General features: G+C 38.6%; 3 protein-coding genes across 3 annotated transcripts; all 3 read right to left on the reverse strand.

Annotated features, from left to right (window-relative positions):
• Nucleotides 1-690: 690 nt before the first annotated feature.
• Nucleotides 691-4,321, reverse strand: LOC146320776 (vesicle-associated membrane protein 8-like). The gene is made up of 3 exons (XM_084729626.1): nucleotides 4,208-4,321; nucleotides 2,914-3,081; nucleotides 691-984 (listed from the first exon to the last, which is right to left on the reverse strand). Exons 1-3 carry the CDS (start codon nucleotides 4,262-4,264, stop codon nucleotides 799-801), a joined length of 411 nt encoding a protein of 136 aa, XP_084585752.1. The 5' UTR covers nucleotides 4,265-4,321; the 3' UTR covers nucleotides 691-798.
• A 3,100-nt stretch (nucleotides 4,322-7,421) lies between these two features.
• On the reverse strand, nucleotides 7,422-20,990 carry LOC146320777 (vesicle-associated membrane protein 8-like). The gene is made up of 3 exons (XM_084729179.1): nucleotides 20,792-20,990; nucleotides 12,813-12,980; nucleotides 7,422-8,840 (listed from the first exon to the last, which is right to left on the reverse strand). The coding sequence occupies exons 1-3, from the start codon at nucleotides 20,804-20,806 to the stop codon at nucleotides 8,655-8,657; spliced, it is 369 nt and encodes a 122-aa protein (XP_084585305.1). The 5' UTR covers nucleotides 20,807-20,990; the 3' UTR covers nucleotides 7,422-8,654.
• Nucleotides 20,991-25,689: 4,699 nt separating this feature from the next.
• Nucleotides 25,690-41,934, reverse strand: ncaph (non-SMC condensin I complex, subunit H). Its single transcript, XM_084729180.1, has 18 exons — nucleotides 41,800-41,934; nucleotides 39,823-40,045; nucleotides 39,523-39,613; nucleotides 39,177-39,269; nucleotides 38,538-38,655; nucleotides 37,569-37,717; nucleotides 36,037-36,226; nucleotides 35,783-35,865; nucleotides 34,150-34,343; nucleotides 33,537-33,682; nucleotides 31,917-32,023; nucleotides 31,539-31,658; nucleotides 30,995-31,102; nucleotides 28,926-29,069; nucleotides 28,652-28,762; nucleotides 28,451-28,518; nucleotides 27,841-27,916; nucleotides 25,690-26,082 (listed from the first exon to the last, which is right to left on the reverse strand). The coding sequence occupies exons 2-18, from the start codon at nucleotides 40,038-40,040 to the stop codon at nucleotides 26,023-26,025; spliced, it is 2,076 nt and encodes a 691-aa protein (XP_084585306.1). The 5' UTR covers nucleotides 40,041-40,045; nucleotides 41,800-41,934; the 3' UTR covers nucleotides 25,690-26,022.
• Nucleotides 41,935-72,089: the final 30,155 nt, after the last annotated feature.

Consider the following 72,089-nt stretch of genomic DNA (forward strand, 5'->3'; position numbering starts at 1 on the left):
ACATGGGCACACAACACTAACTAAGGAGCTAGTCAGAGCTAATGTTAATGCCAAAAAAAAAAGAAAAAGAAAAACTAGAGCAGTGCAAACATTTTACATCCAATAAATCTGATAAATATAAACAGAATTCTGATGGATTGTCACTGATGATTTTGTTCTAGATTTACCGATTTAGTTTATTATTATTTTACTTCCATGCACCAATGGTTGTAAATCAAACCCCACTTTAATAACTGTGGGGGCACCACAACATTCTGTCGTCAGTCCTTTATTATTTACAATCTACTTCAAAATAAAAGAGAAAAAAATTCTATACTTTTTTGCAGATGACACAGTCCTGTATGTATCTGCCTCTTCCTAAACTCAAAGTATATTATACTTATAAAACCATTCTTCCATCCTCCCTGTGCCTGTCATTCTTTACTTAAAGGTAATGGTAATTTTGATTACTCTTTAGAATATAGCCTGCAGATTTTATTTTTAAATAAAAGAAATGTTATTTGTCGGTGAGATGATATATTCATTCAGTTAAGTAAAATTTATTTCCTAATTTCAAAATTTCCTTTAACATCTTGATTTCAATGAAACTGATCATCTGATTAAATAAAGGCTATATACTGTTTTAAATATTGATTAAAGAGTGCAGTAAAAAACTCCCACCTTAACATAAAAACCACTTTCCTTCCACTTGCCTTTGTCCCCAATATATATTTTGTTGATACTGATATTACAGCAATGACTTTGTTTATGATTTATGTGATTTCTATATGTACATTATGTGTTTGTGTGTGTGTGTGTTTATGGCTTGGAGGGTGGAGTGACTGCAGGAGGCACAGGAGGACTGACAGGAATGACTCCGGTGGCCAGCAGGATGACAATGAGGACGACGACGAGGACGACCACCACGATGACCACCATCAGCTTGACGTTCTTCCACCAGTAGGAGTGAGCCACGTTCTGAATCATCCGTTTGAAGTCACTAGCCTGTGCAGGGAGAGAGACGAGGCAATCTATTGGAGCAACATATTATGTATTCTTAATGCACTGTTCCACTTTTCATTTACATGCACACTAATTTTCCACTATTATTTAGATTTGGTCCAAATTTGATGTCATGTAAACAGCACACTCCTTTTGGAGATTCTGGATTAGGCCATATTCTGAATGTAGCATTTTGGTATGTGGGATATGCAAATATTCAGCTTTTAGGAGCATTTTTAGACGTATAGAGCACACTGGACAAAACTACACTAACATCAAAACCACAAGCGTAACACAAGCACCAACTTTTTACATTTTTGGCTGCATTCCATTCATTCCTGGCACTAATGTTGCATGTTGGCCCACTAGCCTGACTTACACAGCGTTCCAGATAAAATTTCGGACCGCCTACTTGAAAAAGTACATGGGAACATCACTCAAAGTTGGAGTTTGTGCTTGTAAAGTCGTGGCAAATCCTGTCTATCCTCACATCTTGAAGAAGAAGTTGTGTGACATCCCACAACAAAGGCAGAGCCCATTGAAGGGACATGTTGTAAATGGAAATACACACTATCACATAGTAAAACCTGCTCTAAACTGAGGTCAGAATATGTCACCAGTGTTATTAGGTTGCTGATTGTGTGATGACAAGTATTCAAATGTAAAAAAACAACAGAATAAAAACATTAAAAGCCTCCATACTGCTCGTCTGGTGTAATCCAAGTTTTCTAAAGCCCTGACCTGCCAAGTTGTCTAAATAATGTTATTTACACCATGATTTTATCCTGAATCTTCACTGTAGATCCTCAGCTTGGAGCCACGTTCACGTGCACATGCACACTGTCTGAACTGGGTGTGTGTGGCGTGACGGTGTGCAAACAGCATGTCAGGACTTTAAGAGGCTTGGATTACACCAGACGAGCAGTATGGAGGCATTTTACGTTTTTTTTCCCAGTTGTTTTTTATGTTTGAAAACTGGTCACCATTCTGCAACACTGTTTTCCTGTGAAACTCCAGCAGTTTTTTGCGGACTAACAAAATAAAAGTAACCCTCAGTTGGCATGTGGGTAAGTAGATAATAACTGAATTTTCATTTTTGGGTGAACTATCCCAGCATACCGTTACTGGGGAATTACAGGATACAAAAATCAGATCAAAACATTCAACAATAAAATGGTATCAGGACACAATTACTCATATGTTGAACAGCTTCTTCTTGAAAATATCTGCCACTCTCTACACTCAAACTGATGCATTAGAGCCTTTGTTTTTTTTTTCCCGTAATTAGGGTTTTTTTCCTGGTGTCATGTGTGCAGACGGAGGGAGGAGTTCCTATCATGATAACAAGCGTTTACTGAAAGAGATGCATTTCCTGGAGTGAGAAAACTCGAACGACAGGTTGTACAGAAAGCAGCGATGTCACTCCATGTGATGAGCAACACGCCTACAGCCGATACACTGAAGGCAATGAGGTTGTTCAGTTAATGAACTTAATCAGGGAAGGAAGTGCAGCTGGAACAACGCCTCAATAAAAAGTGTCAAAGTTTCGGTCAGAGCAAGACAAAGACCTCACTTAGTCAGGTTCATTTACTGTGATATCTTCATGGCCTCTGCTGATTTGTTGTACTGGTATACCAGCTGAGGTCGAACACAGGAAATAGTTTAACACCCTCTTTATCTGGCCTCTCACTCCACTGCATCTGAACAGACGCATGAGTGTAAGTGTATAAATAAAAATTAAGGTAATTAATTAACTAATTATTGTGCTATTGTGCATGTTGACTCAAAGGAAAGGCTCTGCCACACTAAATGGAACAGGGCCTTAATTAGTATCATTGGTAAAAACCCTACTATTTCAGAACAATATGGATGCAATCTATACCTGACAACACAACTGGCCTTCACACAAATCTCAGTGAGATAATGACTGACCCCTTCTTCCATTTCCTTTGACTTGCTGAGGAGGTCGGCCACGTTCACTCCTCGTTTCATGAGCCTCTTTATATTCTCCTTCAGTGCGTCCATGACTCCATCTGTCTGATTTCTGAGGGTTTGCATCTTGTTCTGTGGTGCTGGCTCTGCCGCCGCTCCTCCCTGCTCCTGGGTCAGAGTACGCGAGAAGTTGACAGGAGAAAAGAGCAATGCTTATTTGTTAGTCGTAAAATGACATTACATGCAAAAGTTTCATCACATCTTTACAGAATCTATTACAAAATAACGTTTAATTTCCAAGGACTTTCTCACTGCAACTATTGAAGGTTCTGGCTTGTTGTGGCGGACAGTGACTTTATATGATATGTGTACCATACATAAGTATTTCCATTTTCTGTTACTCTATACATTACTTTTCAGGGAAAAATACTGAACTTTTTGCTCCATTATATTTTTTTAAAGTCCACCTCCAGTCATGTTTTAAACAATGTAAAGTGCTCTGCAAGAAGTAATAAATTATGTCTGATATGTAATTTTTCTGCTAAATTTTTCAAGGTGTAGAGCTGTATGAAAGGTATTCATTTAGCTCATTTAGCTCCCACCCCCCTCAAGTGACATTTCAACTGCTTCCATCCCTTATTCTGGCTACTTTTACTTGAAGAAATGATCTGAGTGGTTTTTCCACCACATTAACATTAGTAACACTTTTGAAGTCTGGTTTCTGTCAGCTGAAATAGCTCTCTGCAGGGGTGCAAGTGAAACTGTAGTCTATTATTTTAAGACCTGACGATGAGAGAGAGTTTTGCAGATATCAGCTGTAGAGATGTCTGCCTTCTCTTGAGTAATAAGAAACGAAATGACACTTGGCTTCTGGTGCTCAAAGCCCCAAGAAAATACATTTGGAAAATTCAAAACCAGTGTCTCTTTCCAAAAGTTCACAGACCTTGTTGTGAGCAGTTTCATGTGGGAACTACTTTTTTTTTTCTAGTAGAAAGAAAGTAGTTCCAGTAGACTCTAAAGTGATTATACAGCAGAAAGAAAGTAGCTCTTGCATGAAACATGAAAAATCGTGAAACTGTTTTGACATTTTAAACCACATTCCAGTTTAATTTCTACCACCGCTGCTACTAGTGTCCTATTTTCCCCACCACTGTACTTTGCTCAGAGATTATGAACATTCAGGACATATTTTTCTAATAGGCATCCTTCTCTAAAAAGCTTTCTTTCTCTGTCTGTCTCTAACATTTATGATAAAGCTATAATGCCCTATGAAGATGAGGCTATAATCACTTACCATATCTGTCTTGTGTCTTGCTGTGTCTGAGCCACGTCTGTCATGAATCCAATGCATTTAAAGATCCTGTTACATGGTGGTTGAACTTCCTGAAAAACAGGGAATCTTCACTGGTGATCTCATCTGTATTCATCTGTGTCCAACCAATGTATATATATATATATATAAAAATAAAACATTGCTTATGCTTAAATTAAAATTAAGTTACTCCTCTGGCCAAACCATTTTGGAAGTCCAGATCTGAAAATTTTAAATGGAAGTCCGTTTGGAATTTAAAATAAAAAATATTGCATCACCAACAAAATCAAATACATACATTACATTATACATTTAATTTATCCAGTTAACCAGGTGACTCAGAAGAGATAAAAATGAAGCCAAAAATACTTGAATACTGTTCAGTGCAAAACATGCATTATAACACATGATATTTTTTGATAAAAATGTGAAAAAAAAAAAAAAAGTAAAATGTTTTTATTTTGTGTGGAAAATATTATATTCACAAGTGTAAATGGAGTCAAAAGAAACCAGAACTAAAACCATGCAGAATACAAATTGGACATCATGTCAAACATTACATGAAGTAAAAAATAGTAAAGCTGTGACACTGGACATTTGTAAAACTTAAATATTTTTGTTTGATATATTTTTTTTTGGTAAATATTGATCTTGAGAATGAATATTGATTGTCTTAATATATGGCCTGATACTGTACAATAAAGGTTAGAAAACAGTCCAGCTAATGTCATCAGAAATTTATTCAACAATTCTGTCTGTCAGCTGGTTGTATCAAATCATCAGATATCTTTTTTTAGCCTAATGTCCTACCTGACACAAGCCAGTGCAACATTTTGTGGCTGTTGTTTTTTTTTAGCCCTGCCAGTGGCCTGTCTCCAGGAATGGCAATGTTGGTACGTCAGTTTGTCAACTACTTTTGTTCAGACTGAAACATCTCAACAACTACTGTATGAATAGACTTAATATTTGGAGTAGAGTTTCATTTTCTCCACTGGGAGAATCCCACCAGGTTCCATTTTTGCCAGAAAATACACTAAATACATTTTATTAAATTCCTACAAAGTTACAGGTCAATATGGTGGTAAGTTCCCTCTTAAATTCCTCCAGTCTTCACTACAGACATTATGAGTCTGGACAGACATGAATGTGAACTGTAACTTGATTGGCTGGTGGAGACAAACAACTGTGAGGCAGTAAATCTATTTTTGGCTGTTCTGTTTTATACAACCACTGACAGCTGACTTCTTCTTCTTCTTCTTAACTAGGGGCCACTAGGGGCCACAAGTGATCAACAACTGCTTCAGTTTGAAATGGTTTCAGCTCAGGACAACGAATGGCGGGGTCATGTTCATATTGGTGGTACTTTGCAAATCTCTGGTTACATATGGAGGTTGTGGCAGCATTGCAGTAGGTGCTCCACCATCTATTGCCTGGCAGGGATCTGCACTCTACTGAGTGACCCTTTTCTAGTTTTTGTTTATATTTATTTGTAATATATACGAATATACCGAAGAAAATTTGTTGTATGTGTAAAACCTACTAAGCTACTCACAAAACTAAAAGTATGTAAATGGTTGAATAAATAAATAAACTGTTTTTATGTGAATGTGGAGGATGAAATGTTGAGTTTCACACACTGAGTGAAGAAGCTGCTCTGTAGTCAAGTCTAAGATCATCTGGACTCTCTGTCTCCATCTTGTGGCACTTCAGCAAAGGAACAGAAAACACCACATCAGAGCCAAAGTAAATACTATTTATTTCATATCAGACCGTTAAAACCATTAAATACCGTAAGTCATCAGAATAAGACCCTGGAGAATCAAACATTCAGCTACATCACAGGTTAACTGAGAAGGATTCAGGTATCTCATCTGTTTTGAGGATGTGGATTCAAACTGAAGAGTTAAAGACACTAAAAAAAAACAAAAAAAAAGCTGTCAACACAATGAAAAACCTGCTGCAGCTGACGCCTGTGCTCATGGTCTCACACTGCATTAATCAGGTCAGTATGAGGGTGAACATACAGAAGAGATTAGGACTACAACTCCCCAGAGCCATGTAAAAAAAACACAATGTAGAGTGAGTGGCAACACAACCTACTTCTTATCCCTACTAGAAAAAGATTAACAGCAGAGTAAATGAACTGTACCATTTTATAATTAATTAGTCAGGATTTTTCATCAGAAAAAGAAAGAATACAAAAGACAAAGCATTTAATAAATAGCCTCTAAAAGAACTAAATTACTACATTGGTTAAAGGCTGTTAACCACAATATACATAAAGGTGAGAATACAGTGACTATTTACAGCTCATCATAGGAACTATTTTGACTCCTCTGAAGCTAAACTGGTTCTGGATCAGCAGAGGGAGGTGAGAGTTAAGACAGAGTTTTCTAGTAATAAGCTGTGACTGTCAGGGACTATTGGTTGACACAGACCCAGCAGGGGGAGCCATGAAGGGGGGGGGGGGGGGGGCTGTAAGTGATCTCTCTCAGCTGGTTGGCTGGAAGAGCCTGACCCTCCAGCAATACAAGTGTGGGAACAGACGTTTAACAGCCGAACCTGGTGGTTTGTATGGAAGACTATTAGGGCCAGAATAAAAATGAGGGGCCTGAATAAAGCCTAACTTTAAGTATCAGTGATAGGCATAAGAAAAAAGAAATCTGACAACATTTTATTTGCATTTTGAGAGTAAAGTTCAGATGGTATAATAACTTCATTTTGACTTCATTCTCATGTCAAATCCCCTAAAACAAACAAAAAAAAGCCATCCGATTTATTTTTCACTAATGAAAGTTTGACTTAATTCTCAACATTTCAACTTTACTCTCAAAATGCAGTGTCATCATTTGATTTTCTTTTTTCTTTTGTGTTGTGAGAATGTATTCAAAATGTTGAGAACGAAGTTGAAATGTCAAGAGTAAAGTCAAAATAATACAATCGATATTTTGACTTTATTCTCTGCGTTTTGACTTTATTTTCAACATGCAAAAAGAGAAAAAAGTCTTTACCTGATACATTTTTTTCTTTTGCATTTTGAGACTGAAGTCAAAGTGTCAAGAGTTAAATCAAACTGTCGAGAATAAAGCTGAAATAACTTTATTCTCGACATTTCGCCTCTTCTCAAAAGGAAAAAAAAACTGCTGTCACCCAATTTGTTTTTTCTTATGCCTGGCATTAATACTGACAGTTTAGCTTAAGTTTTACCAACTTTATTTTCAACAGTTCAACTTTCAAAATTCAGATTCTTTTGTCAAGGCTTTGACTTAATTCTAAAAAAAAAGATTATTATTATTTTTTCCTTATGCCTGGCACTAATACTTCAAGTTGACTTCATTCTCAAAAAAGGAAAGCAAACAAACAAACAAAGAAAGAAACATTTTTTCACCCTTTATGCATGGCCCTAATTCTTTTCCGTAGGCTTTGTTTGTTGAATCCAAGTACCAAAGCCCTGCATCTTAACTGCAATATTTTAAAACACAGTAAGGAAAAAAAATGAATATAAAAAGGCTGGTGATACTGCACAGCACAACATGTACAAATCAACAACTTTGCATTATCTTCCACACATTTGTGTTGAGAAGAAAAACTACATAACAAATACAAATGTCATCATCTTCAGGTTTGACTGTGAGCTGTTGGCAGAGTGCAAACCTCTCTTCAAACATAAGCCTCCAAACCAGTAAGGACCTAATGTCATTATATCAGTGGAATGATTTTTTTTTTTCTAGATTGTCGACTTCAAAGAAACTGGAAGCACTTTCAAAGGTGGTACAAATGGTAACACACATATCCAACACACAATGCAGCCTTTCATTGCAATATATTGTAACCTAGAATTGCTACAGATTTGTCCTTATTTTCAATGTCGGCAACAAAAAAGGTCAGAAAATGTTGCCTGATTTCTTTTGACACTGCATTTTTCATCGTTTAAACTATACAAACTGTGCTTTGTAAAAGGTGCACACAAGAGGAAACATTCAAGACAAACATGATGTCGAGTAACAGGCTGGAGAATTTTTACACAAATCTGAATGACTTTCTCTTTGCCAGGGTGAAATAACCGTTAGTGAAACAGCCAAAGAGCTGACGTGGTGGTATCAAGTGTCCTTTGAGAACAGTGACAGTGTATTTGCTGCTGTCAGGCGAAGACCTCAGACTTTCCAGAGACTTTTATTTAATTTATGACTAATTTTTAAAAATGACTATGCTATAATTGTGTTACTGTGTCATTAAAGTTCCTTAAACCAAAGCATGAAGTCTTTGAATTCAAAAATAAGCAAGAAAGTTACCAGCAGAAACTAACTCAGAAGTAATAAAGGTTTCACCAGACAGCAGTGATTTGCTCGAGTCTATATATTACTTTGTATACTGTGCAATAATGTGTTCATGATTCACGTAAGTCTATATGTACAGCGTTTGTCTGTGTTTATGGTTTGCTGGTTGGTTGAACTATAGGAGGCACAGGGGCACTGACGGGGATGACTCCGGTGGCCAGCAGGATGATGATGAGGACAATGATGAGGACGATCACCACAATGACCACGATCAGCTTGACGTTTTTCCACCAGTAGGAGCGAGCGACTTTCTGAGACGTCTGCTTGAAGTGCTGAGCCTGAGCAGGGAGAGAGAGACAAGCGAATCCATTAAAGCAAGACATCATGTCTTTTTTTGTCAAAGTGGTTCAGTTCTTCATTACAGCTTCAATATGTGTGATTTCTTCTTGGGAGGGCTGTTATTTTATTGTTTTGCTCTGATTGATCAATAGCAAATGACATCTCTGTCTTGCCAGTTGCTTTTTCAACTGACATGGAAGCTGCAACTGTGGCTAACATTTTAGGCTAACTTGTTTTCTTGCAGACGCTGAGATAATACGATTGATAGCCTGACACTCACTGTAGAATAAATATGTAGCTGGTAGGGCTGCATCTATGGATTATTTTCATTATTGATTAAACTGGAGATCATTTTCTTGATTTATCATTTAGTTGTTTGGTCAATAAAATGTCAGAAAAATGTTGATCACCATTACCCAAATCCCAAGGTGACATCCTAAAATGTTTAGTTTTTTCCACAACCCAAATATATTAAGTTTACTGTCATAGTGGAATAAAGAAACCAGAAAATATTCACATTTAAGGGAAAGCGGCGAGCTTAGCTCTGTCCACAGATGGCAGTCTTTGTCTGCCTACCAGCATGGAAAACTGACATTTTTACTTTCCAGTTTAAGTACGCAATAAACAAACCAGATATACCATATTAACTGGTCACAAAAGCTCAATATTTAATATATCTCATTAGTGCAATTTACCTTTGTGGAGGTGAACCAATTTTATTACCTTTGACAGAGCAACACTACCTGTTTTCTTGTCATCATTTTTTGTTGCTTTGTGTTTATGATGTAGCCAGCTAGCTAGCTATGCATGAAGAATATTTTTTAGAAAATGTTGCCTTCAAATATTAGATAGTGTAGAGCCAGGAAATATGGACAGAGAGACAGTGATCGGATGAGCAAAAAAGCTAATGCAACCATTAGTTTACCAGTAGAGTTTAATCCTGGGAAGACCAGTTCCAATTTCCCAGGAAATACAATGATGGGAAATGGGGAAAATAATGTTTTATTTATTTAGCTTTTTTAAACATAGAACATATTAAAATATATTCAGAAAAATGTAGACTGACAGTTTATTGTTTTAAAGCATGCAGCAGATGTGTGTGTGTGTGTGTGTGTGTGTGTGTGTGTGTGTGTGTGTGTGTGTGTGTGTGTGTGTGTGTGCGCGCACTGGTAAACACAACACAGCCTATTAATTAACACAAAGTGCTATGATATAAAATTACATGCATTCTCCGAGTCTGACCTTGTCGGATTGCGCCTCTATTGTAGGTAGTACGGTAACACCTTTTAGCCCATCAAATTCATTCTGTTGGAGGCTGACCTCTTGTGAGTGCACTGATACTGTAGTGAATACGGTTGTCTCACACTGAAGTCATCTGTTGCAGGTAGCTCACAGCTCGCTCACAGCAGCGGAGCAAACGTAGAATACTTAGTTTAACAGAATGGCTTAGAAAACACTAAATGACTTGCTTTAATGCATCTCGTTAGTTTATATAATGAAGATTTGTAAAATATCACTTTCATGAGGTTGTTATTCTCAGAAGACAAATCACAGACAATAAACTTGCCGTTTCATAATCCTGGCAGTTGCAGTTGAGCAGCAGATATAACAAAGTTCAAGCTGGATATGAAGCTTATATTAATTCTAATGTTGATGGAGATATCTTGTGTTCTTTTGCCCTAATAATGATCAAAATAATACACAAAAAAGGTCAGGTTAGGAACACATATGCGTAATACTTTTTGTTGCATTTAGTGTTGCTTGAAATGACCAGGGCTTAGCTGAAGTTATGCCTTTAAAAAAAAAAAGTTTATTTCCCAGGATTCCCAGGAAAATTGGTTTCTTTTCCCAGGGTAGAAAAAGTCTAATTTTTGGGAAAAATATTAATCCTTAGTTACCAGCTATGTAGGATGATGACTTCCCTATTTTTAAACTTGCCTACTAAATTTGGTCTTCAACTCCAACCAATTTTCATTTCATTTGATTGTTTTCTACAATTTATGTCATCTGAATTACTTGAAAGATGCTATCATCTCATAAAAAATGAAGTTTAGTAACATTTCAGCTTCATCATGTAAATACACAAACTTTACTGGTGCTACTTTCTGTGCGGCTGGGGAAGGTTAGTCTCTGCTACCAAGGCTCCCTGACAGAGCACACAGACACCTCGATCATGTGTCATTGATAATGACTCCTTTGTTCATTCCTGGTGGTATTATGCAGGCTGGATGACTGGCATGGCTTACTGGCACAGCTAAATGGAACAGAGCCATTATTAATGTAATTAGATACAGTTGAGCTGTGCTTTTATGGCTATGACAAGTCCAAATGTTCACTGTGAAACAGGTCAGCTGTTTCATTTGCTGTGTTTTTGCAAGTGCTTCACCACAATGAAATTACTGTGATAATTCCACATATATGCTAAAAGAGTACAGAAATGTTAAACTGGAATGAACAGTTGTGTTCTTTTACAGAAAATGGTCACTTCATTCCCTCTGATAAACAGTGAGCTGATATTTTGACTTATCATTGCAGAGAAAGCACATGTGTACTTAATGACAACTCATTCAATTTAACTTTGTATCTTTCCTAGTCCTGGCGTTGTGAATGGTGACTCATTAATATGACTTCCTGGGACACGTCGGTGGAACAGAGCCATCATAAATGTCATCAGTTCCACCTGTGCTGTTCCTGCTGTGACAAAATCAAAATGTCTACTGTGAAGAAGGTTTATAGACTCTGAGCAGTGGAGCGTTTGAACCTCAGACAAAAGGCTGTTGAGTTAACGAGCTTGATCAGCTAATGAGGTGAAACTGGAACAGTGTCTGACTAAAAAGTGCTTCATTCAAAGTTTAGGTCAGAGCGAGAAAAAGGCCACAGTGTCTTGTCTTTATATATAGGGATATTTATGAGAACATATTTTCCTCTATGATTTGGTCTCTTGTCCACATGCAAATTGAGTTTTAGGTCAGATTTTTTTGAAAATGCCTTCTGAGGTGCAGATATTTCAAAACTGTGTTCTGTGTATCTGTGTGGCCATGTTTGAGAAACAGTGATGGCAGCCACGATCGGTTGGCCAATATTGTCGGCTGATATTGGCCTATCACAGCTCTTGGTCAATACATTGATATATGAAAACGTTTTATGGTTCTTTTTACAGGCCATAATGCAGAAAAACATATGAGGGGTCATTTAGAAATAGTGTCATTGCATAGTTTGTCCAGCAGACTGTGCTGTGACTACAATGTACATAAAACATCAGCCCATATGTCACTATCAGAAATTTCTTTTACTTAATATTGGTATTTGACCCACAAATTCAGCATCTGCTGGCCTCTATTATGCATCTGAAACAACAAACATAATGGTGTACTACAAATTTGTTTACTTTTGTTTAGCATTGCTAGGCTGTGTATCAAAAAGGTGTTAAGTAACTACAAATAAATACATACTTTTTTTGCCAAAGGAATTTTTTCTCTCTAACCCCAAGCGGTGACGGATTCAGCCCATCGCCATTAGGTGATATATTAATCCAATCACCCAACCCTATAACATAACTACTTCCTTAAGAGAAACCACACCGACTATTACCCTCATACGGTAACCAAACCCTGGTCTCCTGGGTGAAAGTCCTATGTTTGACCCATTCCCCCTCTAGCTCCCTCTGTAAACGGACTTGGACTTTTTAATGCGCTCGTCCTGAAAGGCATGTTAACTGTCATGAAAACTTTCAGCAGTTCATTTCCATGTACATGAATCTAGAGATGACCTTTTTTGCTACTGTGATACTGGGCTGGTAGATGAGATTCATTTGTGTTTTGTAATGTCTTGGATATAAGATGGCAACTACTGACAGTTTCCAACCTCTTCATTTTACACCAAGATGCACTGGTGCACATATGGGAATATAATCCACGTCTCACCCCACTTTCACGCTCAGTTAAAGCATAAACCTGAGTGGTAACACTGACCCCTTGCTGGAGGTCCTCTGATTTGTCCATGAGGTCATCCAGTCTCTCTCCTCGGGCCAGGATCCGGTCCACATTCTGCGTCATGATGTTTTTCACTCCATCTACCTGATCCCTCAGGGCCTGCACCTTGTCCTGTGGCATCGGCTCTGCGGCCACTCCTCCCTGCTCCTGGGGATGGAAAGAAAAAGGTCATTTACAGCAGTCAAGTAGAACACGTCAGCCGCAATCCATTTGTTTACTTTATCTTGTAGTTTTTACCAGTGCAAAAAAGCCACTTTGACTAAAGAAAAGAAAGAAAAGAAAAACACTTTGGAAATATGCTATTCGATGGACAGCAGTGACACTTTTCAAAGACTTGCTCTGGTTTCTCTCAGTAACTCAGCAATTAAAAATAACTGTCAAGGCTGTAAATAACATTTGGTTGAAAGCTCCAGATGAATAGGTCTTGGTACAGCTTTCGACACTGTATGCGGACCATAACAGGGCCGCAACTAATAATTATTTTAATTAATCAATTAATCTGATGTTTATTTTCTATGGTGAAAAATGTTGATCACTGTTTTTCAAAGCCCAAGGAGACGTCCTCAAATGTCTTGTTTTGTCTGCAAATCAATGATATCCAGTTTACGATCAGAGAAAAGTAAAGAAACCAGAAAATAGACACATTTCAGAGGCTGTACTCATAGAATTTTGACATTTTTTCTTAAATGACTCAAACTGATTAACTGATTATCAGTCGATTAATAATCAATTTGTCTTTGCAGTTCTAGACTATATCGTCCGCATTGACAGGTTGAAACAATATGTTTACAATACGTCTGCTCCTTGACAGCATGTGGAGTACCTCAAGGTTCAGTCATCGGAACACTTCCTTTTTCTTTGTATATAATTTTAGAATAAATGACACAATATAACAACAGTGTGCAAAGTGGTCATCAAAGCTAAATGTGGCTACTTTGAAGAACCTCATATATCAAAAACATCTGTAGTTCATCAGCCATGTAGGTGAAGGTCCATAAAAAAAAAAAAAGCAAAAAGACTCTCCCACACTCACTTGGAATCAAAGATTAATGTTATTAAATATTTGATTGCAAGTGCAGAAGATTGTTTGCAAGACTCTTTTATATTTTAGATTTTTAACAAAAACTTTTTTTGGTTACATGATTAATTAATTGCCAACTATACTGATAATCGATTAATTGTCCAAATTTTCTGATTTCAGCTTCTTCTGTATGATTTTTTTGGTTTCTTTACTAGGGGTGGGGGAAATTTCCGATTCTTAGATGCATCGCGATTCGGACGTGGACGAATCTGAATCGATTCACAAATGTCCAAATTTCGATTATTTAAATCTGTTAATTAAAGTGATACAGAAGCTTCTAAATAATGTGGAACTAAGAAGCGCGGTACGCGTCATCGCCGGGACACTTTGGGACGCGCACCTGGAGCGACACGCGCACAGCGGAAAACAAACATGGCCGACCGGCAGCCACCTTGCCATGAGGTCCGAACAGCTCCTTCTAATTTAAAAGCAGCCGTGTGGAAACACTTCGGCTTCTACAACGTCGACGGCGGAAGCGAACTGGACAAGAGCCACGTTATATGTAAGCTGTGTCGAGCTAAAATAAAATACTTTGGCAACACAACAAACATGAGAAGCCGTAACTCGATTCCACCCGACGGAGGAGTCGGGGAGACGGTAGGCTGCTGTTGCTGCGGCTACTAGTGGCTACTGTTGGTACTTTCCAGTTTGCACATATTTCCAATAGTTTAATAAAATATAATCGAAATGAATTCTTATTACAAATGCGCTGTTTTTAAAAATTGCAAGTGACGAATGCTTATTCAGTGAGACAAAAAGAAATGTGTTTGTGAAAAAGTGCATCAATATACATGAAGATGCATCAATAATCGTTTTATAATCGAATCGTAGCCCCTGAATCGTAATCGTAATCGAATTGGCAGGTGCCCAAAGATTCCCACCCCTATTCTTTACTCTGCAGTGACAATAAACTGAATAACTTTGGATAGTGTGTGAAACGAGACATTTTATCCTCATCTCTGGCTCTGAGAAACACTGACATTTTTCACTATTTTTTGATATTTTAAAACAAAGAACTACTGATCGATTAATCGAGAAAATAATTGGTAGTTACAGCCACTGGCCAGCAACTTTTGGTAGATTAGATTTGCTGTCATTTAGGATGACAGGAGTGTGTTAATATTCAGAAACAATGATTTGTTACTGTAGAAATGTGTGCAGAAGTTTACAGGGGGATGCATGGGAGTTTTAGTACAGGGGTCCAAACTAATGTTTTCCACCACCTTCTCGTAATCCACAAGGGGGAGCACTAACATTGATCCACAGCAGCTACACTGACAAGCCACACTGCCTGCAGATATGTCTGTCTTTTTTGTTAATTAGCCTCATGAGTGCCGGCATTATCTCAAAATGCCAGATAATTGGCCCCATTTATCAATAATCACTCTGCTCTTATCCTTTTCATTCAACACGCTTCAGGGAGCTTGAGTTTGATTAAAGCTTTGAATTTGATCAACACACTAAAAAGCTTCTTCAGTCACGCTTTTTTCCACCAAAGGAGGGTTGAAAAATTAGATGAATTCTAATAATCAGTCTCTCAGTAAGAATTATTAATTTAGTCACATTATCACAACTTTGATTAACTTTTGTAATACTTAGTTTGTCTGCATGAAAATGTAAGAAGAGTTCCAGTTTGTTCAGAAAGTTTTTAACAAAAACTAAGAGATGAAACAGTGAATAACTTTACACGACCAAAGAATTCAGATTTTTCCACATATTTTAAAAAGGATGATATTCCTGCTAAGCTGTTTGCATGGCTAACAGAAAATCAAACCTAAGTGTGATTCTCCATCTGACCAGAAACATGTCCTTTTCCTTTGTGAATGCACCTTTATCCCAGCCTTGCAAACTGTTGCAGAGTTGGTTTATTTACAACACACAGGACCAACCATAAACAGGCTGGAGGCCGTTGTGTCGCAAACTGTAACAATTAAGACACGCATTCTGATTGCGATGTAGAAATGTTCAAAGAAAACATAAACAATACTGCCTTATCCTACATTTTAATTGGAAAATGCTCATTAGACCCAATGGTGCCTCGCTGAACAAGCTGTTGTTAGAGATGACTGAGAAGATTTGTGTCAGATATAAGATGAACAGCTAATTACAACTATTTATAGCACAGCACGGAGAAAATTCAGAGGAAAAGACGCAGTGAATGAAGCAGTAACTCTTGCCATATTGCAAGTTGTAATGATTAAAATAACAGTATTACGAACACTCAAATATCCTTAAATTTACTCCTCGAAGATCCTGGGACGTCCTATGAGTCCTTCAAGGACCTTAAGTCAAATATATTCAGCAACATTTGGTTAGTTAGAAGAGTGAGAATTTTTAGAAGCCTCTTTTCAATACAGAATAATATATGAGCAATAAAACAACAGCGTTCACAACATGCTTTGCTTAGTATTGGTTTGTCAGTGTAAAATGTTAGCCCCAGTTTGTGCATTTCGTGTGGTAACATTAAATTCGAATCTAACAAAATATAGGGTAGCGAGCAGAGCCAAACCATATAACAGCTGACTGATATTCTCACTTTGATACTGGCCTATTATAGCTATGCAGGTATCGGCATATATGCTGTATTTTGGAATAATTCCAAATTCGTGATATCGAAACGCCAGTGCATGTAAACACAGTCAGAGTAAGTTCTGTTTTAGCAGCTTTCTTTGATTTTAAAGTTGATTTGAACAACTTTATTGTACATTTTACACTTTGAACTCTTAACTGCTAACTTTACTTGTTACGAGAAGTGCTAGTCAGTCTGTACAAACAGCTGTATGTCTTCTGAGGCTCTGGAGGAGCTTTATTTTGAAAAAAATTAAAGTGACACTTATCATTTGGTGTGAGTTGCAGAGTTTTGGAGTTATTGGCTGTAGAGATAGATCTCAAGAAAGACCTTGTTATGAGCAGTTTTATGTAGGAACTACTTTCTTCCTGCAACAGAATCTACCTTAAGTACTTTCTGTCTACTAGAGAGAAACTGCTCATGACAAAGTCTGTGGATTATCTTGAGTAACCAGGTCATGATTCCAGGAAAGTACTTGTATTTTTGGTACTTTGAGCACCACAAGCTGAGTGCCATCTACTCCTATTATCCTGGAGAGAAGGCAGACATCTCTATGGCCAAAAACTCCAAAACTTTGCAACTCACACCAAAACAATCTAGACTGATAAATAGCACTATAGAACAGGGGAAAAGATGAAGGTTTTGATTTTGGCATTAACTGTCCTTTTAAGGATTTAGGTGGCAGGGGAGGTTCACAGAAAGATACTATTAAGTTGCACTGAGGAGACTTTAAGATCCAGAGTTTGTGGTACTGATGCTTATCCCAGGGTCTAATGTTTTGATTTTGATCACTCTTTCTATTTATGTCTCTTCTGTGTCTCTATCTTTATGGAAGAGCAAAACTAAATCTCCGGCCCCTTTAAGGCTTGGCATTGGCTGGCCTCTGCAAATATGTCCTTTTGAACTTTGAATTAATAATTAATGTGCTCTCAGGATGGCCAGAGCAGTATCATCTTTTAAATCTGGGCTTCAGACATTTTTTTTTTAACTACAAGGCCTTAAATATTTAGTTATTTCCTTCTATTCCCCAGTGGCTAGATTCATCTGTTTGAACACAAGCCAATAAAGTGTTATGAATCCAGTCAGGCTTGCACTTTAAGACCACAATGAGCATGACAACTGGTGGTGGCTCTAAGAGTCCTCTTTGACTGCTCCACATGACAGCTGCCTGTCAAACCATTGTGTTTACATCTCAAGGAACGTCTGCTACAGCACGTCTGCGCTCAACAGGAAGATAGAGTCGTAGGTGTGATTTCACAGCAGAAATGTTAAATGCGAGAGTGGTGTGTGAGTGTGAGGCTGCATACAGTGACTTCCATGTCCCATGAGGTGGCACCAGACTGTAAACAAAGCTGTCTCTAGGAAACAGAGCAGGTTTTGCTGCGTCATCTGCTGCCACCCTCCCTACCTTCTGTCTCTAATCCTGTCTTCCTTCTTTCCAGTGTTCCTCCCTTTTGGTCCTATATCTCCCTTCCCTCATTGCTGTCATCTTTATTCTGCTCATTTTCCCCCACCATCTATCCCTCTTTCAATTTCCCTTTGTAGCCACTGATTCATGAAGTATCATCCAGATCACCTCTCAAAATGACAGACTTGCTTCTATGAAGCAGTTTTTGATCGTCTACAGTTTGTCTTGTTACTTTTGTCTTGCATTTAACATATTTTTCTGTCCTTTATCTCCCCATTAAAACATGTATTTCAGCATTCTTGTCAGATGCCTTGCTGTGTGTCCTGTTTAGCTCCTGCATTATAAACCAGCCTTTTTCTCTTTCCTCTTTTCCTGTAACAGTGCAAGTAGTTTGGCGTGAGGCTCACTGAATGGCTGACAGCTATCATGTATCAACATTCACAGAGGGAGGGAGACAGACATGCTTAGTACAAGACGTTCACGCACTGACTGCTACATTAAGTGTCCTATTCAAATATCTGAACTAATTTAAACCTTGTAGATGAATAATTGGAAAATGTGATTCTCTGTTGCACAGGAAAGTGACTTCAGTCTTCCATTAAAACTTATCATCTCAAACCAAAAGCTTGACAGATAAGACACCTTACAAATATTAAACTGATACATAAACGATACATAAGGAAGTGCAGCAGATAAATCAAATATTTCCTGTTCAAATGTTTGACCGCTGCTGTAAATGCAAAGGATGGATTTCATTTGTCTCGGTCAGCCATGTGAAATCCTCACTGCTCACTTTGTAATCTAGTCAAATGTGAAAATGCTCATCTGTGAGAGCACATGATGAAATTTGAATATTTCACACACAGACAGTGAGAGTTTCCTTTTTATTAAAGCACCATGATGCTGCAAAATAGGGGTGTAAGAATTTTTCAATCCTTGACAGTTCTAATGTAAAACCAACACTAATAAATGCTGCTGGCTACAGGAAAACACTATTTGTTGGTTTATCTCTTCCACTCAGCACAGCTGAGTCAGTGTCGCTAAAGTTGAAAGGTTCCTCTGGATCTTCAAAAAGAAGGAAGGCAATGTTTTAAAGCCACAGAGTTTTAACTGTTTAGCAGAGGAAGCGACACTTTAATGTTGATAGCATCTGACAGATGCTCATTAGAGCACACAGAGGCTAACTGAATGAGTCTCTGATACAGATAACAGTCTGAGAAGATCTGTCAGACACGAGTTGAAAATCTAATCACATAACTGTTTATAGCACAGTAGGAAGAGAATGCAGAAAGAAATACATAATTAAAATAGGTTTGAGCCATTTCTTGTAGTTCTGCAAGTTGTCACAAATAAAATAACAATATTTGGAAGAACACTTAAGGCATAGTATGCAACATATACCTAAAAAAAACAAACTACAGAAACAGAATTCATTTCAATCATCACTTATGACCCATTAGAAATGTGTAGTGACGGCTCTGTCCTCTGCCTGTATTTCTCATTATTTTACTTTGTGCGGATTACCACCCAAAACATGCTTCCTGCTTCCCAAATCCTACTGTGTCTACTTTTAAGTATTCTTAAATTTACTCCTTCCTAGATGTCAAAAATGTTCAGGCAAATGTCGCCAAGTTTGCAGTTTAAAACTACCTTGACACATAGTTTAAAAATTGTGGCAGGTAGTATAATACTAGGTACAGAGAATATTTAAAAATTCCCCTTTCAAGTCAGAAAAATAAATGAGGGAAGCATGCCTTCATTTAATATATCAGCTCTCAGAACATGCTTCTTCTTGCAATGCTTTGTCAACACTAAATGTTAGCCTCAGTGTGTGGGTGTTACAATCAAGTGCAACATAAGTTAGCAAGTACACCCCGACCGATTTCCCAGAACCCAAAGTGATGTCTTCAAATAATTTCTTTTGTCCAACGGACAGTCCAAAACCCAAAGACCCTTCATTTTCAGTCATAAATGACTAAAAATAGCAGCAAATCTTCACATTTAAGAACCTGGAACCAAAAAAAGTTTGATATTTTTGCATGAAAAATGACTAACAATTAATTGACTATCAAAATAGTTGGCAACTAATTTCATTTTGGTCCACAGATCAACTTATTGACTAATTGTTGCAGACATATTTTGCATTTGATTATACATAATATATTCTGTACAAGCGAGTATCAGCCAATATACTGACATCTGATTTTTTTACTCTCTGATATCGGCCAGTGAAACCCAGCATCGGTCAAGCAGTGAACTCATGATGTTATAGTTAAAGCTAGTGTTGAATGATGGATAACTATGCTGAATTAATAAGAAATATGTGTTTCATCTCTATCAGTAGGTAAGTTTCAGTACATTAACATTACATTAGCACATCTTTGAGTGGAGTTGTGTGTGTGTGTGCGTGTGTGTGTGTGTGTGTGTGTGTGTGTGGCTACAGGCGTCTGACTCAGTTGAGAACCAGAGAAGCAGAGTCGTGGTTTTGAAATATGTGCGGAAAAAGAAGGTTTTATGTGTTAGTGTCCGATATAAAACCTGATAATATATGGTAGCGAATTAAAGTTTCCATATGAAAGTGAAAGACCTAATTAAAGTGGAAAAAATGAGCTGAACCGCATTAGAGTCAGTATTTCCACTGTACTGTATGGTTTGAGCAGAGGGAGAAATTAGGCCATTTTGTTCGGAAACTCTGAGACTTCCTCTCCCAACAGTTTAAAGTTAATGCGCTCACTTGTGTAACTATTATACAAACTTGTTACAAATAGTTTTAAGTCAAATGCAACTTAATATATCCGGAAAATGCACCTGTTGCACGTCGTGTCTGACGTGAAACATGGAGACGGCGGCGGCGGAGAGGCTCTGAGTTACACAACAAAACACCAACCATTATCACGTACCGGATCAGTGTCCATACTGTCGGAAACAATGCCCTTTGACCGCAGACCCGGTGGGTGAACTTTCTTTGCTGTTGTCTCTGTTAATTAAAACCTTTAACTTTAAAAAAAAAACTCTTTACAGACTGCAGAGTTTGATGCTCCACCGAAGCGAATACGTTTCCTCCTCTGTTTAACTTCCTGGTTCTTGTTTTTTTTTTTTTTTTCCTTCAAACTGAATTCCTTCGCTTCAAGTGTCAAGTGGACCGTAACACACCCACAACATCCCCACCGTACTTTAAAAATAAAATACTTATTTTTTTTGAGGAAGTATGATTATCTAAAAGCCTCAAAATTAAAAGTGAGACTTTAATACTTTCAAAAGGTCAAGCCATATTTAACCGCAACATCAAAATAAATGTGAAACTACAATGTGAAAACTCATGTAAACAAATGAGCCTAGCTAATTTGCATTTGACCTAGGCTTACAGAATGAAACCTCTGAATATAGACTACTATTGTCACTAAAGACAATTTATTTTAACTTTATATGCTATTTTCATATGGTTATATTATTTGTTATTTTCACTTTATAGCAAATATAATGACCTTATTTATTTTGTTATCTGTTCTTCACGTTGCGCCGCGACAATTACGTGCTTTTATTTTGAAGGTCCTTTTCCTTAATTCCCTTAACTTGATGTGGCTCTCCCTGTTTTCTCTTCAGGATGGCGTCATGCTGAGGTGTAGCCATCATACAGTATCTTGGCTGTGTGCCTAATTACTGAACACAAAGATAAAGCTATAGAACAACTGCATAACTTTTTGTATTCGTCTTGTCTGAACCGAGAGCTCTGAGGTGTGAGCTGGGAGTTATGTCATCTTTTGTGTTTGTGATCAAACAATAGGACTTTGGGCGTGAAGGTGTGCTAACAAAGCCAGACAACAACACTGACTTATAGCAGAGAGCCTACTGCAAGAAACTTACTGCCAATAGTTCTTCATTAGCAGCAGCTGAGTTAAGTAATTTCTAAACAAAAATGAAAATAAAATGATTAAAAAAATATCCTGTTATTTAGTTGGTAAAGGGGTTTATTTCTTCTAGCACTGGCATTTGAATGTACAGCTTTTTGGACACATTTACATTTATTCAGTATTAAGGAGAGAATGACTTAAGTCCAGCCAGTGTGGTAGTAGCCTACATATAATACCCCTACATGCTAGAAAATGAGTTGGCCCCCATGTGCCTCTAAATCAGTGGTTATCAAACTGTGGGGCGTGTCCCACTGGTGGGGCGCAGACCCCCTGCAGGTAGGGTAAGGATGACTTGGGGGAAAAAGATGGAGTAAAACAAAGTTGAATGAATATGTGGAGAAAATGAACAAACACATTTTGCTGATATTGTCATGCTGACATTTGTTTGATTATAAATAAACTTGGATCCTTATTGATTATTTGCTTCCAGTATCATTGTTAATGACTGATTGAAAAAAATGTGTTGGGACATGAACTTTTTTTTGCCTTCTGAAATGGCATATGCCAGAAAAAGTTAATAGTTCCCTGTGTGTTTCTGTCACAGATGTGTAGTCGTTGGACAGATGATAAAACAATTTTAATTCAATCCAGGGATGGGAATTGTTTCACCATAAATTCATCATGACTTTCAGTGACCTGGTGTCTCACTTCATGCAGCTGTTTATTTTTTTTTTGCCTCAGCCTCTTCTATAACCTGAGTCTGCCACTGCATGTGACTACAGATGAAGGAAATATGGTTCACATTAGTAAAGCAAAGCAAATAAATAAACTTAGCATAATTGTGGATCTGACTGTGAGAAACAGTTTTATCAAAGTGGAGGTTGTGAGGTAAGTGTCAGTGATGTTGGAGAAACTTAAGTCAGTGGCTCAGTTTACCTCTAAAAGTTTAAATGGGCTACATATGAACAAAGTAAGAAAAAGGCATCATTTATTAATCCCCGAGGGGAAATAACATTATTCACTCTGTTGTAATTTTATACATTCATACACATTCACAAACAGGACATACAGGCATGCATCACGGAGATGTCAGAGCGAGGGGGCTGCACACATACATATATACATATAGTCACATGCCCTGAGCAGTTTAGCAGGTTTGCTCAACTGGCACCTCTCCAGCTGCCAGTCCAGACTCTGTACTTTGATCCATGTAGGACTTAAACTGGTGACCTTTCGGTTCTCATGCCAAGTTCTCACAGACTGGAAACAAACCATAAGTATCACTTATAACATAATATAATACTCAACTGATTTCATCAAGATGGCAATTCAGTACAAAAACGAGAGACTTTGGATGATCTAATGTCACTTGATTCATCCTGTGTCAAAGGAACACAACACAGACAGAAGGACACTGAACAGATTCACTCTATCAACAAAACAAGTCAGAAGAGAAGCTCTCAGAACAGGTTGTGCCAGACTAGCAAAAGATCATCAGATTTTTGATCATAACATGGAGTTTGAGCTTCAAGAAACTTACACACCAGTTTGATAGACCAGCTTCCTTGAAATGCATTTGAGTGAGCAAACAAGAAGAACATTTCTGTTCCTGAAAACTGCACCGAGCATCCATGATCATTTTACCCCTAACTTGGGGGAAATTGTGCCTTAGGAGCAACATGGAACTTTTTTTTTTGTTCTTCTAAAACTATAACACAACAACCTCAGGTATATACAGTAACTATGATTTGAAAACTAATACACTTTTATTTAGCAGTTAAGTCATCAAAGTGGCTCCTTCTTCCCTAATTACATTGCAGATATGTTTATAACAAAACAGAATGCCATGCTATTTTGGAATATATTTTTCATTAACAGGTTACATATTATGTATATTTACATATATATTACAAATGAATATTGCAAATGTGAAATTATAAAACAATAATATGACACTAGTTAGGTCTGAATGCCATAATTCATAAAAGACTGAGTCTCAGTCTGTGTAGAGATGCTTTGTAACATCTGTCTCTCCACACTCCCATTACAGCTTCACTCCTGTTTTTTTTCATGGGATGTCTGTGGTTCAGTGTTTCTAAGGGCAACAGTGACATGTTAACATCGTTTCCACCAAACTGTCAGAAATCCTCTGCAACTGCTGAAGTACAGTGCTGTTCAAGCGATAATCTAATCATGATGTACTCCAGTAGAAAAGGAAGGGGTGGAAAGTAACTCAGTACATTTGATAAAGTAAGGTACTTGAACTTTACTTGCATATTTACATTTGTTGTTACTTTATATTTCCTCTATGCTACATTTCAGAGGGAAATATTACACTTGCTTCTAAACTACATTTATCTGACAGCTTTAATTACTTTACAGGTTGAGATTTGACACAATTGATAATATAACAAGCTTTTAAAATACAAAACTAACGATGAAAACAGGGGTTTCCATCCTTTTAAGGCTTTTGATGTCTTACAAAAAGCAGTGTTTAGTTGGATTCCCATTTTAGATGTATCTACCAATGGTGATTTTTTTCCTCTAAACTTCTCACGTTTCATTTCAATGAATGTTAAATGATCCAATATGTCACCAAAAAACCAAAGATTAGAGAGAAAAAATATCTAAAACTAAAAACAGAATCAGAAATTTGTTTTTCCATCTTTCTTCTCTCATTGACCCCTCAGATTTATATTGTGACCCTTTGGAGGGGCCTGACCCTTAGGTTAAGAGCCATTGTACTAAACCTGCTCCGCTTCCAGCAGCAGCAACAGTAACATGCTGTTTACACACCCATGCTTCAGTATTAATAATTTAATGGGTATATAATAATATATCCAAGTGACAAAACCACGACTTTTACTTTAGCGCCAGTAGTGCTAAATATCCTTCTAGATTTTTTGGTGTGAGTTGTAGAATTTTGGAGATATTAGATGTAGAGATGTCTGCCTTCCCTCTGATGGAAAAAAAAAATATTGAAAAAGTCAAAACCAGTGTCTCTTTCCAAACATGACTCGGTTACTCAAGATAATCCACAGACCTAGTTTTGAACAGTTTCATGAAGGAACTACTTTTTTTTTTTCAGAAGTAGAATCTACCAGAACTACTTTCTTCACAGAACGTCTCATAAGGTCTTTGGATTATTTTGAGTAAACAGGTCATAACTTTTGGAAAGAGACACTGATTTTGAATTTTTCAAATGTATTTCTTGGGACTTTGATCACCACTGGACCAATACCATTTATTCTCATTATACTGGAGAGAAGGCTGACACTTTGCACCTCACACCAAAAGAATCTAGACTGATAAATAGCACTACAGGCTAGAAAGAAAATATGTAGTTTTGAATTTGGGATGAACTTTCCCTTTAATCTTGCAGCTCATTCCTGAACACAGTAACACAGTATCTCTACATCAGCAGCAATGTCCCACGTCACAGATCCCATGTGATTAGATAAAGATGTTATTTCAGCGTAGAAAATGATCTATATTAGGAACTGATAGTGGTGAGAATGTGGAATTACAATAAATCATTGCTACTTTTTCTAGATAAATCAACGAGTGTGAAATTGAACTCTTCCAAACATCACAGAACTGTTTGTCTCTCAGCTGACTGAGCAACTCCTCCTAGCTCTGCACTTGTTTGACGTATGATGTCATACCGAGTCCCACCCAGCCCTGACCAACCGGTTTCACCTCTATCTGTGAAGGTGGCGGCGAGGCCTAAATGCTGTTCATTACCTGCTGTCATGTCAGACCACTGCTGCGGGCTGCCCTGCAGCACTCGCAGCTAAAAATAATCTAAGCCATTACGCCCATTTTGGAAAACAATTTGCCCGGCAGACATTAGCAAAGAGTGCTAAAAATACTGTCCATTTCATTCTTGGAAATATGAAAAAATTTGAAAAAAGCCCCGATGTTTTGAAATAAACCTCTACAACGTGTTTTAGAAAAAGGCTTTTATTTCTTTTGACAATATACATTTTCTGTGCGGTGGTTGAGCAGTTAAATTATCTACACAGGACAGGCATGAATAGGACAGAATAAAAGCAAAGACAAAAATGTTATGCCTCCCAAGGAATAAAAACAGATATGACTTTTGAACAGTTCCTGATTACATACTGTACTTACTAGAAAACAAATAAAAACATAATACAATCTAGAGAAGAGAGTGCCACAGAGAAACATCAGATATTATACAAAGAGATGAAGAAGTAGAGAACAGCATAAAAGAATAACAATGATTCTCCAGACAACATCCCATCATTCATCTCTCCTCAGTGGCCTTGTCTGATGATGATATCTGACATGTCGTCAACCTTCACCAGCTCCAAATTCTGTTAAAAACAAAACAGAATGCATATTACACACTACAAGAAAGAAACATCAGCAAACATTTTTAGGTTTTTGATGTTTATCCACAGGGAAAGACTGAACATATCAAGATTTGAATGTTTTATCTAACACATATTAATCAAAGGACAAAATAGGTGGCTAGTTTGAAGTTTTTTGTAATCTGTCTAACCCACCATTTGATTAGTTTCAGCAGTGAGTTAACTTGTAACTTCAGGATTTCAGTGTATATTCTCAGCCCAAAGCTATCCAGAGAGTTAACCCTGACATAAAGTACCCTCTTTTTACACACACAAGCCCAACCCAAGCCCAGGGATACATGATTTACACTACACTTCTACTAGCCCTGAGATAAATGTCAGTTGAGAATGTAGCATGACTAAAGAGAATTTGACAAATCACTTGTCATTCTGACTTACAAGATAGGCCTTTTACAGCATGACTCAATTTTTTTGTGTAATAAACTATAAAGAAAGACAAGTACAAAACAAAGAACAACATTCAAAATCAAGCCAACAATATAAAAGAACCAAAAACAGACAAAAGAAAAAAAAAAGAAAAAAAAGAAAAAGAAAAAGAAAAAAATCACAGGTGAGCAGAGACTGGGGCAGACTGGGATGAGCATCTTTACATCTTTCATTAATTCACACTGAATGTCGAATAGGAAATCACTGTCATTTTTTTAAGGTAACTGACCTAAGTTTAAGACATTAAAACTGAATGGGATGTTAATATAAAGCACAGTCTCTATTACCATATGTATATCCTTACATTGCAGTCCACAAAAACAATATGACAATGATTAGCATTCATAAAATGTTTTTCCTGAGTTGGTGTATCACATTTGTCCAGTAAAACTCTCCACTTAAGAGAGGCAGTTGTTTGCCATTTGATAGTACAGAGAGACTCTCATTCTTCCTCAGTCACACTTTGTTCTCATCTTTCTTCACATTTTTTCAGGGTGTCTGCATGTAGCAGCACATTCAATATAAGACTTCTGAATGTCACTGTTTAATTAAATTTAAGGACAGTTTTGCAATAAAACTAAACATCAGATGAGAACATAAAAGCATAGTTAAAGAACTTTAGTTCAAATACATTTTTGTTAGTCTGATAAAATATATATATTTGTCCTTAATCATTATTAATCACTACAACTCTCCCATGAGCCCTACAGGTCTCTACATCCACCTTGAATCCATTCTGAATCCTCCCTTCAGGATAATCCTGATTTTTAGAACCAAAACTATCCTGGTCTGCACCTTGGAGACTTTAACTTTTGATCTGGATTCTGAGTAGGATTGGATTACAAATCTGTATCCCAGTTTTGTACAATCACATCTCTTGGTTTTGAAATACCCAAATTTGAGATTTAATCCTGTCCATTCTGATCCAGATTAAATGTTTTGAAATACTGGCCCCTAGGGACAAAGTTTGTGAACACAAATAGTAAAAAAAAAAAACCTTGAAGATTGGAACAGTAACAGAGGCATTCAAATTCAACTCTAATTTCACCAGAGATTGAATGTACAGGAATTTTGTGCCTGGAGTGAATTTTAGACCATGTTTACAGCATTCAACAAAATATTCTAAGACCTTCCCAACAGGGATTTAATATCTTTCAAAGCATTTTATTGGTAAATTAGTCATTTTAAGATACTTTTAAAAAGGACCAATAGAACAATACCATTTCCTTTTTGCCTCAAACACCCAGCCATGTTTAAAATGACAGTAAAACTCACCTTTTCATTGGCAAGATGTAGCAGGGCGACAAACGCCAGAGGCACAGACAGGTTCTGAGCCATCGTGTTTGGCAATCTGGACCACCGCAAAGAGAGGTGGAAAAAAGGAAGAGACAGAAAGACACACAATAAATTTTACATTCCATCTGTCATGCTGTTCAGACATAGCACCTTCAAGGGAGCTTTTAGTTCTGCTGCTAGCTGGTTCACATCAGGGTCCAAATAATGCATGTTTGTCAAGCTAACTGGCAAAAACATTTCCACCCACACAAGTGCTTTGGTTCACAGATCAGTGGGAACACAGAGTTACTACATGAACTTTCCCTCCATTAAACCTGTACATCATAATTGGGTTTGAAAACTGTGGCCAGTTGTTATATACTTCTCAAACAAAGCAGTGCAACCGATGAAAATCATTCTTTACAAGAATACAGACATATTAGACAGGAAACTGTTTAAATCTACACTTAGAATCCCTGTACTACAGTGAAAATTGGTCAAACACAACACATACAGACACATATTAGCATGCACTGCCCTTTTGGTTATTGCTATTCAGTCATTATTATTTCTCATTAGTGCTGTGTCCTGGCAGGAGGTCTGCTGGTACCTTTGAAGCAGCGTCTTTGTGGTCTGGCTGAAGACCTTCTCCCCACACACCTCTGGTTTCTCCACCTCCTGCAGGGAACATTAAGGCATAACTCATAAAACAGACACATACAAACAGAGACACAGATACACAGCTACATCTCTGACTGTCTGCAGACAAAAAAGAAAGCTGATATATGGTTATTCTGCATATAGAATTTACCTCTGTGGGTTTTTCTGGGCTTTCGGTCAGCAGGGTCCACATGCTGTTCTTTAGTCTCTTCATGTCCATTTTCTTTGCGGTCTTAGCATAGTTTATTTCAATCTTGTTGACCTACAAAAACAAGCATAAATGTGAGTACAAATATGTAAAAGCAAACACTTCAGTTATAATTATATAATGCCAGGTACTGGAATTATACTGTAAATAACTGCTGAATTCTCTGAGTCTTGAAAATATTACTACAGAAGCTTTTGAGCAGAGAGATGTGACTCACCCTGTGTGGTTCAGGTACCAGATCATCCTCCCCATAGGTTGAGATGCCCTCTAGATCTTGTGTGGGCAGAGGTATATTGTCACCTGAAGGCTGAGTGTCGTCTGAACCGGCAAACCCTTCGACATCGTCATCACTGTCGGCACCCTGAAGAGGAAGATGGATAAAAAGGCGTCAAAAGGATGAAACTGTGACATGCTGTTCCTGATCAGGTTTGGTATTTGTAGATGACAACCCTCCATCTCTGGATCCCCAGGACATTACAAGTCCTCATTATTCAGCAGATTCTACAGTATTTGTTTCAGAGGTAGTAGATCAGCCTGGTGTTCATGCAAGGACAATTATAGAATCATCTGAGTGTGGGACGGGGGCTGACAGATCACTGTAAGCTCTCATATTCCCTGAAGATTACTCCTGTTCAAACACTCCAAGTCCCTCTGGTAAGGTTTATGATAATACCACTAGAAATAATGTGATAAAAATGCGTCTAACGGTGCTCTGATTGATCAGCACAGATCATTATTGGCTGATATTAGCTTGGAGTAGTTGATTGATGGTCTCTATAAAAGCCAATCAGAAGATGAAGCAGCAGGGTCTGAAATTAGCAAGCGCCAAATTTTCTGTTGGGTGAGTAAAGCTAAGAAGGCTATCCATCACACCCACACAGTCTCTGCTGTCTGTGTTGGCGTTTGACACACACACAGTACAGGATTGTATTCAGTTACTCCTTGTCAATTTAATGTGCATAGCCTTTTATGGCAAATCTCGTGGCCGCCAGCCTTCACAGTGCATTCAAGTGCATTCAAGCCACAATTAATCAAAATATTGTCGAAACTGCAATATAGCCAAGTGCGATATCCAAATTGCAGACGCTGCATTTTTTTTTGATAAAATGTGTGACACAACAGCATTCTAATGAAGTACTGTAATCCTGCAGAGATGACCTGGCCTATAAATCCTCTTCTCTAGATGTAAGAAAACATGTTTGTTTGGTAGAGAGCCCAACAAATGTCACATCATCGTGATTTAATAGTTTTTTCTGAGAAAATGAAAAAAAAAAAACAACTTTCATTCACATGAATCATATTGCAATCACAATTTCTGTCAAAATAATCACATTTTCCCCCCTATATCATGAAGCCCTTTCATTATAGCCTTTTTAATAATAAAATGCTAAAAGCATAAAAATATAATATTCATTTCTAATAGCTAGACTTAAAAAAAATCAAAACAAACGATATTCCAATATTCTTGTACAATAGCTCCCCAAGTACCTCTGTGATAATTTTCAAGCTGATTTATAGTATACTATGTTGTTAAGAATACTTACATAAATAAGGCTACATAATAGATAGAAGGCCGTCATCAGTAACAGTCAGGACTTTTTCCAGTGATATGTGATTTGCCTCAAAAATCCTGATCGCAGCACCCTTAAATTTGTCATACTGCAATATTTATGATATATACTGTTATATATATACAGCAGCAACAAACCTAGCGGAAAGAAATAGTAAATAGGGCTGAAAATTTGCAATTTGGTACTGGTTATGTGATTGGGATATTGCTCTTAGCAATATTTTGATTTTTGCAATTAATTGTGCAGCCCTAATAGTAATGCTGCTGGCTTTGGTGTGAAAGTGGATTAACTACATTATTTTCCTTTGGAGAAAAAGAGCAGAGTCACTTAATGAAAGCAACATGCATCAACATCTGACAAGTAATTGACCCTGAGACAAGATGCCAAAGGATCTGATTCAACTGAGGTGGCGATCACAGTCATTAATCAGAGCAGCATGTTGCATGTTGGATTTGCATCAAAATGAAGTTGTGATATTGAACCGCTGGACTCAGATTATTAACATCAGTACAGCAGGTCTGTTTGCATCGGTGACTCTAATTAGAGTTATTTTGACGAAGAGAGAGCCGACTGAATACGTCCCAGTATCATATCATGATATAATTTTAAGGCCATATCACCCACCCAATACTCCTTAGATAAAGAAAGTCTATTGAAATTCAAATCAAGTAAATAAAAACAAGTTAAAGACCATATAAAAATGTGGATTTCAGACCTGAAGACCTGGACAGAAGTTTGCTGTGTCATTGGCGTTGTTGTAGTCGTAGTCTCCGATGCCCTCTCCGAGCTCTCCAGACAGCCTCTTCTGGCCCTCTTGACTCAACTAGAGTAAACAAAACATACAGATCCCTCTTAATACAACATAAATGATCCCTACGTAGTTAAAGATACATTATAAGGTGATTGTAGCATGTCTCAAAATTTCATATAAAAAGCTGATGACCATGAGAATTATGTGATCGCTCTACATTTTTCTGATGTTTGTGTGGACTGAACTGATAAAGACGTCATACTTCAGCCAACATTTGATTCATGTGGGACATCAGTGCTGAAGGGAATCTCAGATACTATAATCTGACCACAAACAGCCTCATGTAATAATCATTCAGTTTGTGTGCAAAATTCACATTTAGTGACCCCAAACTCTGATCTAACTGCTCTCAAAATAGTAATAGATCACTCTGGTGCTCTAATTCAAACAAACATTATTTAACCTCTTCCACCAGCCCCGTCTGCTGACAGGAGCAGTGACGACTCACCGAGCTGGAGGGTTTGAGGCTGAGCTGGGAGAGCGTCTCCGGGGGAAACTGGAAGTCTGCTGGTAGAGTTGATTTCTTATTGCTGGCACTGAGGGCAGACTTGCTGTTAGTAGTTGCAGCCTGTGAAGAGAAAATATAAACGTCAGTTTTAAGATTTTCCACACATTTTCTGCTTCTCATTTGACTGGATTTTGAGACTTTGGACAGCGTCTCAAATCACTACAGACAGCGATATCACTTCAAAATTTTATTTGCAGATCATGTTTCTCTGAATCTAATTATCAGAGCTTAATGACCAGCACATGTAGCTGTCCAGATATGTACATGACAGACGATTTGAAACACTATGAAATCGCTTGGCAGAGGGAATAATCTTACTCTTGTGGTGCGGAAGTAGGTGTCAAAATTGACATCATCACTGAAATCTATTTCAAAGGTCTTCTTGGGCTTCCTTTTACGTGTCTCCTTGTCAGGCAAATGGTCCACTACACAAGACAGAGTGCATGGAAACAGACAGATGAGACAGATAATTGTTACTCGGCACACATTCAGGGGAAGACAGCCATTAGAAAATTGTCTCAGCTGTTAGAGAAAATGTGAAACCCTAATTCATCGCAATAAATTGAATAAATAAGAATAACCCAAAGTGTGTACATAATGCTGTTAGTATAATATAGTATCCAGCTGCAATCCTGATTTAAAAAAAAGGTTGGACATTATGTAAAATGTAAATAAAAACAGAATGCAATGACTTGCAAATCCATTTTGACATATATTTAATTGTGTACAGTACAAAGACAAGATATTTAAAGTTCAAACTGAATGTTTTTGTAAAGTATACACTCATTCTGAAATCGATGCCTGCAACATGTTTCAAAAATGGAAGAAATTGAAACAGGAGCAGCAAAAGACTGGGGAAGCTGTACAACACCAAGTTAATTGGTAACACGTGATAGTATCATCACTGGGTATGAAAGGGCATCCTCGAAAGGCTCAGTTGGTAACAAGCATGAATGAGGGTTCACCACTTTGTGAAAAACTGCGTGGGCAAATACTCAGTTTAACAGTGTTTCTCAACACAGAACTGCAAGGAATTTAGGGATTTCATCATCTACAATCCATAAAACCATTAACAGATTCAGAAGCGTAAAGGAAATGGCTGAAAAACAATACTGAATGCCCGTGACCTTTGACCCCTCACACAGAACTGCATTAAAAACCTAATAATTGTATAAGGGACACTGCATGGGCTCAAGAACAGTTTGGAAAACCGTTGTTGGTAAACTGTTTGTTACTGCATGTACAAATATATATCACATATATCAACAACTTCCAGGAAATCTTCGGGCCAAAGCTAATCTGAGATGGAACGACAGAAAATGGAAAAGTGTGCTGAGGCCTGACGAGTCCACATTTCAAATTAATATCAGTAAATCAGTAAAAGAGTTCAGGTCGTAGACTGGTTTACCTACAGTGTAGATCCGTCTCCCATTGAAAATTTGTGGCACATTATGAAGCGCAAAATACAACAATGGAGATCCTGGACTGTTGAGCACCTTATGTCATATATCAAGCAGGAATGAGAAAAAAATTCACTTTCAAAATTTCAACAATTAGTGTCCTCAATTACTAAACGCTTATGGAGCGATGTTAAAAGAAAAGGTGATGTATCACAGTGGTAAACATTTACCCGTCCCAACGTTTTTGTAATGTGTTGGACGCAACAACTTTAATATTTAGAGTGTATATTTACAAATAACAATAAAGGTGATCAGTTTGAACATTAAAAATCTTGTCTTTATACTGTATTCAATTTAATACAGGCTGTAAAAGATTTCAAAATCATTGCATCCTGTTTTTATTTACATTTCACACAACATCCCAACTTCTGGCATTAAATATAATGGGATGGCTAATGACCAAACCTAGAAACACCCTGACAAGCTCCACATAAACACAGAACAAAGAAGACACCATTAAACCATGAATTTCACTCACACTTGTGCTTTGGCTTGAACTGCCAGTAGCCGGGTCCAGCCCATGTGGCCATGGTCCTGGGGCTGAAATAGGAATACTCCCTGGGCTGAGAGGACAGCTGCAGACACATGGTGGCGATGTCTCCCTCTCCGATTGGAATAACGTCCCTGTGTCACCATCACACCAGCATGAGAAACCATTCAAACCGGCACACACGCAGAGACAAATCAGCCTCTTGATAACAGAAGCTGTAAGAGTTTGATTTGGACCCATTCAGTATGTTCTGATGAATTAAATACCTGCTCTCCTGGCGATAATAGGCAATGCAATTACTTTAAGTAATGCATTTTAAACTTAAGTAGGTATTAAGAAGAGGCTCTTTTCCTCTATAGAACTTAATGAAGGCCATTCTTTCATCTCAACATCCTAACAACGTGAAATCAGCATCAAAGGAGAGAAAAGAAAAAAAAATGCAGAAAAGAGAGCTATCTCAAGAAACAGTACCCCTGAGACCATAAAAAATGATTAAACAAACGCAGATAAATCAATTAATCAGCGGGTCTGTGGTAAAAGGTTGACTTGTTCTACCTCTAAGGAGATCATTACTCAACCGCCCTACAATCCATCATCTTACCTTCCTTTGCCAGAGCCAGAGGCCTCACAACCATCCTTGTGCTCCTTGCCTCTCTCCTCACAGTCACCTATTCCCTCCTCGTAGTCAGCGTCGAAGTCAGGACAGTCGTCTTCTTCAGGCTCAGGCTCCGGCTCAGCATTCACGTCAAACACGTGCTCGCCCTGCTTCATCTTCTCCAAAAGCTGATTCATGGTCTGAAAGAAGATGCGCAGGCAGACAGAGAGGTGCTGGAATCAGACAGTCTCTGCAAATAAGACTCGAACAATTGACCTTATGTGCATTAACTAATGGGTGCTGCACTGCAGTGTCAGAGAAGATTCCTGGACTTTTCTCCCCTGTGGTCCAAAAAAGAAAGAGTTGATCCATTTTTCCTGAAACCTCATTTTCTCAGTAACCAAGTAGCGTATTAAGACACAAAATTATTCTGGCCTGACTCCAGTTATTTCAATGAAGTGAAGGCAGCAGAGGGGAAGTGGTGTCAATCACATGCAGATTTTGCTCAGTGTTCACTGTGCTGAACTCCACCTGCCATTTATTCCCCTAGACCAGGGGTGCCCACACTTTTTCGGCTTGCGAGTTACTTTTAAAATGACCAAGTCAAAATGATCTACCTACATTAAAAATGAGGAGGCAGACTCACAGCCCAGTCCACCCACCCCGAAAATGATCAAGACAGCAGCAGCACCCCCAGATTGTGACCCCCGGGACCGGGACATCAGCTGTGCACCTGCAACTCAAGCTAACGTCCCAGGTCAAAATGCTAGTATTTCAGAGGCACTGCATCAAACAACTAGTTTCACATTTCCGGGAAGGTCATTTGGTAAAGAAACGTTTTGTCGGTCATTCAGTGCGAGCTGGTTTAGCAAATGGAGATGGCTCCATTATATTGAGGACGGCGATCGCGTTGTTTGTTTCATGTTCATGGAGATGTTTTGGACAGTCTGGACATTGGCAGCCTAATGAGGAGCTTCATCAGCGCCAACCCGGAGAGGAAAGCCACATTTGGAGTTGTGTGACGCCGGTCAGACACTTTTCTTTTTAGTGAGTTCAGCACCACAGTGACATGGACAGCAGCCGGGACAAATTGTTTATCGTTGACAAGGTGATCGGCACCATGGACAGTTATACAGACAGATTTTTGCAGTCTTAATTACTGTGCGGGTATTTTTTAATCATTATTATCAATGCAGGGAGTTGCAAGTGCAGCGCAGAGCTTTTTTTTTCTCAGCCCCCCCCCTGCTGAGAATATGTTCCCACGGCTATGTCTCACACTGGCTGCCCTGTATGTCAGTCAAGTGGCAAATGCCATACTGGGGATAGATGATAGGCTAACATCTAATTTTCTTGTTGAATGGCATGCGATCTACCCACACTACCTTTGCGATCGACCAGTTGATCGCGATCGACGTATTGGGCACCCCTGCCCTAGACTGTCAGGGTGGTTACTGTGCAGTGTGAAAGGTACTTTACTCAGATGAGTATTATATAAAAATGTCCAAGAACATTTACCAATTTCCCCAAAAAGCAAAACATGCTAAGATGTCAGCATGCAATAGATTTTTCCTTTCTGCTTCTCTAAAGAATTACAGAATTATTCATAATATTAAATCAGTGGTTATATCGTTTCTCTGACCTGCTCAGGGTTCCAGCTAGTGAAGGAGAAATCCTGCAGCGAGGGGCAAATGGAGCTTTTCTCCTGAGAACGCTGCAGTCCGGCTGGCAGAAAAAACAGCACAGAAAGGTGGGGTTTAGCATTTCTACTGAGGAGCAGCTCAAAAGATGAGACACAGCTTGGTGGCACTAAGCTTCAGACACTTCATAGGACAGTTTAATGGCTACCCAACAATTGATGAAAACACACTTTAGGCCTTGGTAAATGTTTCTTACCCATGAATGGGGATGCAGGGACTCCCTGTGGAGGCGGAGGAGAGTAAGAAGGTCTGGACTGAAGGAGGGTCATGTGGGAGGGAAACAGCAGCTCGCAGCGACTGTTCTCACTGAAGAGAACTGACAGGAAGACGCCGGCCGTGCTGCTCTCATCGAAGGATGAGGCCATCCGCTGAAACATGGGGTCCACCTGGGTGTGTAAGACAAACAGGTGATCATGCTCACAGCCTTACAAAACACGTGAAGAGAAACAATGCACTGACACTGACTTCAATGTAAAACGCCCTTCATTCATGTTAATGCTTTTGGGTTAGTTAAGAACAAGCATCAGTTTGGGTATGGAAAGGTGATGCAGTCATAATGCAAACTAAAGATTTAAAAATTCTAGCCCTAATTGATCTTAATCATGACGTTTTGATATGCTGTAGCTGCAGGGATGTTGCCATGGCTGAAGTGAGCTTTGAGTGCATGTAAAATGCAAAAAGGACCTCAAAAAAGTGAAAAAAATACCCTGACCTGATCAGTATCAGTATGAAGGTTAATAACCTTTCTTAGTCGGTTCTATCCTGTAGGTAAACAGATATTAAACTGAAAAAGAAAGGAAAAAGAAAAAAAGAGCATTGACACTGTGGCTGTGCAAATAAACAGCCAAGTGGGAAAGTATCAGCGAGTTGCACCATATAGCTGTTTTTGACCAAAATGTTCCAAGAACTATGGAACAAGTTCCTGCAAATCAGCACATCAAGCAAATCAGAGATTATAGAGCAACAACAAAATGTCATCTTGCTGTTTGTATTTATTTTTGTGTGACTGAGATGTTTGTGTTAGATGTAATGAATGAATGAAGAGGAGAAATATAGAGATAGAAAAGGAGACTGAAAATTTGTGCCTGTCTCAATGCTGGTTGATCTGCTGAGAGTTTGATGGTTATTTATTTCGGCTATACAACATGACTATCAATCAAAGTTTCTCTTCTTCATTTGCGTTCATCTCTCATCATCACTATTCCTCACTCTTCGTCACACACTAGCTTCCATGCTATCTCATTGACACTCTCTCTCTTTACCTAAATCTTTTTTTTAAACTACTCAGGAACCTGACACTACAACTTTTGTATTTAGTAAACCTCTAAATGTCCACCACTGCCACTGGTCCTATTAGTGATGCTAGTGGCGACCAGTACTTTCTTGAACTGTGAATGAAGCACTACACAAGTTTAGGTAAGTATGGTGTCTAGGTCTGGTGTTAAGCACTGCAAACTCAAACTTTTTTTGCTCCGGGATCTAAAGTTAGTCCCCGGTTCCACTGGTTGAGACAGTTAGTCCCCGAGTTACTTACAAAGTTCATGTGGATGGAGCGGCTTCTAAGCACATGCATCAAAGAGGACTATAGAGTTAATGTCACAGACAATAGAGTTATGGGCGTAATAATGCTATTTACTGTTCTATTCAGCAGCATAATTATAATCCTTTCAGAACTGGGTTGGCTGTTATTTTAACTTCTGATACTATTCTGTAAAGACAACACCATACCTCACACTTCCTCTCAGACTCAGAGCTGTTGATGTTGCTCAGATTCTGCTCTACTGTTCTCTTAGGAGGCCTCTTTTTCTTTGGCTGCTTGGCAGTCACTTCACCTGCCGCAGACCCTTCATCTCCCTCCTCTTCCTTTGGTCCTTGGTCTGTAATGCACAAAAAAGGAAAAGAAAGAAAAAAACTTCAAATACTTTCCAAATAACACAGGGTTCAGCAACCTGTGGCTTTGGCATAAAATTATATGGAAATTAATAACGATTATTTCTTTCCATTTTAATTTTCTTTTATCATTGTTGTATGCTTAAAGTGATTCTTACATTCTCCAATTGTGGGAATGTTGCCTTTACACAGAATAAAAACATATCAACATTTTGTCAAATAAAATTTGTGTCATAGCTGTGTTTACAGCTCAGCGCCTTTTCCTCTAAATTTTGCCAGGCGCTGGACATGATTCTCCCCTAGGCTAGCTATGGATGCCAAATCCAAAAAGACAAAGTTTGCCATTCTTTGGGCCTGACAAAGCCTGAAATCCTGCATCCTTTTCCCACTACAATAGAGGATTTCAAAGAACCAGTATGCAGGATTTAGTGCCTTCTAGCAGAGATTGCAATGACCTTGCCTCACCCTCCCCTTTCAAATGTGTTGGAAAGTCTACGGTGGCCCAAAACTCATGAAGATGGCATATCTAGAGCCACGGTTTGGTTTGTCCATTCTTGGCTACTGCAGAAACAACATGGCAAACTCCATAGAAGAGGACCCACACCCTCAGTGGATATAAACAGCTCATTCTAAGGTAATGAAATCACAATTCTTATTTTCAAGTGATTATATACTAATGAAGACATTAATATTTTATTCCATTTTTCCATGTTGTGTCAATAGATCCCTGTAAATCATGCTGGTCCTTTAAATAAAAATCCAACAACACATATGAAAGTATAGAAATCATATTGCTGAGGCTCTCACCCTCTCCAGGTTTGGTTTCTGCCCCAAGGCCACCCAGCACCCTGTAGGCATCAGCATGAACAGCATCCACACGCACAGCATAGATCTTTGTACTTGCATCCAAAGTGCCAGCTGCCACCTTTAGGACACACACACAGACACACACACAAGGAATAGATAAATCTGACAGTGACTATTTCATGGCACAGTTACCTTGAATAACACTCTTCATATTTTTAATTAATAACAAAAATCCCCTGAGACTTTTGTGAGGGTGTCTGCAGTTTTCATTAGGGTGCTGCAGACTTTATCAGAATGAGCGGATTAATTTCTCATCAGATAAAACACCATGCTAGACAGCAGAATGTATCAAGACTTTTAAAGTGAATTTAAGACTTGAAAGTTCTAGTTCACTGGATTCAAAACCTGTAATGGATTATTTACAGCAAGACCCGCAGGCACTATATCCATCCAGGCCATTTATTTGGATGACTGTGTCTTCAAAGCAAATCAGCCCGATGGCTTTCACACTATTTTTGATTGATGTGTAGTGTGTTCTAGCCTAGGTAGAACTGGAAAATTGTTACAATAGATAAAGTTTTATATATTTCTATTGAACTTCACTGAATGGATCAAAAGCAGATTAAAAATCCCTCAAACCTTGAAGTTTGTGAGCTCAGAATCCTTCTGTTTCAGGATGTCAGCCATGTAATCAATCAGATGCAGACCAAAGGCATTTTTGGTGGTGATTTTCTGCCAAAAAGAAAAAAGAAATGCATTAGTCATATTTTCCTTTTAGCTCTTGACACTAACCATTTAAAAAGTAAGAATTATACACCTTTAAAACAGAACGTAAAAGAAAAAGGGGGAACCCCCCCCCCCCCCCACAATTTCCAGTGTAATTACTATAACACTTCAAAATGTGAACTGTGTGAAACACTGAATGATTTCTGTGATCCACACACAAACACACATATATATGCACACTGTGCACGTATATACTTACATTCTCAGTGGAGAGTTTTATGCAGGTGGAGTAATGCTCGGAGATCTGTGCATTTGACAACTTGGGCACGGCAGCAGGAGTCCCTGCCGCACTGCATACAAAAATGAGATTATCTTTAAGCTCTCAAGATACATTTAAGGGCAGACAGACAGAGGCTGTCGAAGCCATGATTTAAAATACTGTTATAAATCAAATAAACTCAGATTTACACTATAAGTGTCACATGACAGCTTGTCACCAAATGCTGTGCTCAAAACAGTTAAAAGTGTGGTTTGCCAAAACTCAATCTCTACAGCTTACCTATGTGATGCAGAGTCATTGAAAGAAGAGTCAGTGGCAGTTTGGAGGTCAATGACTCTTGATCTTCTGCGCTGACGTCGTTCCTGCTCATCATCGTTGCCGGGGAAGGCTGCGAGCAGCGGGGTGCTGCAGGCTGCAGGGGACAGACCCTTGTTCTTCAAGGAGGATGAATTCCATCCTTGACGGACCCGGGAGACGGGTGTGGAGGCTGCACTCATCTTTGCTGGAAACAAATCCACAAACACAGACATGTTGACAGAGGTCCAAGATTCACCTTTCACCAATAGATGGGATCATGTTTCGATGTTTAGAAAGATAAAAATAAAACGGGTAACAGAATGTTGCAAAGTATTTGAATTGTCACTTGTACTGTTATGTTTTAAAGCAAGAAAAAATTGGTATATGTTACTTTTAACAAACTTAATTTTATTCTCATTGTTGATTATTTGTTTTGATTAACAAATTACTTGTTTGGTCTATAAAATGTGAGAAAATGATGAACAATATTAATCAGTGATTGCTAAAGGCCAGGACATGTTCAAATGTCTTGTTTTGCTCACAACCCAGTTCAGTTAACTGTCATACAGAAGTAAAGACATCCGAAAATATTTACATTTCAGAAGGAACAGGATTAATCAATTGTCAAAATAGTTGTTTAATTTAATAACTGTTTAGGCGATTCATTGTTGCAGTTCTAGTTCATTGTTCAAAATTTCTGATATACTGCGACTGTAATAAGTTATTAACTGAGCCTGGATTCAGGAGGAAGTTATTTTTCAAGAGGAATATTTTGAACATGAATATAACATGGTTTACAGTGTGCGAGACTACCAGTCTCAGAAAAGTGTGCATGATTTTCAGCTCTCATTGTCCAGTTATAGTGTACACCCTGACAGCCTTCAGTCTTCACTGAGTTGACATAGGGATGAAATGATTACCGGTTTCACAATAAACCACGGTGAAATAAAGTATTACCGTTTCAAATTTAATCATTGCCATCGAAACCATGAATAATCACCGTAATTTGAAAAACTCACAGTATATATGTCCAACATCAACCAAAGTCAGCAACAGTCTCCCATATGCAACATGCAACATGGGTTTGTTTTGCATCAGTGAAAACACTGACATTGAAAATGGCATGATGCCATTTAAAATAATTTAAAAGTTTGCAACATAAAACTTGGTGAAACGATTTCAAACCGTCTATCTGTCAAAGGTTCAGCATTTTTCAGCAGATTTTTAACAAAGTCGTGATAATACTATAATCGTGATATGAAGTTTATGAGTGTCATCTCTACATACAGCAAGTAGCACTTGGCCGCATGTAAACATGAGAATTCAAGTGGGAAATGTAAGGAAATCTAAGATGACAAGAATCATGACACGTGGTCAAAACACAAGTATTAGTAGGGTTAAATTAGGGTTAACGTTACGTTTAGTTTTTATTGCTCTGTAACAGAAATGACCGATTGCTGGAAAGGTGCACACTTCAGTGAACAAGACTTTAATGACAAATACGTTCAGTCTTCACTGGCGCACTTGTAAGGCACTAAATATTTCATAGTTCATATATATTTTGATAACAAATTGTTTCGTCTTTTGCCCCGATCAATCCACCTCTTCTAACACTGAGTAGGTCAGAACGACACAGATATAAACAAAATAACTCCAGCGGGATCATAACGTGAACTAAAAAGTTATTGAAGGTACCGCTAATAAACTTTATACAAAAGCAAGTTACACTGACGCAGAATATTTGCAAAGCTAACTTATCACTGAACAAAACCGAAAGACAAACGTTGCTTGAGCTCAGTGCTACGCTAACTTTACATGCAAGCAGCATAACAAGGCTAGCTTCAGTTAGCATTAGCTAATATGAACGTGAACTTATTATTATTGACGTTAGCTGACTGGTTTATTGACACACGAGTGCTGCAACGTTACAACGGAACTTGTTTAGTTCATTAAACGTACCTCACAATGTCTAAAATCCGATACGGCTCTCTTGAGACCGGTTACAATTTGTAGTACAGCACACAAGAACAGAGCAAGCTGTGGTTTATCTTCCTGTTCAGCGTTTGAATTTTTGCGCCGAACGGTTTACGTATCACCATTTTACGTCATGACGTATAACCACACCTACTATGGGAGTTTTTGCAATGACTCACGAGCAAGGAAAAAAAAAAGAAAAAGAAAAAAGAAAGAAAACCCAGTCATTGTTTGTGTTACTTAACCCAATACAATTTAAAGAAGCCCTTATGTTTGGATTTATTTTTTATGGCTAAAATAGAATAAGTCATTACCTCAATGCAGAAGCAGGTTCGTTTCATTGCTTTGTTATTATTAGAAAATTCCTTCATTGGTCCCACAACAGGGAAACTTAGTGTTACAGCAGCAAAATGCACTGCAAAAATATAACGAAGCATCAGTAAAAAAAAAAAAAATCTAAATAAATAAATAATATACAGAAATAGATTCAAGAGGAAACCTAAAAATTATGAACAATTGTTAACAGAGGAAATATAAAAATAAAAACAGGGACACTATAAACAGGAGAAATTTCATTTTATGATCAAGTTTTTAAAATCACACTGACTGACTGTTTTGTATCACTGATGCTGAATGTTGTACTTGAAAAATAAACATTTGTTTCCTGTCTCAGGCAGCGATGTGCTGTGTTCCTGCAGCTGTTCTTGCACAATCAGTAGCAAAGTTGTCGATAGCTCTTGTAAACACTTGATACAGACATTGTATTGCTGTGGCACAATAACACAATCTGGATGCACATCTCCCCCTTCTTCTTTAGCTCTTGACTCTTTTGATTGCCAGCGGGCCCTGGTTCATGATCCCTGACAATTTGATGACGCCTGTGATTGTCTGAGTGGCCTGTTCCTTCACCGCCACAGTTATTATTAGGACAGTGATCGGAAGCGATGAGAGGCTTTTTTTTATGGGAAATGTTCACTGAAATAGTGTTCTTTAAAATCTCACAGGCTCAGCTGTAACTTAGTGAAACAAAATAAATATCACAGAGGAACAAAACACGCATCATTCCCCTTTGATTCCATGGGTGAAAGAAGTACTCAGATCTCTTGAGTAAAAGTATAATACCTCAATTTTACTAGTCAAAGCTCTGCACTTACTCAACTAAAAATACTAAAGTATTAGCATTAAAATATACTTATAGTACCAGGTAAAATACTGATCATTTTGTAGAATGGCCCATTTCAGAATCATAATTTATTGCTGAATTATAATTAGTGATGCATTCATATGTTAATGTATTTCATGTTGCAGCTGGTAAAGGTGGAGCTACATTCAGCTACTTTATATACTGCTGGGTAGATGTGAATGTGAATATACAAATTAGTAACTAAAGCTATCAAATAAATATAGTGCAGTAAAAAGTATAATATTGGCTTGCAAAATATAGGTGGAGTAGAAGAATAAAGTAGCATACTGATCTTCAAAGTGGGGGCGTCCAGAGGGTGCCAACGGGGCCTCAGCAAAATGCTAAAATAAATTAAGGAATACAATCTAATTATCTATATGTGAATGATTATAAAATCTTATGTATTATCATATATAAAAATCTCGTGGTGCCCCTTTATTCTCATTGCCTGCCAGTCAAAACATCATCACATCATAAGTTATCAGTGTTGTTGAACTGCCTCAAAGCTCTTCTACTCCTGAAATTTAGTGCAAACTCACAAAAACTGGCTGACAGACAAAGACCTGACGAGCAGACCAACAGCCCAGCTGACAAAAGTTCAGCTGCAAAATATCCAAAGAGGTCCTGACCAAGTAAATGAAGCATAGATAAAGTGTGGATTTACTGTTGCATGTAAGAATTGCCAAAAATGCGTTCACAGCTTCAACGCCCTCTCAACAGTGTTTAAGTCTTAACTTCAGTGTCACTTGAAACAAAAGCACCCAGCAGAGGCTGATAAACAGTCAACTTTAGCTTTTTAAGGACATCTTGCAAAAACGGGACCCGAAACTTATGCTAATGTTATATGGAAAAGACTGGGAACCCCTGCAATAACATACATATGGAATACTCAAGTACCTAAACATTGTACTTAAGTACAATACTTGATGTTACTTTCCACCACTTGATTCATCAAAATTTCCTCCAACACTAGACAGCACAGACAAATGAACAAACCCTATGACCTGCTTGTCCATTAATGTAAGTTTGAACTTGTCTTAATGGAGATCCAGTGACATGTTATAGCTTCAGTGTTCCTTTACGTCGACCTTCAGCATTCAACAGATTTCCTTTTTACATCTGTCACTTGACATTTCATGGAATGGCTTTTATTTTATCATACACACCATTTACAGCGGCAGCCACTGACTGTCACACTGTCTCTTAGGGGCTTCCTTGTTCCTTTTAACAAAATTAATTCACATTTAATCCATTAAAGAGGAGAGTGGACATCTGCAGATCTGATCCTCATAATCGAATATAATGATGACATGTATTTCAAGCCTATGAAAGTACATTAATTAATATTATGCAAAGTGAGAAAAATATATGATTTTCTTAACAATACTGTAATAATTACAGACTGACATGACACTGTGAAGCCCTAGCTTTTCTAACTAATTAGGTATAAAATGTGATGAAATGTCACAATGTGAATATTATATATTAGCTTATATTTGCTCCGATTTTCCTCGTTTGTGCAAACAAATTCATCTCCCAGCCAACTGAAATTTATGTTGAAAGACAATGAAGAAGCAATAAGTGCTCACTAGGTGGCAGTAAAAAGTAAGGCACCAGTTCTGGTAAGTTAGAGGTTGTAGGCTACAGCACTGGCGTGGGATTCTGTGGAGGAAAACGCTGTCTGTAGCTTTTTCCTCCACTTGCTGTGAAATAAAAGTTTATTCCCCTGTACAAACTCTCCAACACCCCACTTCCTGACTTTGCATTCTACAGTAAATTTAGCCGACAGGCTGTCTGGCTTATTGCCGTCTCTGAGGTGTGGTCATATCAACCTTGTTCCAGACAAAACAGAGAGCAGGATTCAGGTGATATAAACCCAGAGGATGGCAGTTTTCAGACGAGTGCCTTTCTGTGGATGTCTTCGGATCTGCGTCACTCTATATGAATCAGCCTGCTTTCCAAAAGGAACTTCTTGCCCCCTGTGTCTCAGCCGTAGTGATCCTTCTCGATTTACATTTTGAGTCATATAGAGTAATTTACATGAAGTAATTTATTCATGTGATAAACTTTCAAGCCTCTCAGACTTTAGTCTAAATCATGTTATCCAAATAGTCATCTTCACTTCATAAGCTGTACTTGACAGACTTTGAAGTGGCCCAATTTTTCTTGAAGCATTTGTTAAAATCCATACATGGGTACTTATCCTCCATTTATGAAGTATAATTATTTGATCTCATCTCATGTTTGTGTTTTGTCTCACCTGTTAAGTTATTATCCCAGTCGTGTGTTTGCCTCCCACTGGTTGTTGCTATATAGGTAAAGCTACATCTGTGTTGTCTGTTTAAACTCTGATGGTGGTTGAAACACATTGTTTTTTTTTAATGATTCAGCCACTGTAATACAGGCTTTTTAATATTTTTTCTTTGTTGTTACTTCTTTCCTTATATTCTGCAGTACCCAGAATACCTTCCAGTATGTGCAATTTTTTTTAAACCCCATTTTCCGAGAGCACCCGACACGTTTGATCATTTGATTTCCCAAAGCGAAGCAGAGCACCGCAGAGGAAGAGATTGTTGTAAGCCCTTCGACTTGTGCGGTGAAAGCTCTTGGGACTGGAGTTATGTGTGTGTGTATGGCAGTGAACAAACCCAAACATCATTTGTCCTCTGACACCACTGTAAGCAACACTGTATATACATCCTGACCAGCAAGAGCACGAACAAATACTCTGATAGTGTGCGGTTAATATAGTGCAAGATGAGATTTATTTTGTGAGGATATATTCAGCAGATTGTCTTGTTTTTCACTGTTCACACACTGTGTCCACACAATTAGATTAATTGCAATTACAGTTGTATTCTGCTGTTAAAGTTTAATCTGGACCTATATAATGTGGGGCACCTTATGTGCAGGTGATATGAGTTGTGATCAAGATTGGCAGAGTGATACGTTAGATGTGAAATGTCACTTTTGTTGTCAGTAATGAGTTGTCCTATGTGCCTTCGGACATTAAAAGTGGATCAAGCGAAACACAGTCGAAGCTCTCCTCCTGCTCTTCTTCACCCACAGCCCTTCGAGAGTATAATTAAGTAATACGTAAGGTAACAGTTAAAACACACAAAGTACCCTGTATTACAATAGTGATTTCTAAAAATCCAAACTATTAATATCCTGGCATTGTAGCATTTGGTTTGTGATGGAACTGCACTGTAAAAAGAGAATTACTGGACCAACTTAAAAAAAAACTTAAATTGATAACACACAAATGAATCAAGCTAATAAGTTAGATGAACGCAGATGCCTTAAGTCTGATGTACTTAAGAGTCTGACTGGTTTCAAATCAACAGTTTGCATTAATGCAACTTAAAAGTTTCCAATTTTCCAACTCAATTATTTCCAAAATACAAAAGTAATTTTTATAGTAACCTTTAGTGCATTATTTAAGTTAGTTGAACAAAATAATTGCCTGACTTAGTGAACTAGTTTGATTCAGTGAGTTTATGAAAACTTAAACAAAACATTTTATAACTGACATAATGATTAATGTAATCACAAAATATCATCATGCATAAAACATTACATTACTTCAACTACAAATACACTTTTTGGAGTAAATAAAACAGCCAGATCCCCTGTGTAGGTGTGTTTGTGTGTGTGTGTGTGTGTGTGTGTTTGTGTGTGTGTGTGTGTTTGCGGGGGGGGGGGGGGGGGGCTGTTTAACTACAGTGTAAAGGCAGGGACTCCACTCTGTGGGGCCAAAACGTTGGACGCCAGAAATTTAAAGTGCTTGTTTGAGGACTAAGACTTGTTTTTAGGGTAATGGTTAGTTGTTTAGTTTTAAGGTAAGAGTTAGGGTTAGGCACTGTGTGTACTTTTGCTGGAGATGGCAAAAGCACATATATTCTTTATTCAAGTAAAAGTACAGATACTTCACTTCACCTTCTCTTTGCGGTCGAGCCTCTCTCTGTTTCATCTTGTATTATATTGTCTTAATATGCAACCAATGGTACAGAAGCTGCACACTTATATCCTGGGAAATACTACAGAATGAAAGTACTGGACCTTGTCGGCATAAATATCCCACATTATTGTGTATTTATTAAAATGTAAATAGTTTTTTTTATCAGCACTCTGTGGGTATCAATTTTTACTGTAGTGTCTGCTGCATGTGACAAGTTTCATTGATTCTTGATCCTTGCAGTATTGACAATAACAACACTATTACAGACAAAGGTGGACAGTAACCAAGGCTCTGTGTAGCATCAATAATGCTTCAATTTAAATTTAGATTTAAGTAAGCTTCCATTTTGCTACACAAAATATATTTTTTAAATTAGTCTGTTGCCACAGGTTACCATGGTCTTGCATCTCCAACTGGCAAGGAGGCTTTCAGGAAGTGATATGATACATGCTGAGCAGTGCTTCTGACAAAAATCATACTGCTGCTCATTTACACAAAAGTTGAATGTTGAACATACAGATTTGGGGTATCTAGTGCATAATATGCAATTTGTGATGCAGCATTGATGCTAAGAAGGTGGTGCACATGCAAAATAAAAAATAAAATCAATAATACTCCTCAAATACATGAAAGCTAAAGTATTGAGCCTGTTTTGAAAATGTAAGTAGGAAGATATTTGTGTTAAAATTGAGGGAGTAAAGATGCCAGAAAAATAAATACTTAAATACAGAGTCCTGAAAAATGTAGTGAAGTGCAGCAACAAAGTTTGTACTTCATTACTTCCCACCATTTAACAAAAGACAACATGACAGCTCCCCAAAAGTGAAGTTAAAGCATCGTGATCACCCCCTGGTGGCTGGCTGCAGTACAGGTCATAAATCCTCCCTCCCCAATATTAATAGATAGCACATGTGACAAACAAAAACATCAAAGTACATGTCGAATATTTTCTTTCCAACGATGATTTCTGTCATTTTAGGTAGTTCTTATCACACTGATGTTTGTTCAAGAGTTATTTTCTGATCAGTTTGGTTTTAATTAGTTATTTGATGATGTAAAAACATGGTTTCATGGAATGATTGACAGCTGAGCCCTGCTCAACAACTCACCTGCAACACTGGTAACTCTTGCGCAGACTTCAGCTTCAAATGATGTCACCAACACAAGATGGCAGCGCTCATATTTGGGTTATTTTGCCTTTATTTTTGCACAGTGGGAGGGAGTGAAGCCATGACGTGCATCTTTATTTATGTCAATAACTCCCACCTCTGCACTTACTTGTGATAAGTAGGGTCAGGGTAAGGGGCTAGGGAATGCATTATGTTAATGGTGTGACAGGTCCCCACAAATATAGTAACACAAGAGTGTGTGTGTTGTGATATCTCTAATGTGTCTAAAGAGAAACACTCCAGTGTGATATATAGTTATGGCATTACATCTGAAATGACTGCGTGTGTGTAGCATGTGCATGCACCATGTTAAAACCTCATATACATAAACATAAGAACACACACACATGCAGCAGAGCCTAACAAATGAAAAGCATTTATCTCTCGAGCAGAAGAAGTCTCAGCTTGTTTTAACCGTCCGTGGCCATGTGATTGATTTTCCCTGTCTGGTCATTGATGGGAGATGATGAGGATTATTAAATGACTCAATCTTTCTCTGCCACCCCTGCTTCTCTGTCATCCTCATTCTTTTTATTTCGCTTTTATCAACGCCGAACATTTCTTGCTTGAAGTTATCTTTAACAATTAAGCTTTGTTAGGTCTTGTTCGTCTTACTTTAACCCCTGTTTTACACTCGCTCCGGACTCAGACGCTGACTCTACACTGTTGTGAGCTCGGGGTTAATGGGGCACTTAACTCCTAGCACACTCAGACAATATACAGTGCCTTATACCAGATTGTGTTGTTAACTGAAGTCTGGCTGGCTGGGGCGAGGACGGGCCGGCGGCCAAGCCGATGAAGGAGATATATGCACTGTACCAGTCCAATGCTTTTAAAGAAATTACAGAGCAGAGGAGTGCTGTGAATGGGTACACAGGGCTGTTAAACAAGGGCAGACTGAAGCCGTAGAGCAGAGTCAAAGGATCGAGTGCAGGCTGTTTGTTTTAACATGCTGCAGACGTCAGAGGGGGCACACTGAGCAAGAGGGGCTGTCATGGAGAATAACATAATTCAAGCTAAATGGAAAGCCTCATAAGAAGTACAACTTGGTGTCGTGACAAAAGTAATTTAAATGTCACTAATGTGCTGTTTTTCACCAGGAAATTAGGTATTTATTAATTAATTTATTTATTTTCACTGTGTTGATTATAGAAAGTTTCAAGATGTACATGGAACAATATGATAATAATAGGAATGATGATGGTAGTAATAGCAATAATGATAATGGAATAATAATGCTACTGATAATAATAATAATAATAATAATAATAATAATAATAATAATAATAATAATAATAATAATAATAAAATTGAAAAAATATAAAAGAGCACTAAAAAATGTAATGATGATACTAAAAAACTAAAACATAATAATAAAACATCATACAACTCCATACTTTTTCTGGAAGCAGTGTAGTTGCTCAGTGTATACCCTTAATTAGGATGTACTAACATAACAACAAAAACACAACAACAATAGAAAGAACACTTCCCACACTTCCAGTCACCCATCTGAGACAATGTAGAAACAATCAACACATATTTATGGAAATACTCTACACATACAACAGGAAATTTATTTATTTATTACAAAAGACTTCATAGTTCAATGAAAATTACCACACAGCTTTGTTAAATTCTTGCTCCTGATTAATCAGTTATAGCATTATAAGTAGCCATGTAATAAGCAGGATAATGAACAGGTCATTATTGTGAAATAAATCTTGTCTGGATTTATCTCACTATTATGGCTCACTGTATGTGTTATCACTTACAATGCATAATTTTTATTAAATATATACATTTATAATATATAAATCTTCCTCCTTCCAGTCAAGCACGTCACCCACATGACACTCATAAACTGTAGAAATTGTCTCTCTCTACATGGATATCCTGTGCTGACATGGTGCAAATATTTTTAATACGTTTAATATCTTTGTAATACATTCCTCTGGTATTTTTCTTTTATATAATTAAGTAGAAGTGTAAAAAAAAAAGGCTATGTCTTGTGTCTTTGAGGAGTCCTGGCCTAAGGCTGTTGTACCTTAGTATGAGGCGCGATTATTTTGACAAATACTGTGATTGTGATATGATTCATTATTAGCGGGAATGATCATTTTTGCAGTACAATTTTCATTTTCACTGAAAAGATTATTAAAATCATGATGGTGTGACGTTTGTTGGAGTCTGAAGCAAATGAACATATGTTTTTTTTTACATGTGGAGAACAAGATTTGTGGATCAGGGCATCCCTGCAGCACTGCTGAACTTCATTATGATGATGCTTTATCACACAATTTTCCTTTTTCAAAAACTGCAGCTTCTGTGACTTGGATATTGCTCTGGGCCATTGTGATTTTGATAATATTTCAAATAATTATACAGCCCTGGTATGAGGTAAATCACCACTGTCACATGAACACATTTGACTTTTACACTTTAGAACAGCCCACAACAGCTGCCACCGCCTATATAACCCCATTAATGCTCCATCTATTCTTCATGATTCACATTCCCTATTCAGACCTGAGGGGAAAAATCAATATTTTTTATGGTTTGAATCTTCTACAGTCTGTCTCTAATGAGAAAGTTTTCCTGTGATGAAACCAACATTGAAGTCCTTGTGGTCAAAAACTCCATGGGGTACCTGTGGAGTGGCTCCACACATTTTGTCTACTAGAAAACGTTTTAAATTTTCCTTACACCTAGCAACACCCAATCAAAGCTTTATTTCCACAACAACATATAACATATTCTCTGACAGCATTACATGGCCTATAAAGACTTAAAGGCCTACATATCAAACACATAGACTTCAGTATCAGATAAAACATGCAAATTGATCATCGATTGATTGTTATCATCACTTGTCAACATACAGTAGTGGCAAATGAGGTACAATCAAGATGGTGGGCATTTGTTCATCTTATATTGTGCCTAATCCTTTCCCACCAGTGCTATTTAACAAAGACAGAATATTCAGTTCTATAAACATGACAGAAAAAAACGTTTTGTTCTAGCTTCATTCATCCTTTTTTATTAGCACTTGAATGGTGGTTGGTTGCATCAAACAAATCCACTTTTCAGACAAAAAAATGAGAAAATGGCATTTTTGTGAAAGAGACATTTTTTTTTTTAGCAGAATATTAACTTCACTTTTTTATTTTTGTTTTTTTATCTCTTCATATTACATGTGTGGCATCACTGTCACCAGTGTGGTTAATGTTAGATGTGTGTCTCTCACCCCGAGCCCGAAACACTGTCCGAGATGCCCGGGGGCTGGAGTGCTCTCTGCCCCGGTTGCAGCATGGTACCAGGCCTATGGTGTCACGGCTGCTATGGAGGTCTGGGGACTGCAGCGCGAGCAGCTCCGCTCTGTGCCCGGATCATGGCGCCCCATCCTCTTCTTCGACTTCTCAATTCCAATGGTTACTCTCTTCTTAGAGAGACAATTTTTTGTCAGATGATGCGTCACAGCATTCCCTACGACCTCGCAGTGACAACAGCAAGTCATGAGATATCTTGTCAATGGCAGGGAAAGAGTTAATTTATCAAAACATATCAGGTACAGAATTAATCTGCAGATTCTCCGATTTACTTTCTGTGGATGTGAGATTTTGACCCATGACATAGACTGAAATGTGGCCTGCAACAAGCCTTGGTTGATGACTTTCTGTCCCTACTGGCCAGTTAAGAGGAGTGAGGAGTCAGCAGTTGATATAAAACAGAGCTGTCAAGAAAATGGGTTTTTCATGCAAATTTTTCAAGCTGTAAATGTGAACAAAAAAATGTTCCGCTGAGTGTGCAAGATTAGCTGTGGACCTTGGTCACACGCACACGCACACACACACACACACACACACACACACACACACACACACACACACACACGCACACACACACACACACACACACACACACACACCACTGCATGAGGAGATAATATAGGAATTGAAGGGCTTCACATTGCGTGCACCCGCACAAAGCATTTTGGTGAGACACAAACTGTAACATAACCTTACAAGAAAACCCGCCTGGGTGTCTTTAACATATTAAACTCTTCAGAGCCCATTATTTTAGAAGTGTGTTGTGGGAGGAGAGGCTGCTGACGTCTCCGGGGGAAGCTGCCGCTCCTCGCTCACCTCACACTGTGTCTGTGCTCACATTCGCTCACCTTTTGACCTGGAACAGCAGAGGCCAGGGATTGTCAAACAACCAGCTGAGGAAGGTTGGTTGACCCGGAGAGATGGAAACGTGTGACACCATCTGTGTGTCTGTCTCTTATGCACACACAAAGATACAACATGTACGTTACTGGATACACGCACATAAAAACTGAGATGAGAGCAAACAGGCGGATATGAGTGCACACAGTATGTGGAATATATTTAGATATTAGTATTTATGCAGTGTTTACTTTCCTCGGGAGGCAGCCTTCATCCATAAAAAATTAAATGACGTCTCCCAAATTCATCCTTTCAAATATTTTGCTGTATACCGAGGGGAATTTGAAGATAAATCAAACACACACTCTAATGGCCCCATACAGTTCCATCGCCTACATCTGAATAACCCCAAAGTGATTCCATGCATACTGATGGCTCATATGAGGAAGGCAGGTGGTGGCAGTCCAAATATTGATTTGATTTCTCCATCCACTGATTAGAGATAAAAAATGTGATTAGTAAGACTGACATGAGCTTATTTACTGTCCAATCTGGGATTCTGCTTTATGGACTCGCCTGCGGCAGATCGCACGGAAAATCCGGCTGTCAGCACGGTCGATTTTCATGACAGCCACGCCGTCCGAATCAATGCCACTCCTGTGTGCATCGTAAAAACTCTTTGCATCAGGCTGCAGCTGCCTGGCAGTTATTGATGATATCATTTGGATTTTCTTCAGAGGTATTTGACAGAAAACATGTATGTACATATGTAGCCTCCTGGATGATGCTCGGGAAATGTGCTTTGTTGTCCAGCAGGGAGGGTTCAAGGTGGGTGGCAACAGGGGCCAGTGGTCCCCTAACACTGACTTTGGACCTCCCTGTGGCTCCAGTAGTTTTTTTTTTAGTAGTTTTCAAGTTTTCTTCAGTCAAATCAAAGTAATTCAATGACAGCTGTCTGTACATACATGAATACATTGCAAACAGGAACTGCTAATAGCTAATTTGGCTACTTTTAATGGTGCTAATTTGACAAAATATAATAAATATCGGTATTTTATGTTTTTTTTTGTGCACTACTACTTTGTGTATTATTACTATCTGGGTTGAAGGTGACCCTCTGACAAAACAAGTTGACCCCCCCCGAGAAAAAATAGTCTAGAACCACCACCGTCATCCGGAGCATCAGGCGTGCTCTATTACTGCAGTTACTTATGTTCGCTCTGAAAAGGAGGCATGGCAAAACGCCTGAAGCGTAAAATAAAATAAAGCTAAATTACACCTCCTATAGAGGTCTTCCCTCAATGCAGTGTGTAACAAAGGGAAGATTTAGTTCCCCGGCAACGGAGCAAGATGAATAAAGGGCGTCCAATTTCCATGAGTGTGTGGGATAGGCCAGTGATGAAGCACTGACAATTTCACATTATAGGGGGAAGGAGGGAGATAAAGAGGAGCCCTATAGCCACGGTCTTAGACATAATGATGCAGAGAGAGAACGAGAGATGCAGCCTCTCACCATATGAAGCTGTTACAAACCTGTTCAAGACCTTTATTCATCTTCCACGACATGATTTATCCCCACAGAATAAGGCAACCCTGCGGTGTAGGGTCCTTTTAATTAAAAGACGATATCTGAGCACTAGAGAACAGTATCGTCCGCTGATTAAAACAAGCATGCATTAAATTGTACAGGTGTGCCTCCGTCTCCCAACACGCTCTTCCCCACCACGAGTAATTTTCTGGCCTCTGTGGGGAGCTGACACTGGCATTTTTGGCCAGATGGGGCTGTGTGATGTGAAGGTGAAAACAGGAAGGAGGAGAGAGGACGTGAGCGATAGTACAATACAGCAGCTGTGGGAGAAGAGCGGAAACAAATAAAATGACAATAATCAGCGAGGCGAAGATGCCAATCATGAGCACTGCACGCTTTTCACATGCTTGTTATCATTGTGACAGGGAAATGCGTTCAAGAAAACAAGGTGTTTGTGGTTGGAGCCCCGTGGCTACAGGTTGCCAAGGAAGTCTGCTATTATGATGACATGAGATTCAGCAATGATTGTCTAAAAAAAGCCATATTCCTATAATTCATGCTTGGTTTCCTATAAGGGTAAGTTTGGTATTTTTCAACCTGGACCCCATTTTCCCACGTTTCTGTGTCTAATGGTGACAACACTTTTGAAAATGGTATTGAGTACGACCTCTGCAGCCATCAGCCGTGAAACAGGCTGCAGTGTAATCCTTACTAGCAATTGCGGACCGTCAAAGTACATCCAGTGAAAGTGTTTGTTTTACCACCGACAGGTTCAGATTGTTATTCTGTGTCTGACAAGATTATTGGAAAGGATTCCTACAGAGATAAAGATTTTGTTAAAGTCTCTTTAAAGGAAAAAGGGAGTTTTTCTTCTAAACTAATTATACATGTTAGTAGGGCTGCAACAAACGATTATTATCATAGTCGATTTATCAAATAATAGTTGTTAGAAAATGGTGAAAAATGTCAATCAGTGTTTCCCAAAGCCCAAGATGATGTCCTGAATCCTGAAATTCTGAATCACAGAGATCCTTCATGCAGTCATGACTGTGCACATATCATGGCCATTTTATGATGAAGTGTTCCATATTTATCCTTTACCAGCATCCAACTAAAGTGAAGAGAAAGTAAGGTTAAAAATTTTAAATTATTTTGGTTTTTATCAGCACTTTAACAGAACTACAGGGACAAATTTCCTGCAGCAAAGCTTTTGTTTGATGCAAACAGGATTAGTGCATGGACTCAATCACAAATGGCATTCGTGAAAGATGTCCAGAAGTAGGATTTTGTCTTGTTATTTGTCAGTGCGTGCAAATATTTTTTTTGGGATTAATAGCACTTGACTCAGTATGATCATGTTCAGTCTGCAGTTTAAGATTCAGATAGAATTTGCTATTCTAAGCATTCAATGAACGCCAGGACAGAGGATTGTGTTTTATACATATTTCAAGGTGTTGACTGCAGCTGACTGAACAGTGAGCTACAATCATTATGTAACCATTTCACAGTTTGAAACAAATACAGAGTCAGAGGTCAGAGATTTGTATGAGTAACGTGTCATCACACTTGGTTTAATTGTTCCCAGTGCTTCTTTATCGTTGTATTCAGGCTGATGTAATGAGTCTCTTACCTCCCTTCATAAAAAACACAAACCATGTGTCATACTTTAAATGTGCTCTGTGTTTAAATTACTGCAATGTTGATAATTACGGTATGCTACATGCAAGATTAATTGAAGCACTTAGCGGTTGCACGGGGAGGGAAAAAAATTTAATGCGGCTCTCATTCTCGCTGCTAGAATCAGGCTGTACTTTGTGTCAATCATTCATTCCCCGCTGATTGTGAGGTTCACAACTTGACAAAGGCAGTTGTAGGACTGTAAGGCGCTCGCTGAAATATCCACCTTCTCCTCCCCCTGCAGCTGGTGCCTTCGCCATGTTAGTAGGTTCACTTGTCTTGGCTGGAGGGAAATTTTCAGAGCTGCTGCTGGCCTTTTGAGGGCCCTAGTGGTATCCTTTGTGATACCCCGCCACTCAAGTCATAACTAAATGTGCTTTCTTCAGGTGCCAATTCAAAACGTGAAAGTTTAGATTGTATAAAGGCTTAGTACATTATGATGGAAGTATTTAAGTGCCATTCTGATGCTCTATTATGTCTTGGTTTGGGTTAATATTACTTAGTGAACAGATTTGGTGCACAATTTAACCATTTGACAATGTGGGAAGTGTTAAAAATGGTCAGAAATCGCTCCAAAATACCACATTAAAACACCAAGACCTTGAGGAACACCATAGAAATTTTAATGTTTTGATTTGGTATGAAAATCTTGCATAAAAATTGCATGGTGAGTACTTCTTTGTCCAGGAAACCCATCCATCCTCTGAATGTCCCAGGTTTGTGGTTGTGAAGTTTCATGAGGCTGTGATTCATTCGCCCCACTTCATACATTACTTTATGGTGCCTGCAAGGTTCATCATTGCGAGGTAGGTCAGCTGAATTTATGTGAATTATTCACATTAAAATACCCTCTGCTCCTGGCAGTCTTTCAAGTAGACAACCAAACTCTATTCTAAAAGAGGGTGTTTTACGGCAGGGCCATATTTTTTCACAGTCAGAACTTTCCTTACATCATCACTGTGACTGTTTTCTGATTCACTATGATTTAAAAGGACAATTGGTGCATCCATCATTTAGTCAGTATTATCATTAACAAACTGAGACAGACTCTGCAGTTATTGACTGGCTCGGCACTGTAACACTCACATTCACCAGATGCAAGTGACATATGCGCTTCATGCAACTTAGGATTGATAGGGGGGCATTAACAATTCCATCCATCCATCCATCCATTATCTTCCACTTATCCGGGGCCGGGTCGCGGGGGCAACAGTCTGAGCAGGGACACCCAGACTTCCCTCTCCCTGGACACTTCCTCCAGGTGTTCCGGAGGGACCCCAAGGCGTTCCCAGGCCAGCCGAGCGACGTAGTCACTCCAGCGTGGGTCTTCCATTAACAATTCCTTCAAAAAAAAAAACTGTGTTTGTTTATCCCCATCAGGGTACCATGCAATCGCTTCCGTATGTGTGCATGAGTGTGTGTGTGTGCCTGCATCTTGTCCGGAGGTAATCTCACATACTACTGGACTGTTCAGCCTAATTTTTTGTGTGCACAGTCATGACTGTTTGCTGGAGGACCTTGAAAACCCTTTTTTATGGCTCCCTTGCCAGCCACAGACGTGGCCACGGGCATTATGTTTTCAGGTCATATCATTGTTGTGAATATGATATCTCAAGAATGCCTTTAGGGAATTTCTTCAAGCTTGACATAAATGACACATTTTGAGTCAAGGGGGAGCTGATTAAATTTTGGTGGTTAAAGCTCAAAGGTCACTGTGACCTCATGTCCGTCCTATTCTCATGAAGGTGATATCTCAGGAGCACTTGGAGGGATTTTCTTCAAACTTCACTCAAACGTCCACTTGGACTTAAGGATGAACTGATTCGATTTTGGCGTTCAAAGCTCACAGTGACCTCACCAAATACATTTTTGGCCATAACTCAAGATGCTAATTATGATTGAAAAAAAAAAATCATCTTCACTGTGACATCATTATGTTCAGCTCTTTATCAGTCCTCTGTCCTCTGTAAAAACAGTCTCTAACTGGAGACAGCGTGTTTCTCACTGGAAATTATTCACTGGAGTCACATGTATAGTGAGAACTTCCATTTTTAGCAAAAATACACTTCATGCCTTTTATTAAATTCCTTCAAAGTTACAGGTCAGTAAAGTGTTAAGTTCCATATTAAATTCCTTCAAAGTCTTCACTGCAGACATTATACGAGTCTGGACAGATGTAAACTGATGAGATGGATGTAAACTGTAACTTGACTGGTGGAGACAAACAGCAGTAATTCTATTTTTGACTGCTCTGTTTTATATGACCATTGACAGCTGACTTCTCACTCTTCTTAACTGGCTGCTCAGAGCTGTAAATGATCAACAACTGCTTCAGTCTGAAATCTTGTGTCAGCTAGGAATGAAGTGTGTGTTGCAAAATCTCAGCTGGTTGCATTTGGCAGTTGTGGTTGCATTGCAGTAGGTGCTTCACCACCTGTTGCCCGGCGGAGATCTGCACTCTGCTGAGTAGTGTCTTCCAGTCTGTGAATTATTTCAAAAGTAGAGTCAGCTTCTATTAGATATACTGTATGTTCTCAATTACATCATTTATTTCTGGATAATTTTATCTTTTTTTAGAAGTTGGGGTGGACACATTCCACAGCAGGCATTTTGGCCTGAAATAGTAGAGTAAACACAGTGATATTAATTAAGGTTCCATTCCATTCAGGTCAAACAGAGTCAGGATGCTGCTATGGCGCATGTTGGCTCCTTGTAAAAGCTGTGCTACATGAGTCTCACAATCCAGATGTTCAGACATATGTCTACTGATTGTGTGAGGATTTCCAAATTAAAAACAGTTGCTTGAACAGCAGCATGAATGATCGCTAACAAACCTACACCCCTTGGATTTTATCAAGGACATGGCTCATGAAATTCTCAAGAGTCTGACCTCTCCTGTCGTACCCAATTTATACAATTCTAATACTGTTTAGGGACCCCCAGTATGCAGAAAGATTCAAATTCACCATTTTTAGAACAGGTGAAAATAACACATTCATACTGCATGCAGAAAAATGGTATAGTTTTGGCCCAAAGCTGAATGGCCTTATCTTAAAGTGGGCATTTCTGTAAAGCTGAGACTTGTGGGGCACTCATAGAACCCATTTTCATTCAGATATCTTGAGGTTAGAGGTCAAGGGTCAAGGGTCCAAACATGTCACTAGCATGACATATTTGGCACCAATGGATTCCTCAGGTCCTCTAGCTTCATTTAACACCAGTATCCTCACTTAAGCTTTGAACAGACAGACAGTAATGTCAGCTGAGGACAAGTGCATCCCTGCAGAGTTTATTATGCAGTAGGTAGAGATGAGAGAGGCTGTTTTTGTGCCCCCTCCTGCACTTGTGCCTTACGCACAGCATTCAAAGTTTTCCATCGGTCTTTGATTCCAGAGGGTGAGGAGCTGAGCTGTCTTTGCCCAGCATGTCATCAGATGTGTGTAAGACTAGTGGGATACCTTGGTACAGTAGGAGGCAGGGATAGTATGTAGAAATCAGGTGATAATGATCATCATTGCCTGTCAAGCAGGCCGTCACACGACCAGAACAATCAGCATGCCTGACAGGCTGTCAGAGGGCAGCAGGAGCACCATGAAAAAATCAAGAGCAGCACTGCTGTTGAGACAAGTGGAGTGATTACAGGCTGAAGTGAGTGAATATTCCAGTGCCTGACCTTCTTTATATTTTATCTCGCGTTGTTCAGTGGGTAACCAGCGGACTAAAGGAAGGTGATTTTAACGGGTCTCCTGATGGTCAGATACACTTAAATATTATGGCAAAATCTGCAGGACTGAGGTCGAAGGCCAAGGCTTCGCACTTTTTTTTGGGGTCACTTTTTCAAAATCTTGCTGAGGATCTGGTGCTCCAATTAACAGAAAATCACATTAAAGGTTCTGATAAAAAAGGTCAGATTGATATAAAACATCAACCCTAGCCTTTTCTTCAAGGGTCACTTCACCTCATTTATAAGGAAACTTTTTCTGACAGGATAAAAGCTTTTGCTATTCAGGCATCAGGCACTTTTGTAGTGTAGATGTATGGGCAAGTTAGTCAGGAAATGTTAAGAAGTTACTTTTTACTCATTACACCTCTAGTAAGTATTATTACTTTAGTTATTACTTGGTATCAAAAGTAATGTATACACTGTTTTTGAAGTCCAACAGCATTGCTATCATGGCAAAAGTATTATTATAACTACAAAATAACAATATAAATGTTAAGTGCCTGCCTGGACAATATAAATACAGTGTATTTAGTTAATTTGCATTTACTGTAGTTAATGCAATGCCTTATTGAAACTCAGACACCTACTCATGTTACTTCACTGTATTTTAATCATATACTTACATGTGCTGATCTGGCTAGGAGTCGGTTTTGGGTATAAACATATAATTTCAGTAAAAATACGGATCTTTATTCATAGATATTATTCATGTAATTTATATACAAAATAGGCCCAACCCGCAGTGAAAATAAGACAAGACAAGACAAAGTAGCTGAATACGGTGGGAAAACCACAGACCTGGCAACCCTGGTGAAATTGTAGTTAGCTAGCTAACGTTAGCTATGTTAATTTTTCATCTGTAACATGAATCTGTGATGTTTTTGACACGAACTTATCTTGTAGCAAGCAATCTGTTTGGCTTTTAAATGAACGTGCTTTAGAAAGCAGCCAACCTAACATAATGCCAAATTCAGTGTTAGCATTACTTTTATAACTGCAGTACACCCTAAAAATATTAAAATGGAAAGTAATTTGTACATTTACTTGAGTCATTTTGTGTGAGAGTACTTTTACTTGAATATAGATTTTCAGTTCTCTAACCACCATTTTTAAAGTACCTTTACCCGACAATGGTCATAAATAGGAATAATATCATCAAACAACAAGATAAAAAACAAAGAATAGCAGTGGCCCAAGCACTGGTCCTTGGAGCATCCCGGATTCTAGCTGAGATATTATATGTGAGGTGATCATAACAAGCTATGTTTTGTCTGAGGAGAAAAAGGAGAGAAAGGTCTGATTCCTAACACCTGCACAGACGTCAAGTTAAGATTCATAGGAGAGCGGCGAGAGACTTGGCAGGCTGAGAGTGAAACCGCAGGAGCTCTCCACTTTCTCATCAAGCGCTGCTAAAAATTGCAACAAGGAGCCGTGGCCACCTTGTTGCTCCAGTGGAGCTGCTCCTGAAAACTCCCAGGTTTGATACGTGTCTGTCTCTTCCTGCAACCTAATGCCTTACGTTAAGCTAACGCAAATAAAAAGTCCTCTTAGTCGTTCTCACTGGCTCTATGTCTGTAACTTGTAATTGTTGATATATTGGCGTTCATCCTCATTACCTCATCCTACTTGTGTTGAACTGCTTCTTACTGCCTCCATTTATCTGTTCTGCCTGTTATTAATTGGAGAATATTGTGCTCCTCCCTTCTGACATTTAAGCAGGCTTAGTGAAAGCAAAATCATTATCCATCAAGGTTCCTTTCCCTCCCTCCTTGTCACCCAGCCTCTCTCCAACACTTGTGAGAGGCTTTTATTGTCTACATCTGTCTGGGACTGCTTTTATTTTTGGTGCACTACTCTTTATGGCTTGGCATACAGTCACGTCACGTCTTCTGAGTTATAGCCAAGACACAGGCCTCCCACTATGAAATAAAGTCGCCCACTTCTGTCTCGTATGATGGAGCGTGGTATTATTGGGTCTCTACTCTTGTTCATTGATCTCGCCAAAAACATTTGAGCTCAATATATCACGTTGATGAATAGGCTGGTCGTGACATTTAATTAACAAAATCCTGTAATGAATTAAAAAAGCTGCTGATTTCACTGTAAGTAGCATTTTGTGATTTCCAGGACAAACCAAATCCTTCTTTGTGATTTTATGAATATGCCATTCAGCACCCAGGAAAAGCAGTTGGGTTAGATCTGAAACATTTGCTGTAGTCCAAGGCCAGCATTTACCAACACTTTCTGCCTCTGTGCTTACAAAATACTGCGCTTGTGGACATCATCACACTGAAAACCTGAAGCGGAGGACTTGGGCTTTGGTGTTGTCAATTTTTTGAGGGCACAAAGGCCAAATTCCAGGGCAGTAAGGCCATCAAATAAAACAATGGGCCTCATGCATGAATCCTTCATACAAACAGAATTTGTGCATGCAAACAGTTTAAGAACTTCTGTGGCATTCATCAAGACTTTTGCATTTCCTGTTTGCTCTTAGGTAAGAACTAAATTCACGAGTGCAACTATTTAAGTGTGGGTTGAAATGTAGCCCACCACTGGTTATGTGTGCAGTGTTTCACTTGATGTTGCCTGATCAGAATCTCAACAATGGCGTCTAAAAACTGTACTGACAGGAAAGAGGGAAAAATGTTGAAATCAACAGGGGCGGTGCGGGCGGGGTGTCCAGGCCACTGTGGCCGCAGGGCATATAATTTTTTGATGGATGTAAGGCCAAACTGAGGCTGCCATAGCCGCCATGAAATTCATGCTCTGCTCACAACACTAATTCACCAATTAAATGCATTAACTTTGCATGAGACAAACTTTTTGTTTTATTCTTGATACAGGCTTATATCAAAAAATTACATCACCTAATTAAGTCACCATCAATTTTCTGTTTATGCCAATACTGGATAACATTTTCCAGGAAGCTGAATGTCAGAGAGATCAGTCTCTGCTCTGATGAGATGGACAAGCACTGAGCAGAGGATGCAGGCGAAGCTAATAATGATAGATGTTAAAGCTCTCTGTCAGTTCATTATGACAGAAATCATCTCCAGGCCTCCATTTCTGTCTGACTGCAGTTATAAGGTGGCTCCTCTTCACAGCAGCCAGTGAGATTACAGCTAAGAACCAGAGCTCTAAGATAAAATGCCACAATTTACAGATGATCGAGAGATTTGCACTGCAGCACACTGTAGCTTCATCTTTTCTAGTCATAATATGGTAAATATTCATGTCTCACTTTCAAAAGCTGAACACTGGCACCCAAGTTCTTGTGTTAAGAATAAAAAATCTAAAGTTTTGGAGGCTTGATGTGACAAAAGAATGAAATGCACCAGAATAATGTATTGTATATTTGTTTATGCTGTTATAAACAAGTTGAACACTGTTTTAGACAGATGGTACACACTCCTTTTTGATACATGTGTGTGGTTTCCTGGAACAGATAAGCTGGAGATGCTGATCGACCGGTGCCACGATCGGTTAGTTTCCATTATTGCATGACTTTGGGTGTTTCAACAAAAACCAACATGGTGCGAACTAACTAATAACTAAACTAATGTAATGTGAAGTTTGGATCCAACTAACGTGTCAAAAAAATACAAAAGTCACACAATAATACTGTCAAACTAACTGATCAAGACTAATTCCCATGTTCTGAGAAGTAAAATTACTGTTTTTGTCAATGGAGTCTGGTGGCTTTGAACATAGCGATACATTACTATTTCTGGTTTAACAAAAATCTTGGTCTTTTAACAAAAAAGGTCTATTTCTGTAGGGATTCTATCCATAATGTTGTCTATTCCAGATGGCAGCCTGTTTGATGGCTGCTGGCTGAGGCAATCGACTGGACCAGTTCCAAAACTTATCATTTAGACAGAAAAACAGCATAAAAAATGGCTTTAAAATACCAGAAATAGCCTTAAAAGTTAAAGTTTGGCTTGTTGGCTTGTTACCTGTTACCAGGTTCTGTTCATATGGACATTTATAACTGGGATACCAGCAGGGGCATTTTCATATCCTGACTGTTATGCCTGACAAGTATGGAAGCCCATTTCCACCACTGACAGAAAAAATATCCCCAAGGTAAATCATTATTATGAGATAAATAGTTATCATTATGAGATAAAAAAGTGGAAATAATGAGATAAAAAAGTCATCATTATGAGATCTCATAATTTAGACTTATAATACCTAATACTAATACCTTGGGGATATTTTTTCTTTCAGTGGCAGAAATGGGCTTCCATCGAAAAGTGATTGACTATTAAAAAAAATGTAAATAAAGTTTGTGTATTATTTAATGTTATCTGCTGATTACTTTAAGCCCCACGGTGAAGCAAGTGGCCATTTGTGTTATGAAATGGTGACATTACTGGCTGAATTCCTGGGGTGGAGGTAACTAATTACAAATACTGAAGTTACTGTAATTAAGTAGTTTTTTGGGGTACTTGTAATTTTATGAGTATATTTTCAAGCATGTGCTTTTACTCACTATGTGATCTATTTGGTCATTTTTAAAATCATAGTTGGGTATTGACTATTTGTTTAATCAGTCAATCAGTCAGTGGTACCGGTCTGAGCATCCCCTTTAAGGAGGTGGCCTTATGGGTAGTGTGTGTATGTGATGTAGTCAGCACATAGCCGTGTTGTTGTTGTGTGTACGCTCACAGAGAAACGTGTGTGTCTCCCTCGCCAGTGAACTGTGAAAGAAGTAATGACAGCTATAGCTTCTGTAAGTTGTACAGTCAGTGTGATGAAGCTCAATTCTACAGCCATAGAAGTACTGTGTTTTAATGTTGGAAGGAAGAAAAGAGCAGTTCAGTTCACTGAGACCTACATGTATGACATTTGCGTGGGGAGCTTCTATGATTGGTGGAACTGATGGAAAGCTACAATGATCGGTCATATTTGCAGAAAAGGTCGTGCAGATTTCATGTATTGTATGAATTTCCTGTATGAATTTTCATGAACCATCAGTGTTGCAACTTCCTGGAGGGACTGATTAAACATCCACGGTTTAAAGGTAGTTAATACTCTGAGTAGTTTTTGAGAAGAACACTCTGTACTTTTACTTAAGTATTTTTCTACCACCAGTACTTTTACTTGTAATTGAGTAATATTATAATGGTGTAACAGTACTTGTGATAGAGTACAGATTTTCAGAACTCTTTCCACCACTGCTGAATTCAAAGATGTAGTGTGTTTTGTTTATGTACCAGAGTGCACCTATGGCACACAGATGCATCCAGACGCAGAGGCTTGTTTCAGGTCATTGAACCACCTCTGTACTGTGGCAAGTTTACATACGTTTGTCAACTCTAACCAACCACACGATCCATTAATGTCTGTCTACCTGTCTATATGAATCGCTGAACTGCTGCTCTATTTTTCATGAGAGCGAACTCAGAGCCCCTCACACATACATTTGTGTGCACAAAGGCTTTCACATACTATAATTTTCACTCATATGAGGTGAAATACTGGCAGTGCAGAACCCTGCTACGGTAAAGGAGAGCAGAGCTGCAACATTAACAGGCTGGATCTGCGCAATGACCCTTAGGCTCTTATACTGTGTATATCTCTGCTTGTAATGTTGCAGGCACACTTTCATTTAGCACTTCCAAATGCACATAATGGTATAATGGAGGGCTTCACAGTGAGCTACTGCATACAGTATGTACCTGAGTCATCACTAGTTGTACCTGGAAATTGCTCAACATCCTCCTGTGTTCATATATATTTACAATCAACTCTATCTATAATTTTTCATCCTGATTTTCCATATTGTAACTTTACTATATTGGTTTATTCTTTATGTCTGTTGCATGTCTGTTCTTCCTGAAGTTGCTTCCTTTTTCCCCCAGAGGGATTTCTGTTTTTCTTCTTTATCTTAATCAAGAATCTCTGTAGTTTGGTTGTATGCTGTATCCTTGAAGAAAATTTGTGACATTGACTTGACTCGACAAGTATTATAGGTTCCACTGTGTTTTTTGCCAAGAGAAAATGTCCTTACATTAAGTTCAATTGAACTGTGTTGAATCTGTCCTCGACAGCAGGACAGCCTTGTGCTGCTCGTCCCAGTGCACAGAGGTTTGAAAATGGAAACATTCAATCAAGCTGTCCATGAGTGCGTCAGTCCATCAGTCCAGTTTACTGACTGCCGTCCTCCTCCTCTCAATTCAGAGGAAGTAAAGAGCAGGGGCAGGGCTAAACCAGCCTTCATGATTCGATGGGAGAGATAATTCCACTCATCACTTCATTTTTTTTGAGATATATAATATTTCAAAACAGTGGCAGACTCAGGCTGTCTGAGAGGCAGGGGTGAAAAATTTTAAAAGGGCACCACCTGTACATGGTTTTCTCCACTTGAAGGGCACCCTAGAGAACACTTTAACACATTTTATCCACCAGAGGGCACTTTACTGTGTTTTGTCCACTAGACGGCACTTTAGAGGGCACTTCACCATAGTTTGTCTACTAGAAGCACAATACTATTTTCCTGCAGTAGAGGAGGCTGCAGTCTCAGGACCACAGTTGTAGGATGACATTCCTAGGACCCTTGTTTTTGACCATAGCGCCACCTAGCGATGTGAATGACCAGGTGTTTTTAAGGCTTATTACAACCAAATACTACTTTGTTTCACAACTTATAGTTCTAAAGGTTTATTCCACCAAAATAGTATTTAATGACCTGTAGAGCACAGCTAAATGCTTATTAAATCAAAATATGTTGTTATAGTTTTAAAGGTTTATTCCACCCAAATTCTTTCTGTCGAAGTACCTATAGTTTAAAGGTTTATTCCACCAAAATACTGTCAAATGACTTATATAGTAGTTTTATATGCTTATTCCATCCAAATACTTTATTATAGTTTAAAGTTATAGCTTAAATGAAACACACTTATTGCACACACTACTGTCCAGTACAAATAACTTCATTCACTTTCAGTCCTCACACTTGCTCGTCGTCTCGCTTCATCCATCATGATATGATGAAATCATGAGATGTGGTCCTTCATTGTCCACTTCGGTAGATGGTGGTCCTGAAAATGTGGAGCAACAAGAATGTAGCTAGAATGTCACTAGAATGGCACTCTAGTGGCACCTTACCACATTTTGTACACTAGAAGGGTACATTAAAGAGCACTTTACCATTAACATTAGAGGCCACTTTATCATGTTTTATCTACCATAGGGACATCCAAGAGGGCACTTTTGCATTGTTTGGGGGCGATCACCCCCCCTGCTCCCCTGAGTCCACCAGTGTTAAAGGAAATTCTATGCTGACTGAAAGAAAAGGGCTTTGATTTAGTTTTTTTTTGTTTTGGTCATTCTGTGCCTCAACTGAAATGTTTCCTTCAACCACGCAAGCTTAACTAATTTGTGCTTAAAGACATCCTTAAACATGATAAACAACACCATACTGAAAAAGAATCCACACAAACAAACACAACTGATACACTCTGAGCCCCATTTCCCTTTGAACTGCACTAAATGACTTCCAGTACAACGTGTCCTCCCACAGACTCAACAACCAAATCCATCCGCATTCACACAGGGCCTGAGTGCTGTTTAGCTTTGTGCTGCTGCATTTCTGGGCACTTTAGATTTCCTGCCTTTCCATCACTCGTCTCATGTTAGCCCCCCAGACCTCAAGTCAATTGCATTGACATTTTCTTTACTCTGTGTGCTTCAATGTAGCCTTGGGTGAAGGAAGATGTAATTACCAAGCACTTCATTTCATGGCCTGTGTGACCTTCTCTTGACAAGTGTGCTGCAAAAATGAGCACATCTTGAGTGTCTTTGAAAGACACTTGAAAGGAAAGTGCATAAGGATGAGCTTTTTAAAGTTTTTTAAAACAAAACTTACACTGAAGAGAAAGTCAATCCTAAACTAGTCAAGAGCATGCGAATATGTACTCAAATAGAGGACAATAAAATCAAACCAAATGTCAAAAGACTGACTGTCACAGACACGGGGTTGTTAGCTTATCCAGTGTGGGGTCATCTGGCAGTTAGTCTGGATGCATTCAACTCATGATCCTGTGAGGAGAAATTGTCCAGAGGGTTGTCATAACAATATTAGCCTCATTCAGACAAAAAGTAAACAGTCAATGTTGGCTTGTTTTAAACCATGACCCCAATCTTTGCCTTGCTTATTTTTTAGTTGTCAAAATCTATCAATGCCTTATAAAGTCTGTGCAAAGGAAAAAGGGAAAAGGGTTTTCTTCTAAAGACATTATCCATGTTAGAACAGAGTTGCTGAAAATATGAAAAGACTGAGAACTATGTAGCACTGAATTGTGGAGTTATGACTGTTATACTGTTGCTAACAATTTCTGGGTTCAGGATTTTTTAGGCGGACCTTAAATATGGTGCACTGATGTGCCGGAGCAGTGGTCCCCCAACACCATAAAGGCACCATGAACCGACATCGAATGACACCTGCCCCTCCTCTCACCCTCCATAACAGTCAGTTTTGAACAAATCAGCCCAGCAGTTCACTCCAGCTCACTTCAGTTCCAACAACCCAACACAGAAGAAAAGAAAAGTATCGCGCTGTCAACGTCCTCTGGCTCTGGTGGCTCAAACATGTCTGGACATGTCCAATAAAGCTGCTAGACTGAGCGTCCATGTTCCATGTCATTTGTATACTGGTCAAACTGGTGTTTGACACTGAGAAAGCGGTGTGGACACGCCCCCAGTGTTTCAGAACAGAGAAAACGATCTAATCTTATCTGTAAGAGCACAAGACGCCCTCATCATTATACTTTGAATATAACAAGTGACAAGTCCTTCACTGTAAGTTGATCAGCTGTTTATAGCTATCAATTGTCTGCCAAACTGAAGTTAACACTGTTAACTGTTAAACAGTCTAACAGTTTTATACATCTACTCCTTTCTAGAAGATAATTAGTGATTTCTTAGAACCCATAAACATATTTACTCATCCTGAAAAATTCAGCATTTAAATGAAGTTTAATGTGAAACAGACAAACAATAACAAAAGTTAAGGGGTGGAATTATCATGTTTCCTTAATCTCTGATGACATGTCGCAGTCATTACATGTCTTCATTCATTGTCCACAACACTTATCCTTAAGGGGTTGCAGGGGGCCTGTAGCCTATCAAGATATCATAGGAAAAATAATTTAAAAAATAGCATACTTTGAGCTAAATGACAATGTTGGCATGATAACATACTAACCTGCTGATGTTACGAAGATATAATGTTTACCATGTTCACCATCTAGGGCTTTTTCATTTTTGCTTTGGCTGTGCTGAGTCAAACCAATAAACATGCAAACAATAAAAGACACTCAACAGTCAAGTTTAAACCATTGCACATAGAAAGCAGGTTATTGGACATATTGCACAGTTGAAATGATAATACACTTGAGTGAGAGATTTATATTGCATGGATGAATGAAATTTAGGAATTTAGGAAGTAGGTATTTCACAGTTAAATGAAATTTCACCTGAGTGAAATATGGATATTGCGCAGTGTGAAGTGGCATTACACCTGAGTGAATACTGATATTGCCCAGTCAGTGTCCATTAATAGCACAGTCAAAAGTCAGTTTTGGTGTGTGTGTGTGTGTGTGTGTGTGTGTGTGTGTGTGTGTGTGGTCTGCTGGGAGCAGTGCTGGTTGTTCAGTCTGACAGCTGCAGGAAAGAAGGGCCTGCGCTATCGCTCCTTCACACGCTTAAGGTGAAGCAGCCTGTCGCTGAAGGAACTCCCCAGTGCTGCCAAAATGTCCTGCATGGGGCCGGCGTTGTTCTCCACCCAAGATGACAACTCAGCCTTCATCCTCCTTTCTCCCTCCCACCAACTCCACAAGTGTGTCTTCCAGGACTCAGCTCATGTCTGTGCAGGAGACCAGAAAGAGAGAGGATTTTAAAAGTGTCTGTGTTCAGCTGTCAGTACTTCCGAGGCTTTTAACTTTCTCTCTGTTCTATTTTGAAGAATTCACAAGAAATTAAATGTGCTTTTCATACCTTTACCTTTCCATGTTTCAGGTAATTTTCAGGTTGTAGTGGACAGCAGAGCGGACACACCCTCAGTGTTTCAGGGTAAATTTTTTCATGATTTTGACACCTAATTTTTTATTAAGTTATGTTTTTTGGGCTTTTCTTGCCTTTATTTGAGGAAAAGGGGGGTGAAAAGAGAGAAGATTACATGCAGCAAAGGGCCACAGGCAGGAATTGAACCAGTGGCCACTGCAGAGGACTGACAGCCTTCATACACGGGGTGGACCCTCTACCAACTGAGCTTAACAGCCGCCGATTTTGAGACCTAATTTTATACTCTTAGCATTTTTTAAATCACAGCATCTTTAATTAGAAAATTTCCTGATTAATTGCTAATTCATTGTGATTTTGTTTGTGCTTGTGTGCTGTATGTATGTATTCTTTAATTGTTTTAATTATGTCATGAACCAGCCAGGGACTGTAGATAAAAAGCCTGTATGAGCCTGTATGGCTATATCTGGCTCATGTTAATTAATGTGTGTGATCCCTTCTTCAGTAAAACAAACATACCGAAAAGATTACAAATTGTACATGTTGAGAGAGAAAATATTAGAGTGGCTATAACTGATATTTTTCCATAAAAAAGTATCATATGACCAATGGTGGACAGTGATGAAGTACATTTACTTGAGTACTGTACTTAAATACATTTTTTGAGTATCTAAACTTTACTTGAGTATTTTTTTTTTTTTTTTTTTGTAAATTTGTACTTTTGACTCCACTACATTTCTAGGAAGATTGTCATTATTTGTTACTTTTAGGCTGAGCAGAGCTTTTTTCTGTTTTTGGAACTGGCCACATGCTGTGTTCCTCACAGAAGGAAACCAATCACAGTCTGTTCTCAACTGGGATTGATGTAAAAGCAGAAATACGTCATCCAGGCGCTCTGTAACAAGAACAAGCAAGCTCTCCCTCTTTCATTCTGATAAAATGTGGTAATGGTGATGGCAGGAGAAAGACTAAATTAAATCTCAAGATGTTATTATAATTAGGAAACAAGAAATAATCCCAGGTAGGCTTTTAATGTTGGATTTTATTGGGGTGAAAAATACCACATAATTCATGTATATACTGCCCCTGAAGCCAGAAAGAAATCTCAGTTATTTATCAGACTCGGAGAACTCCTTACAGTTATCTTCAATCTAATTTTATGCAGTGATTTTAATACAGTTACATCAGAAAATGACAAAGCTTTCCTTTTTATTTTTAATCGCATTTCTATGCTGAAGCTTTTATAGGTGTTTCTATAGGCTTTCTGTAGCAGAGTGGTTCTACAAGCAGGTCAGTGCTTCATTAGATGGTTTCAGAGAGTTACAAGTGTGTGACGAGGAGTAAAGGCAAAGACACACAAAGAAGCAACACGGACACTGCTGTTTTCCTGAGGAGGAAAGAAGGAGAAAGACTGGCAAGTGGACGAGTGAAGTTAAGCTAAGTTGGCTAAGCTAAAGTAAACAAACGTGGCAGTTGGCGTGGCTTGGCTGTTTTTCAGATCAGCAAAAAAAGAAAAAAGTGGTGGGATTAGGGTTAAATTATTTTAAAAATGCACTTGTCTTTGATCTTTGTCTGTAATTATCACCATAGTTATGTAATGTAATAATAATGATATAGTAATGATAATGGTAATAATATTAAAAACTTCAAACTTATACAGTGCTGTACTATATATATACTATACATATATTAGATCAACTACTACAACTGCGCTCTGTAGTCTGGCTTAATGTCCCGCCTACAGCAGCACATCTGATTGGTTAGAAGTCATGATCAATCAGCAGACACACTGTGTCACAGACGGGGTGAGACAGAGCTGCACCGGTGAGCAGAGAGGAGCTGTGTAGAAGTTAAGACAGCTGATATCACCAAAGTTTCAATGAACATCACAGTTTGATGATCTGTTTCTTTGGTGATAGCAGAGTTACATCAGTGAAAAAAGTTATGGTCTGGATTTCACTCAAGGCGATGTGACGGCTTTTAAATCAGTCACTCTTCACAGAGATGAGCTTCACACAGCAGCATCTGTCCTGTCTTTTCACTGCAACTCTGCATTGAGATTATAACTTATACACAAGTAACAGTGACAGTAAAACTATGATGCTCACATGTGGTCCGCGGATCAGATACGTGCTGAACCGTAGAGGGCGATCCATACAGGACACGAGTCAGCTGTGATCCGTTGCACCCCTAATATATGTTCATCATATGTTTTTGATGCCTATTTGTTTCCCAAATATATTAGTGTGTGTGTGAATGGGTGAATAAAGGGCATTAATTTAAATCGCTTTGTAGAAAGGCGCTTTATGAAGTTCGGTCTATTTCCTTGCATTAGTTTACGGGGCAGTTCTGCCACATCCAGTATGGCGGACACGCTGACATATTGCAGCAACGGGCCAACCCGCTCAATGCGGCGTCTAAGTATATATGTCTAAGGTTATCACACCAGACTGAGGATGCTAGCTAAGAACTGTGAGTTTGCAAACATTGAAGCAGAGATTAAAACACAAATAATACAAAGCTGTGCATCATCCAGGCTGCGCAGGAAAGCACTGAGAGAGCCTGAGCTAACCTTAGATGAGCTTCTAGACCACAGAAGAACACTTGAACTGTCTGAAATGCAAGCAACTGGCATAGAAAGAGGAACAACTGCTACAGTCAATGTGCTGGATCAAAAATTTGTGGAGAAAAATCCAAGCTACACCCGATGGTCAGAAAAACGACGTCCAGACAACCGTTGCAGGAACTGTACAGGTAAATACCCTCATGATGGTGAATGTCCTGCTAAAGGCAAACAGTGCAGAGCCTGTGGTAAGCTTAAACACTTTGCAAGACAAT

The sequence above is a fragment of the Lutjanus erythropterus genome, chromosome 10 (assembly GCF_056507025.1).
Source record: "Lutjanus erythropterus isolate fLutEry1 chromosome 10, fLutEry1.hap2, whole genome shotgun sequence".
Lineage (NCBI taxonomy): Eukaryota > Metazoa > Chordata > Actinopteri > Lutjaniformes > Lutjanidae > Lutjanus > Lutjanus erythropterus.

Coding starts and splice junctions, on each gene's coding strand:
- LOC146320776 (XM_084729626.1), bottom strand. CDS start 4,264: ATGCATTGGATTCATGACAGACGTGGCTCAGACACAGCAAGACACAAG. Junction 3,082..4,207: donor CAAGACACAAGACAGATATG/GTAAGTGATTAT, acceptor ACTCTGACCCAG/GAGCAGGGAGGAGCGGCGGC. Junction 985..2,913: donor CAAAGGAAATGGAAGAAGGG/GTCAGTCATTAT, acceptor CTCCCTGCACAG/GCTAGTGACTTCAAACGGAT.
- LOC146320777 (XM_084729179.1), bottom strand. Junction 8,841..12,812: donor CAGAGGACCTCCAGCAAGGG/GTCAGTGTTACC, acceptor CTCCCTGCTCAG/GCTCAGCACTTCAAGCAGAC.
- ncaph (XM_084729180.1), bottom strand. CDS start 40,040: ATGAGTGCAGCCTCCACACCCGTCTCCCGGGTCCGTCAAGGATGGAAT. Junction 35,866..36,036: donor CCCTGCATCCCCATTCATGG/GTAAGAAACATT, acceptor TTTTTCTGCCAG/CCGGACTGCAGCGTTCTCAG. Junction 32,024..33,536: donor GTTCAAGCCAAAGCACAAGT/GTGAGTGAAATT, acceptor TGTCTTGTGTAG/TGGACCATTTGCCTGACAAG.